Consider the following 72,089-nt stretch of genomic DNA (forward strand, 5'->3'; position numbering starts at 1 on the left):
GAGCTCCCTGTGGACACACCAGTACAATTCCATCACGCGTTTGACAACTTACAAATAGAAATCCCAGAAATCGTGATGTCATAATTCCCCCTAATTGCTATGATCGGAAAGTTGTACGTCACTCAGTATCAACGTCGCACACACACACACACACACACGCACACACACACACACACACACACACACACACACATATATATATATATATATCATATCATATCATATCATATCATATCATATCATATTGTTGTTAAATTCATAATTTGTCTTTACATTGATCACTATGTATATGTATATATTCTGTTGGTGTATTGGATTTATACTTTTGTATTCGTTTCTTTCTTTCGCTGTGTATTTGTTTTCATTTTTCTTACTCAGTGTGTTTTTCATGAACTGCGTTTAAAATAGGAACTCGTCAAATAACTGATTTTGTAAAAAAATAATATAAATATTGTAACGAGGCTGAACTCGATTAGTTGCTTGACCAACTATTTTTCAGTCTTTTTTTTCTACAGTACAATGTATATAAAAAACTGCTATGTATTATTAGTCCCTGCCGGACAAAGTCCGGGACGGGGACTTATGGATTGGGTTCCGTCTGTCTGTGCGTCCATGCGTCCGTGTGTCCGTGCGTCCGTGCGTCCGTGTGTCCGTGCATCCGTCCGTCCGTCCGTCCGCAGCCGTTCCTTGGAGATGCCTGGACCAATTTTTTTCAAACTTGGTACGGAGGCAACATACAATGGCATACATATGCACGTCAATTTGTTTCATGATACGATCCAATATGGCCGCCTAGCAGCCATTTTGTTTGCAAATTTTCCCTGTCTAAAGCCATAACTCAGACATGCTTGAACAGATCTCATTCAAAGTTGGCATTAGGACAGTGTTCTATGACATACATGTGCATATCCATTTTCATCATGATACGATCCAATATGGCTGCCTGGCAGCCATTTTGTTTGCGAATTGTCCATGTCCAAAGCCATAACTCAGACATGCTTGAACAGATCTCATTCAAAGTTGGTATTAGGACAGTGTTCTATGACATACATGTGCATATCCATTTTCATCATGATACAATCCAATATGGCTGCATGGCAGCCATTTTGTTTGTGAATTTTCCATGTCCAAAGCCATAACTCAGACATGCTTGAACAGATCTCATTCAAAGTTGGTATTAGGACAGTGTTCTGTGACATACATGTGCATATTCATTGTTGTCGTGATACGATCCAATATGGCCGCCTGGCAGACATTTTGTTTGCGATTTTTCTATGTCCAAAGCCATAACTCAGACATGCTTGAACAGATCTCATTCAAAGTTGGTATTAGGACAGTGTTCTATGACATACATTTGCATATTCATTGTTATTGTGATACGATCCAATATGGCCGCCTGGCAGCCATTTTGTTTGCGATTTTTGTATGTCCAAGGCCATAACTCAGACATGCTTGAACAGATCTCATTCAAAGTTGGTATTATGACAGTGTTCTATGACATACATGTGCATATCCATTTTCGTCGTGATACGATCCCCCATACCCGACCCATCCTTTATTGTTGTAGGCATGTTCCATGTCCAACAAGCAGACACAACATATCTAAGTCTGTTGTTGCGTGATCAGAGTAGTGATAATTCCTTAAAAAACAATCATAGCGGGGGACTATGTCATTCTCAATGACTTGTTATCATTAATTTGAGAATAAATTATAATTATTATTATTATTATTATTATTATTATATCATATCATATCATATCATATCATATCATATCATATCATATCATATCATATCATCATGTCACCGAAAAAAACTCGTCAGTGCAATACTTTCCAAACATCAAAATTGAAATTAAAACTTTGACTTCGATGAATAAGAAGATGTTGCTCGCCATTTGATTGAATTTAAACTATTTAGGACGCCTTCAGTATTTACAAGGGGGCAGAGGAAATCACACATGGTCTGTTAAGTAAAACATGACCCCTACCCCATTCTTCATTTGTAAAAAGTGACCCTCCCCTTTGTCCCATTTTCTAAAACATGACCCTCTCCATGACAATTGCATATACTGAACGTTAATCAATATTCACATTATATGTAAACTAGTCGAAAAGCGCATCGGTTGCATATGCTAATCGGTTCTGGAATTCTAAGCTTCGAATGAAAATGCTCCGACACACTACGCTTGCAATAAATTGTTTAAACTATATTTAACCCTAAAACAGACATAAACAACACAGGCTGTGATTTTGATTGTAGATGATGTCTCTATATTGCGTACTTTATAGTGCAGGCGTAGAGTGTCTAATTAAAGATTCATTCATTCATTCGTCAGTCCGTCCGTCCGTCCGTTCGTTCGTTCGTTCGTTCGTTCGCCCATTCATTCATTCATTCATTCATTCATTCATTCATTCATTCATTCATTCATTCATTCATTCATTCATTTATTTATTTATTTATTTGAGGATCGATACACCACTACCTTAAAACGTCAGCCTCAAGTCCTTATAGTATATTTTTTATTCTCTTTGTTTCTGTCCTCTACATGTGTGTTTAGGACCTATTGTTTACGGGCATAGTGTCTGATTGTTTAAATTATATGTAAGTTTTACTTTTTGCTTTTTATGATTTGAGGATTCACCACTACAACGCCAACTATTCGTGGAGCCCCAGCCCCTTCGCATCTCCAAATGTTACCACGCAGAACACTTGCAAAGCCTTTTCCCAGCTTTGTGAGATAATGTATAACTTATAGTTACTTATAGTTGTTTGTACATCATTCAAACAGATCTTCGACACAAAAGGATGCACGTTAAATACTTGTATCTGTATTTCACACATGTATATCATCTATGAATGAAGTTATCTCTGTTATTGAAATAAACAGCTGTGCATTGTATGTAGTGTTTTCGGCAGTGATTGCTATGACAACATAGTGATTGCTATGACAACCTGTCAGCAGTTATCCACATTGTGTCATGTACTTATCATTACTACACTAACAATAACAGTCACTTTTATCTTTACAACGCTTATAGTCAAATAGAATGTGAAGCACTTTATAAGGTCTAATCTGATTGGTTAGCAAACAAAGGAAACAGGCACATCTGTTGGCCGTATAATAAAGTATATGTATGTTTTGCAATCAGTGGCAACCTTGTTATCTCCCCCATATAGAACAAAGTGCATGTTTTACTCGATGCAAACATGAGTATGTTAGAGAGACTACCACGTGATCCCGACGATACGGTCCTATCAATGACGTCATATCAATGCCATCTCATCCTTCATCTTTCTCTACAGGAATAGCTACACGTATGGTGACAGCAACCACCAAATGTTATGTATGTAAAGAGATATACCCAGGTTCAGGGGTTCGACTAGCTAATGACAATGCCGACTGTAAAGAAGAATTTACATGTAATTCCACATACGACACCTGCTATTCTCACTACAGCTATGAAGGTGAATCAAAGGAAATTTCATTAACTAACATACGTCGACGACTTCAATGATACCAAACGACCACAAAACCAACTGCTATGTCATGTATAGATCATAGAATTATGAAAGTCGTCACAACTTGCACATATTATGTATGTATGTATGTATGTATGTATGTATGTATGTATGTATGTATGTATGTATGTATGTATGTATGCATATGTGTGTGTGTGCGTGTGCGTACGTACGTGCGTGCGTGCGTGCATTTACTTATTTATTTATTTATTTATTTACTTATAATTATTTATACTGACATCAAACAGGCAGAGTCCAATAACTGGAGGTAGTCAATCAAAATATACAGAACAAATGAACATGACATGATAAAAAAAAACTAAGAAAGGAAAGGGAACAAAGAAAAACACGCAACATATCAAAAAACGAAACATCCGTCTGACCGACATCACATACATTCAACAACGGCAGGCTTATCAGCAAGAGATAAAAGAACAGTGAATACTTGGGTTTTAAAAACACAAAAAAAATAGAGAACAGATCAACATCAAAACTATATACACTATTTAAAAGGCTCATAGCCCGAGATAAAAATGAATATTTTGAAAGATTTAAACGGTGATTTGGAAATCAAAATATGTCTGAAGACCTGCGACGCCTCGGAGGCACATAAAAATTAAGTTTGCTCGTAATAAATGGACAATCAGCCAAACAATTGACACAGTTGTGAACAAAGCAGAGATCTAAAATTTGACGACGTATGTAGAGTGGCAAAAGGTTAAAATGACAACAAAGATGAAAATAATTGTCTACATTGTACACCAATCCCTCCTTAAAACAAAATAAATTAAAAAAATTTCTTTTGAACCCGTTCAATTTTGTGACAAAATATGATATTTGTGATGTGGAGACCACACTACTGAACAGTACTCCAGGTTACTCCTAAACAGAGAAATATAAAGACTTCTGACAACAGTTATTATATATGAATTATGTTCCATCCTCGATAGTGTTGTTCGGCAGTGTGTCGTATTTTATCGGAAGAACATCCGAGGGCTAGCTGATAGACTAGTCGTGCTCGTACCCGGCGCCTGTCACGAGTACGTCGTGCTCGTGACAGGCGTGACCTTTGACATCCATTACGACGTGTTTCGGCGTCAAATACATGTTCTTATAACCTTCGAAATTGATCGCTCAAACATTATATCAGATCTCAAAACACGAGCATGACGTATTCGTGACAGGTGCCGGGTACGAGCACGACGGCCAAAAAAAAAAGTTGGGAAGAAAAAAAAAAGTTGGAAAAAATAAAAAAATTAAAAATTAAAAAAAATAAAATAAAATAACTTTAACAAAAAATATATTTTGACTTTCAATTATATATAATCCTTAAAAAAAATTCTGGTTTGACGAAAAATAAAACAATATTCTCAAATAAATGAAAACTTATTTCAATTATAATAATGTGAACATGGAATAAAAGTACATAAACTGTTAAAATTAGTTTGTAAGTACGAAAAATATAAAATACTACAGCTAAAATAAAATAATGCTTTTGGCCTGAACGGCTTGCCATAGTATGTATGTATGTATGTATGTATGTATGTATGTATGTATGTATGTATGTGAAGATTATAGATGGACTTTGGTCAAAACATGTTACGCTGTATAAATATTATATATATATATATAATACAATTTCTTTTCTTCTTTAGACTTTACACGAATAGTAACACATTCTCTCTCTCATATGTTCTTAGTTGCAACTGGAAGATTAGTCATTAATAAAGGATGTCAGATGACGTCAGAGTGTGAACTAGAAAAAAGGAAAACCGAACTGTATTACCACTGTGACCAGTACTATGCTAAAAGAAGTTGTTATGACTGTTGTCAAGGTGATTTGTGCAATGAGGATAAAGGTCCCAGTATGACGTCAACTTGTCTGCACGTGATAGTAGCAGTATTTACCTTACTTTATATTAACAGCTAGTACGATTTCACTGACACAGTTACACTGCCACTTGATCCCCTACTAGAGTCTTACACTGTGGCTACATACATACATACATACATACATACATACATACATACATACATACATAAGTATACATCTAGCAAGAACACTGAATAATCAGGGTCAGAGAGACATGGTAATAATGGACTTCAGCAAGGCATTTGATACAGTTCCACATCATAGATTTCTACTACATAAACTACATTAAATGGACATCAGAGGTTCTATTCAGTTATTCATGGATTAATAACTTCTTGACTCAACATGTCACGTCTTCAGTCTACCAGTTCTCCAGTTACACCAGGTGTTCCTCAAGGACCACTGCTTTTCTTGATACACATCAATATACATGTATGACCTAGCTACCATCACCTGTCACATCATGTGCGCTTGTTTGCAGATATGACTTTATTTTACACCGACAAATAAAATCAGTGAAGGATTGTGAAGAAGACATCAACAAATTAACCAAATGGGAAAAAGGAGTGGAAAATGAGATTCAATACAGCAAAGTGTTTTGTTATAAATATCACCCACAAACGAAATCTGTTGCAATGTAATTTTAAAATGGGAGGCAATATTCTCAAAATTGTCAAGCAGTACTCCTTCTTGGGTATTGAACTTCAGTCGGTACAAAACACAGGTACAGGCCAGGCCAGGTTAGGTAAAGACAATATTTTATTTTTGATTCACATTCACATTCGGATCCAAAGATCTATCATCTGGTTTTATTTGCAATATATATCGGTTTCATGGCAAATTTCGCATTTTCTTTTATAAATGCTAATTCAACCATGTAAGTACTCGAATATGTTTACATTCTGTTGAAAACGTTTATGATATACTCCAAACTGCTCAAAACGATATCTCTCTTGACAACCATTAATTACCAATTTTGATTATCGCTCACATGGAGTATGCACATTTAGTCATTAAATCTGGAATCTTTTAACAACAAATTGAAAGCACATCTTTTCAAACTAGCATATTGTGTGGATTGAACCTTTCAAGCGCCATTGAACAGAACTTATCTTTTGAAATCTGGCGCTATAGAAATTATTTATTTATTTATTTATTTATTTATTTATTTATTTATTTATTTATTTATGATTGAAATCAAAGCCTATTTGTTACATTGTATACAAAAAAAAATGAGTATAAACGGTAGATGCACACCCAATGATGAAAATCCACAATTACAAAGCATAGAATGTACTCATCGACTGACGTGATTTTTTGTGCCAACTTTCATTGACTTTTGATGCAATGTAAATGTTAGTCTTGTTTACCCAGACTCTTGCCGTTGAGGGCTCCACCCCCAGCAGCCCTCAACGGCAAGAGTCTGGCTAACCGAGACGACATATATGTATCAATATATATTAAAGTGTAATTTTGAACATTCATATAAAACAGATTGAATATAAGGCTAACTTTGAAACATTCTTATTATTACACACAATGTTTCACTTGTTAAATTCTAACATCTGTTACTATGCATGTTATATTGCCCACTGAAAAACCTTTTACGTAAACATGATAACTCAACAAAAAATTAGGACATACAAAGGACATTAATTTTCATGGTGTTTTTATCATTTTTTTGCAATCTGCCAAAGGTTTACCCTCTGTGTTGGGGTGACAGATTTCCAGCCATGAAACAGAGTCATCTGTTAGATTGTTATGTATCTTTGGGAATGATGCACTTGGACTACTATCCCTAGACGTTTTGTTCTTGAATGAGCAATTGTCACTTCAATTAGCCAAGCCAAATTCATACATACTTATAGTTGTGCAAATCATCCTGTGTTATCAATAAATGTGACTACTTTCCCATATGAGTGTCTGCCATCTTTTTTGTTTTTCATGTGCAACATTCTAAAAGTGCCTGCAGTAGGCAAAACGTTTTACTCTTGAATGCACCCAGTATGTACAAGAATGAGTATGAAATCTATGTGAAAAATGTAATTCCTACAACAGAAGACACTAATTGCATGGTGATTTTGAAAACAAAGATAATTGATGGCGAATTGCTGAGAAAAAATAACCTGACAACTAATCAAAAATCTACACCAAATATGATGGATCTGAATGTGAATCAAAAAAAAAATTCTTGAATATGCGTTTGTTCTGACCGTTTCAAGAGAGATATCGTTCAAGCAGTTCAGAATATTCATAAACGTTTTCAACAGAATGTGAACATATTCGAGAACTAACATTGTTGAATTGCATTGAAAGGGAAGATGAAATTTGCCATGAACCCAAAAAGATATATTCAGTTGATACCTGGCCTGGCCTGTACCTATGTTTTGTACTGACCGAGAAAAACTATTATCAATATTCCATGGGCAATTCCAGAATGGAATCTCTTACCATTATCCAGTCAACAATCAAAGACAACCGACAGTTTCAAATCTGTCCTCTCCAGCATCGATACCACCAATCGATCTCAGTCCAGGTCGGTTAATTACTACACCATCTAGAGTGTTGCAGCCACATCAAGATGAATCACATCCAGTCCAGGTCTGTTACTACACCCTCTACTGTGTTGCAGTCAACTCAGACACATCACATCCAGTCCAGGTCTGTTACTACACCCTTTAGTGTGTTGCAGTCAACTCGGACACATCACATTCAGTCCAGGTCTGTTAATTACTACACCATCTAGAGTGTTGCAGCCAACTCAAGACGAATCACATCCAGTCCAGGTCTATAACTACACCCTCTACTGTGTTGCAGTCAACTCAGACACATCACGTCCAGTCCAGGTCTGTTACTACACCCTCTAGTGTGTTGCAGTCAACTCGGACACATCACATTCAGTCCAGGTCTGTTACTACACCCTCTAGTGTATTGCAGTCAACTAAGACACATCACATCCAGTCCAGGTCTGTTACTACACCCTTTAGTGTGTTGCAGTCAACTAAGACACATCACATTTAGTCCAGGTCTGTTACTACACCCTCTACTGTGTTGCAGTCAACTCAGACACATCACATCCAGTCCGGGTCTGTTACTACACCCTCTACTGTGTTGCAGTCAACTCAGACACATCACATCCAGTCCAGGTCTGTTACTACACCATCTAGTTTGTTGCAGTCAACTCAGACACATCACATTTAGTCCAGGTCTGTTACTACACCCTCTACTGTGTTGCAGTCAACTCAGACACATCACATTCAGTCCAAGTCTGTTACTACACCATCTAGTGTGTTGCAGTCAACTCAGACACATTACATTCAGTCCAGGTATGTTACTACACCCTCTAGTGTGTTGCAGCCAACTAAGACACATCATATCCAGTCCAGGTCTGTTACTACACCCTCTACTGTGTCGCAGTCAACTCAGACACATCACATTCAGTCCAAGTCTGTTACTACACCATCTAGTGTGTTGCAGCAAACTAAGACACATTACATTCAGTCCAGGTCTGTTACTACACCCTCTAGTGTGTTGCAGCCAACTAAGACACATCACATCCAGTCCAGGTCTGTTACTACACCCTCTACTGTGTTGCAGTCAACTCAGACACATCACATCCTGTCCAGGTCTGTTACTACGTACACCCTCTAGTGTATTGCAGTCAACTCAGACACATCACATTCAGTCCAGGTCTGTTACTACACCCTCTAGTGTATTGCAGTCAACTCAGACACATCACATTCAGTCCAAGTCTGTTACTACACCCTCTAGTGTATTGCAGTCAACTCAGACACATTACATTCAGTCCAGGTCTGTTACTACACCCTCTAGTGTATTGCAGTCAACTCAGACACATTACATTCAGTCCAAGTCTGTTACTACACCCTCTAGTGTATTGCAGTCAACTCAGACACATCACATTCAGTCCAGGTCTGTTACTACACCCTCTAGTGTATTGCAGTCAACTCAGACACATTACATTCAGTCCAAGTCTGTTACTACACCCTCTAGTGTATTGCAGTCAACTCAGACACATCACATTCAGTCCAGGTCTGTTACTACACCCTCTAGTGTATTGCAGTCAACTCAGACACATTACATCCAGTCCAGGTCTGTTACTACACCCTCTAGTGTATTGCAGTCAACTCAGACACATCACATTCAGTCCAAGTCTGTTACTACACCCTCTAGTGTATTGCAGTCAACTCAGACACATCACATTCAGTCCAGGTCTGTTACTACACCCTCTAGTGTATTGCAGTCAACTCAGACACATTACATTCAGTCCACGTCTGTTACTACACCCTCTAGTGTATTGCAGTCAACTCAGACACATCACATTCAGTCCAGGTCTGTTACTACACCCTCTAGTGTATTGCAGTCAACTCAGACACATTACATTCAGTCCAAGTCTGTTACTACACCCTCTAGTGTATTGCAGTCAACTCAGACACATCACATTCAGTCCAGGTCTGTTACTACACCCTCTAGTGTATTGCAGTCAACTCAGACACATCACATTCAGTCCAGGTCTGTTACTACACCCTCTAGTGTATTGCAGTCAACTCAGACACATCACATCCAGTCCAGGTCTGTTACTACACCCTCTAGTGTATTGCAGTCAACTCAGACACATTACATCCAGTCCAGGTCTGTTACTACACCCTCTAGTACATTGTAGTCAACTCAGACACATCACATTCAGTCCAAGTCTGTTACTACACCATCTAGTGTGGTGCAGCAAACTAAGACACATCACATTCAGTCCAAGTCTGTTACTACACCATCTAGTGTGGTGCAGCAAACTAAGACACATTACATTCAGTCCAGGTCTGTTAATTACTACACCCTCTAGTGTGTTGCAGCCAACTAAGACACATCACATCCAGTCCAGGTCTGTTACTACACCCTCTAGTACATTGTAGTCAACTCAGACACATTACATCCAGTCCAGGTCTGTTACTACACCCTCTAGTGTATTGCAGTCAACTAAGACACATCAATCCAGTCCAGGTCTGTTACTACACCCTGTAGTGTGTTGCAGTCAACTCAGACACATCACATTCAGTCCAGGTCTGTTACTACACCCTCTAGTGTATTGCAGTCAACTCAGACACATCACATTCAGTCCAGGTCTGTTACTACACCCTCTAGTGTATTGCAGTCAACTCAGACACATCACATTCAGTCCAGGTCTGTTACTACACCCTCTAGTGTATTGCAGTCAACTCAGACACATTACATCCAGTCCAGGTCTGTTACTACACCCTCTAGTGTATTGCAGTCAACTCAGACACATCACATTCAGTCCAAGTCTGTTACTACACCCTCTAGTGTATTGCAGTCAACTCAGACACATCACATTCAGTCCAGGTCTGTTACTACACCCTCTAGTGTATTGCAGTCAACTCAGACACATTACATTCAGTCCAAGTCTGTTACTACACCCTCTAGTGTATTGCAGTCAACTCAGACACATCACATTCAGTCCAGGTCTGTTACTACACCCTCTAGTGTATTGCAGTCAACTCAGACACATTACATTCAGTCCAAGTCTGTTACTACACCCTCTAGTGTATTGCAGTCAACTCAGACACATCACATTCAGTCCAGGTCTGTTACTACACCCTCTAGTGTATTGCAGTCAACTCAGACACATTACATCCAGTCCAGGTCTGTTACTACACCCTCTAGTGTATTGCAGTCAACTCAGACACATCACATTCAGTCCAGGTCTGTTACTACACCCTCTAGTGTATTGCAGTCAACTCAGACACATCACATCCAGTTCAGGTCTGTTACTACACCCTCTAGTGTATTGCAGTCAACTCAGACACATTACATCCAGTCCAGGTCTGTTACTACACCCTCTAGTACATTGTAGTCAACTCAGACACATCACATTCAGTCCAAGTCTGTTACTACACCATCTAGTGTGGTGCAGCAAACTAAGACACATCACATTCAGTCCAAGTCTGTTACTACACCATCTAGTGTGGTGCAGCAAACTAAGACACATTACATTCAGTCCAGGTCTGTTAATTACTACACCCTCTAGTGTGTTGCAGCCAACTAAGACACATCACATCCAGTCCAGGTCTGTTACTACACCCTCTAGTACATTGTAGTCAACTCAGACACATTACATCCAGTCCAGGTCTGTTACTACACCCTCTAGTGTATTGCAGTCAACTAAGACACATCAATCCAGTCCAGGTCTGTTACTACACCCTGTAGTGTGTTGCAGTCAACTCAGACACATCACATTCAGTCCAGGTCTGTTACTACACCCTCTAGTGTATTGCAGTCAACTCAGACACATCACATTCAGTCCAGGTCTGTTACTACACCCTCTAGTGTATTGCAGTCAACTCAGACACATCACATCCAGTCCAGGTCTGTTACTACACCCTCTAGTGTATTGCAGTCAACTAAGACACATCACATCCAGTCCAGGTCTGTTACTACACCCTCTAGTGTATTGCAGTCAACTCAGACACATCACATTCAGTCCAGGTCTGTTACTACACCCTCTAGTGTATTGCAGTCAACTCAGACACATGCACATCACATCCAGTCCAGGTCTGTTACTACACCCTCTAGTGTATTGCAGTCAACTCAGATACATCACATTCAGTCCAGGTCTGTTACTACACCCTCTAGTGTACTGCAGTCAACTCAGACACATCACATTCAATCCAGGTTTGTTACTACACCCTCTAGTGGCAACAAGTAAAGGCTAAAGGTTCTAGTTGAAAGCTTTTGGTAATGCTTTAATGTTTGCACTTGACAAATGTGTAAAATTTGTTAAAAAACAATTTCCAGAATAAAATTTGTATGTGTTTTTTTATTTAATCAATTTACTGGTTACAAGAAATTGGAATCAATGACATTTCTTGATGAAACACATCATTGTTGGGGCATCTTTGTCCCTCTTAACAAATGTTAGAAAATGGTAAACTCTGATTTCATTCAAATTACTAAATGCATATTTTTTTGGAAAAGAAATCTTTTTAGATAAGCTGTAAATTAAAAGACATCTGTGCAACAAAATAACTGTCAAACTGGTTTATTTGCTGTTTATCATGAATCATAAAGCTGATGAAAGTGATCAAAGCATAGTTACACCATGGTAATATCTTTATAAAATAGAATAGTCTAAAGTAAAAATATGGCAACTACCGGGTACTGACAAAGCTAGGGAGTACTGACAAAGTTAGGGAGTACTAAATTGTGAAAGCTAAATTCTCTATCGTCACTCACTTAAAAAAAGAAAGGATAAAACAATGACAAACTAACAGTCAAGAGACACATAAAGTTTCAATAATAATTTTTTGTTTCTTTTGGAAAACAATATTTCCTTAGGACATGATCCTTGATTCATTGTTTTTGTTTACAAAGAATTATATATCAAACAAAGTACAATAAAGTACCTCCATTGCTGATGACAAACCAACTATTCAACTAAAAAAATGAGCAAGTATACTAATGCAGCCCATAATATGTATAATACTAGATAAAATGCTACACCTGTGGGAGGCCAAAATTCTCTTCACTTTACAACTTCTATATGAATAAAAAACTGTCCATTATTCAATTTGGTTTACAAGAGACCTTAATGAAAGTAAGTGATTGGTTTTAGTTACAATATAGTGTAGTTATAAAACTCCTATGTACTAGAATGATCAACAACAACTAAATATTCCATTCACCCGAGGCAATACTATTTAGGACTTTAAAACAGATACTATAACTATTGGCAGCTCATGGGTACTTGACTATACTGTGATTAAATACATGACTTTACACACAATGTGATCAAACTAGAATCTCATAGTCATACACAGTGACTGTCATAATAGTTACATTTGAACAGCTGATGTGAAATATGTGAGTACAATGGTTATAATCATATTAATGCAAAGATATACAATATTGAACTTTACCTTAGATGTTTTGTTACAATATCATAAAGTGCCTACATATTAACTACAGCCAAAACAAAATTCAAAGGCAAGAAATGTCAAAAACTTTAGTTATAATGGAATTATAAAAGAGAAGTTCTGAATGTATTTTATTTTTGACTGTTTCCATGGCAATACTTTACTTTGCCATGCATTATGACGATGTTTAGGCTGACGTCTCTTTGTGTGTCTCTGAGCCTCCATCATCATCAACATCATCATTAACATCATCATCATACTCATCATCCACTTGCCCCTTTCCAATGTCATGTGTTGGACTGAAAGTAAATACACATACTCATTGTCAGTTTCAAGTTTTGGTGATACCAATCATGTTGTGCACGGAATTAACAACAGAAATATTAATAGTAGTTTCAATTAATAAAACAAGCCATTGAGAATGACATAGTCCCCGCTATGATTGGGTTTTAAGGAATTAGCACTACTCTGATCACGCAACAACACTTGTGAACCTAAATCAAACAGACTTAGATATGTTGTGTCTGCTTGTCGGACATGGAACATGCCTACAACAAGAAAGGATTGTTCGGGTATGGGGGATCATATCAATATGAAAATGGATATGCACATGTATGTCATAGAACACTGTCCTAATACCAACTCTGAATGAGATCTGTTCAAGCATGTCTGAGTTATGGCTTTGGACATGGAAAATTCACAAACAAAATGGCTGCCAGGCAGCCATATTGGATCGTATCATGACGAAAATGGATATGCACATGTATGTCATAGAACACTGTCCTAATACCAACTTTGAATGAGATCTGTTCAAGCATGTCTGAGTTATGGCTTTGGACATGGAAAATTTGCAAACAAAATGGCTGCCAGGCAGCCATATTGGATTGTATCACAATGAAAATGGATATGCACATGTATGTCATAGAACACTGTCCTAATACCAACTTTAAATGAGATCTGTTCAAGCATGTCTAAGTTATGGCTTTGGACATGAAAATTCACAAACAAAATGGCTGCCAGGCGGCCATATTGGATCGTATCATGACAACAATGAATATGCACATATATGCCATAGAACACTGTCCTAATACCAACTCTGAATGAGATCTGTGTGAGCATGTCTGAGTTATGGCTTTAGACAGGGAAAATTCGCAAACAAAATGGCTGCTAGGCGGCCATATTGGATCGTATCATAAAACAAATTGACGTGCATATGTATGCCATAGCATGTTGCCCCTGTACCAAGTTTGAAAAAAATCGGTACAGGCATCTCCAAGAAACGGCTGCGGACGGACGGACGGACGGACGGACGGACGGACGGACGGACGGACGCACGGACGGACAGACGGAACCCAATCCATAAGTCCCCGTTCCGGACTTCGTCCGCGGGGACTAAATAGCACCAATGGTGTTGTAGCACAACTGTAAAGTATTTTAGTTTATGTTTATCTGGTTGCTTAACCATCACTCTTGTTACATTTACCATATATATGCCATCATTTGGCTGTTGCTATGGACATGGCCTTGTTATTAGGCATATTTGCATACATTTTTGAATGTTTATTCACTTGTCTATCAATTCCTGTTATCTTTGCAATAGACATCACCATTTGGCTGTTGCTAAGGGTGTGTTCTTGTTTCGAGGCATATTAGCATACATTTTTTGGAATGTTTATTCCCTTGCCTATCAATGTATGTTATTACCTTTACAATATACTTTTGTCTTTTGTTATGGGTGTGGTCTTGTTGTTAGGCACATTTGCATACATATTTGGAATCTATATTCAGTTGCCTACCTTTCCCAATTTTCATCTTTGCAATATAAACCATTATTTGGCTGTTGCTATGGGCGTGGTCTTGTTGAGAGGGATATTTACATACATTTAAAAAATCTTCATTCACATACCTACCCATCCTTGTTATCTTTGTAATATGCATCATAATTTCAATGTTGCTAGGGGCTCAGTCATGGTTTCTAGGGCAGGCTTTGTCAATATGCTTGAACAATAACTGCAGAATAACACCCCCAGAAACATCCCCACCATGTTTCAGCCCCATTCCCCATATAGTTTTCAAGATATAAGTTTTTGACCAAAATTGTGATTCTTAGACTAATTTGCATATCACCGATTGGATTGTGTTGTGAATTGACCTTCATCTACCCATCCCCAGATGCATTTCCATTAAATTTTAGTTCAATCTGCTCAGTAATTTTTGGAATTATAGATTTTTGACCCAAAACACATTTTAGACTGAATTTGCATATCACTGATGGGATCATCATGTTATGAACAATTCTTAATCTAAACACCCCTAAGAACGTTTGAACAAAATTTCAGATCAATCTGCCAAGTAGCTTTTGAGTTAAAGCTTTTGACCAAAAATCACATTTCTTTACTCAAATCACACTCCAGTGATGATCATTTTGCTTTGAAAAAATTCACAACTAGACACCCAAGGTAATACACCCACCAAATATCATGGCAATGGGTCTAGCGGTTTTTGACTTGAAGTTGTTTACACACACACACACACACACACACACACACACACACACACACACACACATCCACACACACAGACAGACAGACAGACAGACAGACAGACACTTTCCATGCCTATAGTACTACTGAACTTCAGAAGTTCAGTTGTGCTAAAATGGACAATATGTTGTCAATATAGAACAATATTGAATTGGTAGTGATTGCTTGAAAATGATTGCCTGTATTTTGTTGACTAAAGTCCTGTTTTAAAATCATATTGTGTCATTTTCATGGTGCACCTATTCAGAATGTCAAGCGTCTTGTAATCACCATCACTGTTAATTGTTCTCATTATAATTACAATTCTTTTAAATAATTCAGTCAACATCAGTAAGACTTCGTCTCACACTAAAACCAGTACTCACATGCTTTCGTGATGACCTTTCAGGTCACTCTCTCCTTGCCTCTTAGATTTTCGCCACATGATAAAGATTACAACAACGATGATAACAATGAAAATGACAGCAAGACTCACTCCCAAACCAATGGCGGCAGCAGTTGGCATATGCACTGTAAATGTAGTTAAGATAGAGGAATACTAATTATCTATTACAACTCCATCACTATGACAATTTATTCACTGTATACTAATAGTTGTTAATTCATTGGGTAATATTACAACTATAATGTATGAACAAATGTATTCACATCTGGTGATGAAAACAACAGTTTTGAAGTCATAGCACAGTCTGTAGATGTAATTTCATAGAAATATTAAGATAGTCCCCTGAAAGGCATACAGATGTGGACTTACAGTAACATTCATTTCGAGTTCCTGTCCATACACCAGCCTGACAGGTCCTATGGGTTGGGCCATACAATAAATACGGTGGATCACAGATTGGATACACTGTCGTTTGGTAATCCCATTCATATCCACCATGGTACAAAGTGTTCAATGGTTTGCAACCAAAATCTGCAAGACAATCAAAATATAGTTTATTTTATATGACATCTTTATCTCATAACAAAAGTGTATAGAACAATCCAATAGTTTATTTAATATGCCATCTTTATCCATGACAGGATGAAATATCGATATCAAATCCAATGAATTACAAATATGGATAAGATATCACATATGTATATCTAAAGTCCATCGTCATTGTGTTTACACACATTCAAAGTTTAAGATCCTCACAAAAATAGCGCCAATGGCATTGTGGCACAACTGTATTTGGCTATTGCTGTGGACATGGTCTTCTTGCTAGGAATATTTGCATACATTTATGGAATCTTTATTAACTAGCCTACCCTTCACACTTTTCATCTTTGCAATATAAATTATAAACCATCATTTAGTTGTTGCCATGGGCGTGGTCCTGTTGCTAGGCATATTTGCATACATTTTTTGGAATCTTTATTAACTTACCCACCCTTCCCACTTTTTATCTTTGCATCATCATTTCACTGTTGCTATGGGCGTGGTACTGTTCCTAGGCATATTTGTATACATTTTTTTTAAATCTTTAGTCGCTTACCTACCCAACCCTGTTGTTATCTTTGTAATATGCATCGTCATTTCACTGTTCCTAAGGCCAGGGTGTGGTCATGGTTGCTAGGGCCAATTGTGTCGAAATGTTTTCAACAATAACTGCAGAATAAAACCTCCAGTAGTCTTGCTGCTAGACCCTTTGGGCTTTTCTGCTCACTGTCAAGGCGACCGAAGGTCGCTAGTGAGGGCGAGAGCCCCAATTAGTCTAGCAAAAGTTGAAAAATTCCTTTGAGTTGATTTACATGTTGGGGGCTGGGCAATGTATGCATACATGATAATCTATTCAATAACCCATGACCTCTAGGATATGTATATTAAGATGTTATAAAGACATCACCATCGCAGATTTTTGTAGTACGCTTGAAACTTCACAAATCGTAAAGTCACCAGCTTTAACTCTGTCTTCACTCGTGGAGCAATACAACAATTCTCTGATAAATGCTCTTAACTTCCATGCACCAGAGAAAAGCAAAACAATCACGATCAGGCATAACACCAGATGGTACACACATGAAGTTGCAGAAATGAAACGAGAGAAAAGGAAAGCAGAACGACGATGGCGAACAACTCAGCTTACAATCCACAGAGAAATATACAGAAATCGTTGTAAATCACTTCACCAATTGATAGCAAGCAAGAAAACAGACTACTTTACCACATTGATTAAGGAGAAAGAAACTGACCAGAAATCACTATTTTCTATTATCAACTCACTACTCCACCAGAAAACAGATGTACCACTACCTACACATAACTCAGCTCAGGAACTTGCAGAACGATTGTCGAATTTCTTTGCGAAGAAGATACAGAAGATACGAATTGACCTTCAAAGAACTCGGCCAACAACTGTTACACATAAAGTACATCGAAACATTGAAAATAACCTAACACATTTTTGTCCAGCTACTGACGATGAAATCAGGAAGATAATAGCCCAATCACCAAATAAATCCTGCATCCTAGACCCGATTCCAACCCTACCACTGAAGAAATGTCTAGATACCATATCTCCAGCAATAACCAACATAGTGAATCTTTCGCTGTCTACAGGCACCTTCCCAGATAAGTTTAAAACAGCCATCATCTCTCCACTGCTAAAGAAACCCAATTTAGACCAGGACATCCTCAAGAACTTCAGACCAGTGTCAAATTTACCCTTTATCTCAAAGGTCGTCAAAAAAGTTGTTGCGAAAAGACTTTTGAATCATGTGCATTCTAACAATCTTGCCAAACCGATGCAGTCCGCCTACAAGAAAGCACACAGTACAGAGACCGCACTTATACGAGTTCAAAATGACATACTTATGGCTTTAGATCAACATCAAATGGTTATGCTTGTACTCCTAGATCTTTCTGCGGCATTCGATACGATAGACCATAATGTACTCCTCTCTTGCCTGTCCGATTCAATGGGTATAAATGGTACAGCATTATCCTGGTTTAAATCATATCTCACAAACAGACAGCAAACAGTCCACATAAAGGGGTCACCATCCAAACCGAAAGTACTACAATACGGCGTTCCTCCAGGCTCTGTTCTTGGCCCTATTTTGTTTACCATATACACATCACCACTCGGGGACATCATTCGACAACGTGGCATAAAATTCCATCTGTATGCTGATGATAGTCAGTTATACATGAGTTTTGAATTTAACAACATGGACCGAAGTATCTCCGACATGGAAAACGTCACAGCAGAGATACACCATTGGATGACCACAAACCTACTTAAGCTGAATTCTGACAAAACGGAATTGTTATTTTTCGGTTCTCGTCAAAATCTGTCTAAATTGTCAGCACTGAAACCATCGATGGAGATAAGCGACTCTACCATAAGTCCAACTATATCAGCCAGAAACCTCGGTATTCAACTTGACAGCTGGGTTAATATGGACAATCAAGTAAATGCACTTTGCAAAGCAGCTTATTTTCACATCAGGAATATTAGTGCAATTCGGAAATATCTAACTGAAGACACAGCCAAACACCTGGTGCATGCGTTAGTAACATCCATACTAGACTATGGAAATAGTCTCCTCTATGGCATCACCCAACGAAATATAAACAAACTCCAACTCATCCAGAACACCTCGGCTCGTCTTATTACCAGAACAAAGAAACATGACCACATCACCGACGTATTACGTAAACTCCATTGGCTTCCAATAACCGAACGAATCAAATTCAAGATCCTACTCCTGACCTATCGCATCGTCAACGGTACCGCCCCATCATATCTGTGTGATCTTCTCACTGTGTATAAACCAGCCCGCTGCCTTCGTTCTAGTAATCAACAACAACTAGTTGTACCGAGAGTTGCATCAAAGTCGTTTGGAAATCGCGCCTTCTACTACGCTGCACTGAAGCTTTGGAACAATCTCCCATGTCACATCAGACAATGCACAGAAATTGACACTTTCAAACGCAAGTTGAAAACTCACCTTTTCACCCAGATTTACAGTGTGTAATCTAAACTGAATTACTCTTACCAATCATTTATTTAGATTTAGTCGATTTAGATGTACTCTTTAAATCATTTTAAATCATTATAACGTTGCTATTTTTTTTACAGCCATACTTGTAATTGCAGTAGCTTTTGATTTATTTCAAATGTGAAGCGCCTATGAGCACTGTCGTGGATATATGGCGCTATATAAATGTTTATTATTATTATTATTATTATTATTAACACACATGGTTAGAATGTTTATGTTGTTAGGATTTAGATACTTCATAGTGTTTGTATTGTAATCCGTTTTGCAATGCTATGCATATCTTTTGTTATTCTGTGTATATGGTGTGAACTGTTTCTTTTGTGTAGTTATAGATGTCTGTGTTTTGTTTTGCTACTAATAATGTGACCCCTGCACTGCCTATGATTGCAATCTTTGGTAAAGTCTTTAGTGTTCAGAATGGTGATACTTCTTTGTACTCAGTTTCAAATTTATTTCTCACAAAATGGCAACTAAAATTTGGAACATTTTCCTTGAAGCATGTAAAGAGAAAGGTTATTGTATTTGAATGTTTGTTTCAGTTACTCAGTTTATATAGGATGGGACGTCTCTCTTGGGTTTATGCTCAGTCATGTTGGTAATGTCACTACTGCCTTAGGGCTTTATGGTAATTATGAGTTTGATGAGTGTGTAGACATTGTCATTCACACATTTCGGTTGATCCATTGATGGTTATTTTTACAAGCCCCTCCTTAAGCTGAATATGCAAGAAAAAAATATGCCATCATTCTTTGTTTGTACTAGTTGTCATCTGCCTTCTCTGATAGGCTGCTATTTATATCATGGAATGTGGAGATGACTTTAGCTAGATCTTAGGCATTCACCTTCGATTGTGTGCCACCTTTCAGAAACAGAGTGTTGAGAAGAAAGCCTGAGGTCTAGCAGTGAGACTATACCTCCAGAAACATCCCCACCAAGTTTCAACCCATTCACCATGCAGTTTCAAGATATAAGTTTTTGACCAAAATTGAGATTTTTAGACGTAATTTGCATATCACTTATGGGATCATCACGTTATGAATACAGCTTCATATGCACATCCCAAGATGCATCCACATCAAATTTCAGCCCATTCTGCTTAATTATTTTTGGAACTATATATTTTTGACAAAAATAGACTTTTTAGCCCTAGTTTGCATATCAATGATGGGATCATCATGTCATGAACAATTCTTAATCTAAACATCCCTAAGAATGCTACCACAAAATTTCAGCCTAATCTGCTCAGTACTTTTGGAATTATAGATTTTTGACCAAAAAGACACATTTTAGCCCTAATTTGCATACTACTCATGGGATCATCATGTCATGAACAATTCTTAATATAAACTCCACTAAGAATGTTCCCATCATATTTCAACCCAATCTGCTCAATAATTTTGGAATTATACATTTTTGACCAAAAAGACCCATTTTTTAGCACTAGTTTGCATATCACTGATGGGATCATCATGTCATGAACAATTCCTGATGTATATATATATCAAATATATATATACACCCTGAAGAACATTCCCTCCAAATTTCAGCCTAATCTGCTCAGTAGATTTGGAATTAAAGATTTTTGACCAAAACACATTCTTAGACCTAATTTTCATATCATTATCACTGATGGGATCATCATGTCATGAACAATTCTTAATCTAAACACTTCTAAGAACATTCAGACCAAATTTCAGATTGGTCTGCTGAGCAGTTTTGGAGTTTAACACATTTGTGTACCCAAATCACACACCAGTGGTAGGTGGTAAGATCATTTTGAATTTGAACAATTTTCCAACTAGACACCCAAAGTATTATACCCACCAAATATCATGGCAATCAGTCCTGTGGTTTTTGACTTTAAGTTGTTTACACACACACACACACACACACACACACACACACACACACACACACACACACACACACACACACTTTGCCATGCCTATAGCACTACTGAACCTTACATGTTCAGTTGTGCTAAAAATGATCCTAAAAACATTTAAAATTCCCAAACACTGTAAATTGAATGTTGACAACTAAGATTACATTAATTGATCTTTATATGGCTTTCTTTTATATGGCAGCCATTAAAAACAAATAAACCAAGAGTATCTGCTTACCTATGCAGTCATTGTGTTGTTCAATTCCAGTCCAGCGTCCTCTATATTTACTTTCTTCGAATTTCTCCTCACAACGTCTGACATAGTTTCCAACCAGTGTGAAACCGGCATCACATGTGAAATGTACTTTGGAGTCTATCATGTTATGAGATATGTAGGGCCAAAGGAACTCTTTGGTGCCATTGATTGGTTTTCGGAGATACTCACAGACAGTCTCTGGAGAGTGGTACACATAACTATGATATTAATTTTTGATATACTATGTCATGGAATACAATGTGATATTGGTCATGATTTGACATCTAATCCAAACTTAAAGTTGTCATATGGATGAGGATTGGGTATTTATTTAAGACTTTTAATTTATAAAACAATTTTATCACAGACTCTTATTTGAACAAATCTTCATGGAAGACATAGCCCCAAAAAAGTATTTCTTGTAGTGACTACAATAAGTTCTTTAGTTTGTACATTATGTCGCACGCTTTCAGTTAAAAAATGACAACTACTGTGACATAGCCTTTAACCCTTTCACCACCAATTCCCGCTATCGCGGGAACGCTCTAGGGCGCCCACCAATTCCCACTATTGCGGGAACGCCAAAGGTCATTCACCTACCTCGCCGTTATGCCGTTTAACGGCAGCTATTGCTGCAAAAATTGCTGCCATAACTAGTTCCACACATGCGTATTAGCCTTGTTTATCTACACAGCCATTTTGAAAGCATGACAGTGAACGGTATCCGGAGTACGATCCAAATGACGAGCGATCATAATTTTTTGTGCGTTTTTCGCTCACGAAATCAAATTTCAACATGGCGGAAGTAATTAACGGCTCTCATAACATGGCCTACGATATAAATTATGTCACTATCTTTGGATATTTCGACAGAATTTGACTTGAAATACATCGTTGAATACAAGTATTTAGCTATGGGAACACATTGTACTTGTATGTAAGCATCAAATTCCCGCTAAGGCCGTGTGAGCTGCCGACGCCAGTTTACGGTTGAATTTTTGAATGTCGTTCAAATTTACGCAATCTTGTGACCGTGCCGACGCCCATGCTAACGTTCTGGGGGTAATTTTGGGCTATATTGTGGATTATTTTGGTTTTATTTCTTTTTGTTACGGCTCAATAATGACTTGTATTTGTATTAGCTCAGTGTGTAGAGGTCAGTGGAGGGAAACTTACTCGTGATATGGGCGATTTTCCAATCGGATTTTTTACGCGAGATTTTCAATGTAAAATTCAAATTTCAACATCGCCAAAGCAAAATCTGTCTCCCCTAACATCGTTTGCAATGTAACTAAATGTGCTGTTTGTAGAAATTTCCACTCAATTTTGACTATGAATACGATGTTTTGTACAAGGAGATGGCTGAGTGAACTCAATGCAGTACATGGAAGGATCAGATTATCGCAACGTAACTTCAAAGTCCCGACTGCATATTTGCTTTCGTGGGTAAGCATGTCGGCGAAAAGCGTCACGTTGGCGTCCCGATTCGGACTTGTAAACTACCAATTTGGGAGCATTTTTTACTGATTTTGAGGATAAATTTGGTGATAATTTTTTGTTGTTCTGTCAAGTAATGATATATAATTACACAAACTGATTTTTCAGAAGGTATTGGGGCGACGACTTCAGATATTTTTGTCCCTTTGATTGCCGGTGCGGGGCCGACTATTGCGTTGTAATCGGATTAGTGAGCCGTTAATTATTTTCGTTCAAATTTATTACGACTAAAAATAACATTTTCTGACAAATTTTCGCCGATTTTGACCATTTAACCAGTATACAGAAGTTTTGTAGGAACATAAATGTTGGTATTTTGAATTTTGTTTGTAATATAAATATTTTGTTTATTTGTGATATGTCAATAAATAAACAACCTATGTTTGTTTTATTAATATTTTATTACATTAATCCATATTTCGGTTATGTGTGTGATATTTGAATGTATGTATTTGGTACTATGATGTAGAAAATTTATTTTCCATTCAAATGATACCTTGTTTTAAAAAAATAAGCAACTCCAAGTATTTTTATATCAGTTTGATTACACCACACTCACGCTCACATTATGTCAGTGAGGGGGCTGGTGGACAACACACAATCCCATGAGGCCATTGGTGGTGAAAGGGTTAACCCTTTCACCACCGATTCCCTCAATTGAGGGAACGCGCTAGGGCGCCCACCGATTCCCTCAATTGAGGGAACGCCAGAGTTCATTCACCTACCTCGCCGTTATGCCGTTAAACGGCAGCTATTGCTGCAAAAATTGCTGCCATAACTAGTTCCACACATGCGTATTAGCCTTGTTTATCTACACTGCCATTTTGAAAGCATGACAGTGAACGATATCAGGAGTACGATCCAAATGACGAGCGATCGTAATTTTATGTGCGTTTTTCGCTCACAAAATCGAATTTCAACATGGCGGAAGTAATTAACGGCTCTCATAACATGGTGTACGATATAAATTATGTCACTATCTTTGGATATTTCGACAGAATTTGACTCGAAATACATCGTTGAATACAAGTATTTAGGTATGGGAACACGTTGTACATGTGTGTAAGCATCAAATTCCCGCTAAGGCCGTGTGAGCTGCCGACGGCAGTTTATGGTTGAATTTTTGAATGTCGTTCAAATTTACGCAATCTTGTGACCGTGCCGACGCCCATGCTAACGTTCTAGGGGTAATTTTTGGCAATATCATGGATTATTTTGGTTTTATTTCTTTTTGTTACGGCTCAATAATGACTTGTATTTGTATTAGCTCACTGTGTAGAAGTCAGTGGAGGGAAACTTACGCTTGATGTTGGCGATTTTCCGATCGGATTTTTTACGTGCGTTTTTCAATGTAAAATTCAAATTTCAACATCGGCGAAGCAAAATCTGTCTCCCCTAACATCGTTTGCAATGTAAATAAAGGTGCTGTTCGTAGAAATTTCCACTCAATTTTACTATGAATACGATGTTTTATACAAGGAGATGGCTGAGTGAACTCGATGCAGTATATGGAAGGATCAGATTATCGCAACGTAACTTCAAAGTCCCGACTGCATATTTGCTTTTGTGGGTAAGCATGTCGGCAAAAAGCGTCACGTTGGCGTCCCGATTCGGACTCGTATACTACCAACTTGTGGTCATTTTTTACTGATTTTGAGGATAAATTTGGTGATAATTATTTGTTGTTCTGTCAAAAAATGATATATAATTACACAAACTGATTTTTCTGAAGGTATTGGGGCGACGACTTCAGATATTTTTTACCCTTCATTGCCGGTGCGGGGGCCGACTATTGCGTCGTAATCGGATTAGTAGGCCGTTAATTATTTTCGTTCAAATTTAATACGACTGAAAATAACATTTTCTGACAAATTTTCGCCGATTTTGACCATTTAGTCAGTATACAGAAGTTTTGTAAGAACATGAATGTTGGTATTTTGAATTTTGTTTGTAATATAAATATTTTGTTTATTTGTGATATGTCAATAAATAAACAACCAGTGTTTGTTTTATTAATATTTTGTTACTTTAATCCATATTTCGGTTGTGTGTGTGATATTTGAATGCATGTATTTGCAACTATGATGTAGAAAATTTATTTTCCATTCAAATGATACCTTATTTTTCAAAAATAAGCAACTCTAAGTATTTTTATATCAGTTTGATTACACCACACTCACTCTCACATTATGTCAGTGAGGGGGCTGGTGGACAACACACAATCCCATGAGGCAAGTGGTGGTGAAAGGGTTAAGGCAATAAAAACGATGCACTGACAACACCTGAAAGGGTTGTTCATCTATTATGTGTAGATCCTTGACAATTTCAGGCACATTAGCATTAATATTTATATCATCTTAATGATTTCAAAATAGGAAGACAGAGCTATTTGACCCCGAAGATGAAGGTCAAGGTAAAAAGTCAGTGTGTCATTAGAAAGCTCATAATTGATAACCAAGATGAAGGCACTTGAATAGGGTCTCTATCTGTTAAGTGTGAACAGTTATCAGTTAAAATGTGAATATTTTTGACAAATATGGCTGCCATTTTGCTGTTATCGTGGAGGTTGTGAAACGAAGTGATGTGTATATGCAGACTATAGCATCTGACATTTGTACAATGTTTGGTTGAAATCAGTCCATGCATATTAGAGATATACATTACACACTTTCACAATAATATGGTTATCTGACCTTGAAGATGGAGGTCAAGGTCAAAAGTCAATGCACCATTAAAAAGCTCATGATTGATTACATTGGTGAAGACACTTGAATGAGGTCTCTATCTGTTAAACTTCAAGAGTTGTTGGGCAAAGTGTGATTATTTACGACATATATGGCTGCCATTTCGCTGTTGTCATGAGGGTTGTTAAACCAAGTGATGTGCATATGCCCTCTATAACATCTGACACGTGTACCAGGTTTGGTTGAAATTGGCACATGCATATACTATAGATACTGGTGGACACAGAAGGCAGATCGACGGGACCCAATGTAGTAGCCCCCATTGGGCTTTACTCTTTGGGGGCTAAAAAACAATGTGAAACAACATACACCAAGTCCTTGCTTCTAACTCAATAAACGGCAAAAGCATGATATAAAAAAATTTGTAAAATGTTTGTACAATAACAAACTGTTTACACATTCTTTAGCTTTTTGCAATGTATTTAGTTACAAACACAGACTTAGTCAAAGTTGTTTCATATTGATTTTTCAAGTAGGAAGATAAAAGAGTTTTAAACTAAATGCTTTCAAGGAGTAAAGTCGTTCCTACACACACTAATTGTTGGAATGCAGACTGAACATATTCGATTAGTTATGTGTGAAGTATCTACCAAATTGAATTGACTTTGAAGAGTGCATTTTTAAGATATATAGCCATATTACTGAAAACCATTAATTATGCAAATGAGTAATTAAAACTAAAAGCTCCATCAGCAAACTTTGGTGGGGGGGGGGGGGGACACCTGTTCAAGCATGTCTGAGTTATGGCTTTGGACATGAAATCTGCGCCAACAAAATCGCTGCCAGGCAGCCATATTGGATCATATCACGACAATAATGGATATGCACATGTATGTCATAGAACACTGTCCTAATACCAACTTCAAATGAGATATGTTCAAGCATGTCTGAGTTATGGCTTTGGACATGGAAGATTCGCAAACAAAATGACTGCTAGGCGGCCATATTGGATTGCATCACGACAACAATGAATATGCACATGTATGTCATAGACAACTGCCCTAATACCAACTTTGAATGAGATCTGTTCAAGCATGTCGGAGTTATGGCTTTGGACATGGAAAATTCCCAAACAATATGGCTGCCAAGCAGCCATATTGGATCATATCATGACGAAAATGGATATGCACATGTATGTCCTAATACCAACTTTGACTGAGATCTGTTCACGCATGTCTGAGTTATGGCTTTGGACATTGAAAATTCGCAACCCAAATGGCTGCCAGGCGGCCATATTGGATTGTATCATGACGAAAATGGATATGCACATGCATGTCATAGAACACTGTCCTAATACCAACTTTGAATGAGATCTGTTCAAGCATGTCTGAGTTATGGCTTTGGACATGGAAAATTCACAAACAAAATGGCTGCCAAGCAGCCATATTGGATCATATCATGACGAAAATGGATATGCACATGTATGTCCTAATATCAACTTTGAATGAGATCTGTTCATGCATGTCTGAGTTATGGCTTTGGACATGGACAATTCGCAACCAAAATGGCTGCCAGGCGGCCATATTGGATTGTATCATGACGAAAATGGATATGCACATGTATGTCATAAAACACTGTCCTAATACCAACTTTGAATGAGATCTGTTCAAGCATGTCTGAGTTATGGCTTTGGACATGGAAAATTCACAAACAAAATGGCTGCCAGGCAGCCATATTGGATCGTATCACGACGAAAATGGATATGCACATGTATGTCATAGAACACTGTCCTAATACTAACTTTGAATGAAATCTGTTCAAGCATATCTGAGTTATGGCTTTGGACATGGAAAATTTGCAAACAAAATGGCTGCTAGGCGGCCATGATATTGGATCGTATCACAACAATGAATATGCACATGTATGTCATAGAACATTGTCCTAATACCAACTTTGAATGAGATCTGTTCAAGCCTGTCTGAGTTATGGCTTTGGACATGGAAAATTCGCAACCAAAATGGCTGCCAAGCAGCAATATTGGATCATATCATGACGAAAATGGATATGCACATGTATGTCCTAATACCAACTTTGAATGAGATCTGTTCAAGCATGTCTGAGTTATGGCTTTGGACAGGGAAAATTCGCAAACAAAATGGGTGCTAGGCAGCCATATTGGATCATATCATGAAACAAATTGACATGCATATGTATGCCATAGTATGTTGCCCCTGTACCAAGTTTGAAAAAAATCGGCCCAGGTATCTCCAAGAAACGGCTTCGGACGGACTGAACCAAATCCATAAGTTCCCGTCCTGGACTTTGTCCGGCAGGGACTAACTAAACTCACTGATTTGGTATGTTACTGAAACTGAAGAAAATAAATCTACATGTAAACTAACATGGACACAATGTTACATGTTTTAATGAATAGTAAACATGGTGTAAGAGTTATCCCACTGACTGTCAGGGTTAAATCATGGGAACTACATCGTACAACCATAAGGTTTCATGCACTGGCGGTGTTATGATGTACAACTAGTAATTTTCATACCTTTTACAGTGTCATTTGCATAATTCCAGAGCATATCGTAAGCAGACTTTGTTGCTGCACCATATTCCAATCGTCCAGTTACTCGGACATCAAATTCACAGTATCTGTTACCTGTATAAAGACACATACAAGATGCGTTCAACTTGTTATCACAAGGTTTATGGACCCTAAATTCCATGATTTACCAGGATCATATGGACCCTAAATTCCATGATTTACCAGGAATGTATAGACACTAAATTCCATGATTTACCAGGAATGTATGGATCTATAAATTCCATGATTTACCAGGATCATATGGACCCTAAATTCCATGATTTACCAGGAATGTATGGATCTATAAATTCCATGATTTACCAGGAATGTATGGATCTATAAATTCCATGATTTACCAGTAACATATGGACACTAAATTCCATGATTTACCAGTAACATATGGACACTAAATTCCATGATTTACCAGTAACATATGGACACTAAATTCCATGATATACCAGAGTGTAAAATGGAACCTTAATACAGACTAACAATGAATATGCAACTAGACCAAACTGAATCCAGTCTGTCACACAAACAACTTGAAAAAACTCAAATTTTGTCCATCTATCCATCACAAACCAACACTATTCCAAACAAATGGTCACAATAATCATGTGATATCCATGATTATAATATACCTAGTGATAATGCTGTGCCATGATTCGCTAGAATCAGTCACGTGATAGGAAAATAGAATGACTATTTCCCTAGGGAAATAGTTCCATCAACTTTTACATGGTCACGTGACCACCACGCGTTCAGAGCAGGTCAAAATGGCGGCTTCTGACGATGTCGTCTGCCACCGCGAGTTCACAGCATGAGGTATATTATAAAACACATATTGCCTGGCCTATATTCGGGCTATAGCACCCGTTCATTACCCCCTTGTGACTGTGAGTTACCACAATCACATGCTATTTCCCTTGGCCTTTGGCCTTGGGAAATAGCATGTGATTCTGGTAATACACAGTCCCTCGGGTGTAATAAACGGATGCTATAGCCCTCATGGCCAGGCAATATGTGTTCACTACGGTCTCCACTAATCAAGCTCTAGTGAGAAGTAAAATGAATCTAATAGATTATGATATCATACCTTGACAAATACGATCAAGACCGATAGCTACATCTGGAGGCAAGTCAGATATTGGTGGTGGTTCAAATACTGGTACAAAATCTTCATCATGGTATGTGTCATGGGATCGACCAGACATGTAATGGAACATTGAATTTTCGACTCTCCCTATAAAAAGAAAAACATACAAATTGCAATGAAGCTTCACATGTAATATGTGTTGGTGAAACTCTGGTACATCTCTTACTACCCTTACCCTCATCATCAGTTACACTGTGTCATCACACTCAACCTGTCGTCACACTCAACCTGTCGTCACACTCAACCTGACATCACACTCAACCTGACATCACACTCAACCTGACATCATACTCAACCTGACATCATACTCAACCTGATGTCACACTCAACCTGACATCACACTCAACCTGTCACCACACTCAACCTGATGTCACACTCAACCTGACGTCAAACTCAACTTGACATCACACTCAACCTGACATCACACTCAACCTGTCGTCTGACGTCACACTCAACCTGACATCACACTCAACTTAACACTCAACCTGACCTCACACTCAACCTGACATCACACTCAACCTGACGTCACACTCAACCTGACATCACACTCAACCTGACAAAACACTCAACCTGACGTCACACTCAGCCTGATATCACATTCAGCCTGACAAATTGTGTCCATCTATCCATCACAAAACAACACTATTCCAAACAAATGGTCAAGATAATCATGTGATATCCATGACTAAGGTCTCCACTAATCAAGCTCTAGTGAGAAGTAAAATGAATCTAATAGACACCTAACATCACACTCAACCTGACATCACACTCAACCTGACATCACACTCAACTTGACGTCATACTCAACCTGACGTCATACTCAGCCTGACATCACACTTAGCCGGACATCACACTCGACCTGACGTCGTACTCAGCCTGACATCACACTTAGCGTGACATCACACTCAACCTGATGTCACACTCAACTTGATATCACACTCAACCTGACATCACACTCAACCTGATGTCACACTCAACTTGATATCACACTCAACCTGACATCACACTCATCCTGACATCACACTCAACCTGTCACAACACTCAACTTGACATCATACTCAACCTGATGTCACACTAAACTTGACATCACACTCAACCTGACATCACACTCAACCTGACATCATACTCAACCTGTCATCACACTCAACCTGACATCACTCAACCTGACATCACACTCAACCTGATGTCACACTCAACCTGACGTCACACTCAACCTGACGTCACACTCAACCTGACTCATCCTGATGTCACACTGAACCTGATGTCATACTCAACCTGACGTCATACTCAACATTACGTCACACTCAACCTGACGTCACACTCATCCTGACATCACACTCAACCTGACGTTACACACAACCTGATGTCACACTAAACTTGACATCACACTCGTCCTGACGTCACACTCAACCTGACGTTACACTCAATCTGACTTCACACTCAACCTGACGTCACTCATCCTGATGTCACACTGAACCTGATGTCATACTGAACCTGACGTCATACTCAACCTGACGTCATACTGAACCTGGCGTCACACTCATCCTGACGTCATACTGAACCTGACGTCACACTCAACCTGACATCACACTCAACCTGATGTCACACTCAACCTGACTTCACACTCAACCTCATGTCACACTCAACCTGACATCACTCAACCTGACGTCACACTCAACCTCATGTCACACTCAACCTGACGTCACACTCAATCTGGCATCACTAACACGCTTATGTCACACTCAATCTGATGTCACTCATTTTACAATGGCATCAAAGCTGATGTCACACTGAAACTGACAGATGACTTGCCAAATAACACTTACATTTCTGTCCAAAGTTCTCAAAGATTTCTTGATCTTCAGCATCAGGACTTGTGGTGCTACCATCATTTGCAGTCAAATCATCACTAGGATCATTGTTCCAGTTACCTAACAACCCTCCTATGGTGGGGTTAGAGATTCCCTAAATGTCAATAAAATCACATAAATGAAAGAAAGATACTGAAAATACATGGAGAATGTATAAAATGTGATGAATGAGCTACCTTGATGATGAACCAACAGTGAAGTATATATAAATACCTAGTTACACAATATGCTACAAATGCAATGTCAAGAACTTACCATGTTAGAGTTTTTTAGCATGTAGATATTGTATATGTATGGAACGATGTGAAAACCTACTAACCTGTCTCAGTAGTCTGACGACTATGTCATTAGAGATGTTCTTTTTTTGAAGCTATTAAAATAGGGCCAACAAAAATGAAATCGTTACGTCATGTTAGCATAATAAGTGTAAACACATCTGCACTTACATTAATTTTTGGCTGTAAACTGACAATGCAAGCCATAGATCTGCCATCATGACAGGTACATTTAATACCAAGACCAGAGTAGAATCGTACAAACACTGTGGTTAAATTAGGATTGATAGGATACAATGGGTTGACATCATCACGACGATCTTGGGTGTAGACGGACACATCTGAAATCAAGTTAATAAAAACATGTAACCTGAAATGGTTGAAGAAAAAAAGTTTGGTGGCTGGTATACTTACATTGTTATGTAAATTTATCTCTCTAGTATCACTTTCTTCAGTGGCTGGACAATACTAGCAACCATGGTGTGGGGTGGACAACACTAGCAACCATGGTGTGGGCTGGACAATACTAGCAACCATGGTGTGGGGTGGACAACACTAGCAACCATGGTGTGGGCTGGACAACACTAGCAACCATGGTGTGGGCTGGACAACACTAGCAACCATGGTGTGGGGTGGACAACACTAGCAACCATGGTGTAAGGTGACAACACTAGCAACCATGGTGTGAGGTGGACAACACTAGCAACCATGGTGTAAGGTGACAACACTAGCAACCATGGTGTGAGGTGGACAACACTAGCAACCATGGTGTGAGGTGGACAACACTAGCAACCATGGTGTAAGGTGACAACACTAGCAACCATGGTGTGAGGTGGACAACACTAGCAACCATGGTGTAAGGTGACAACACTAGCAACCATGGTGTGAGGTGGACAACACTAGCAACCATGGTGTAAGGTGACAACACTAGCAACCATGGTGTGAGGTGGACAACACTAGCAACCATGGTGTGAGGTGGACAACACTAGCAACCATGGTGTGGGGTGGACAACACTAGCAACCATGGTGTGAGGTGGACAACACTAGCAACCATGGTGTGAGGTGGACAACACTAGCAACCATGGTGTGAGGTGGACAACACTAGCAACCATGGTGTGAGGTGGACAACACTAGCAACCATGGTGTGGGGTGGACAACACTAGCAACCATGGTGTGAGGTGGACAACACTAGCAACCATGGTGTGGGGTGGACAACACTAGCAACCATGGTGTGGGGTGGACAACACTAGCAACCATGGTGTGGGGTGGACAACACTAGCAACCATGGTGTGAGGTGGACAACACTAGCAACCATGGTGTGAGGTGGACAACACTAGCAACCATGGTGTGGGGTGGACAACACTAGCAACCATGGTGTGAGGTGGACAACACTAGCAACCATGGTGTGGGGTGGACAACACTAGCAACCATGGTGTGAGGTGGACAACACTAGCAACCATGGTGTGGGGTGGACAACACTAGCAACCATGGTGTGAGGTGGACAACACTAGCAACCATGGTGTGGGGTGGACAACACTAGCAACCATGATGTGGGGTGGACAACACTAGCAACCATGGTGTGGGGTGGACAACACTAGCAACCATGGTGTGAGGTGGACAACACTAGCAACCATGGTGTGGGGTGGACAACACTAGCAACCATGGTGTGAGGTGGACAACACTAGCAACCATGGTGTGGGGTGGACAACACTAGCAACCATGGTGTGGGGTGGACAACACTAGCAACCATGGTGTAAGGTGACAACACTAGCAACCATGGTGTGAGGTGGACAACACTAGCAACCATGGTGTGAGGTGGACAACACTAGCAACCATGGTGTGGGGTGGACAACACTAGCAACCATGGTGTGAGGTGGACAACACTAGCAACCATGGTGTGAGGTGGACAACACTAGCAACCATGGTGTGAGGTGGACAACACTAGCAACCATGGTGTGAGGTGGACAACACTAGCAACCATGGTGTGAGGTGGACAACACTAGCAACCATGGTGTGAGGTGGACAACACTAGCAACCATGGTGTGAGGTGGACAACACTAGCAACCATGGTGTGGGGTGGACAACACTAGCAACCATGGTGTGAGGTGGACAACACTAGCAACCATGGTGTGGGGTGGACAACACTAGCAACCATGGTGTGAGGTGGACAACACTAGCAACCATGGTGTGGGGTGGACAACACTAGCAACCATGGTGTGAGGTGGACAACACTAGCAACCATGGTGTGGGGTGGACAACACTAGCAACCATGGTGTGGGGTGGACAACACTAGCAACCATGGTGTGGGGTGGACAACACTAGCAACCATGGTGTGGGGTGGACAACACTAGCAACCATGGTGTGAGGTGGACAACACTAGCAACCATGGTGTGAGGTGGACAACACTAGCAACCATGGTGTGGGGTGGACAACACTAGCAACCATGGTGTGGGGTGGACAACACTAGCAACCATGGTGTGAGGTGACAACACTAGCAACCATGGTGTGGGGTGGACAACACTAGCAACCATGGTGTGAGGTGGACAACACTAGCAACCATGGTGTGGGGTGGACAACACTAGCAACCATGGTGTAAGGTGACAACACTAGCAACCATGGTGTGAGGTGGACAACACTAGCAACCATGGTGTAAGGTGACAACACTAGCAACCATGGTGTGAGGTGACAACACTAGCAACCATGGTGTGGGGTGGACAACACTAGCAACCATGGTGTGGGGTGGACAATACTAGCAACCATGGTGTGAGGTGACAATACTAGCAACCATGGTGTGGGGTGGACAACACTAGCAACCATGGTGTGAGGTGACAACACTAGCAACCATGGTGTGGGGTGGACAATACTAGCAACCATGGTGTGGGGTGGACAACACTAGCAACCATGGTGTGGGGTGGACAACACTAGCAACCATGGTGTGGGGTGGACAACACTAGCAACCATGGTGTGAGGTGACAACACTAGCAACCATGGTGTGAGGTGACAATACTAGCAACCATGGTGTGGGTGGACAACACTATGGTGGGAAGTGAACAACACTAGCAACATCGGTGTGAGGTGACAAACCTAGTAACCATGGTGTGAGGTGACAACACTAGCAACCATGGTGGGAGGTGACAATAGCAACAATGGTGTGATGTGACAACACTAGCAACCACGATGTGCGGTGGACAGCACTGGCAACTGCAGTGTGAGGTGGACAGCACTGACAACCATGGTGTGAGGTGACACCACTAGCAACCACAGTGTGAGGTAAAAACACTAGCAACCACGGTGTGAGGTGACAACACTAGCAACCACGGTGTGAGGTGGACAGCACTGGGAACCATGGTGTGAAGTGACAGCACTGGCACCCATGGTGTGAGGTGACAGCACTGGTAACCGTGGTGTGAGGTGACACCACTAGCAACCACAGTGTGAGGTGAAAACACTAGCAACCACGGTGTGAGGTGACAACACTAGCAACCACGGTGTGAGGTGGACAGCACTGGGAACCATGGATTGAGGTGACAGCACTGGTAACCGTGGTGTGAGGTGACAGCACTGGTAACTGTGGTGTGAGGTGACAGCACTGGTAACCGTGGTGTGAGGTGACAACACTGGTAACCATGGTGTGAGGTGACAGCACTGGTAACCGTGGTGTGAGGTGACAACACTGGTAACCGTGGCGTGAGGTGGACAGCACTAGCAACCATGGGTTGAGGTGGACAGCACTGGCAACCATGGTGTGAGGTGACAACAGTGGTGACTGTAGTGTGAGGTGACAACAGTGGTAACTGTAGTGTGAGGTGACAACACTGGTAACCGTGGTGTGATGTGGACAGCACTAGCAACCATGGTGTGAGGTGACAACACTGGCAACCATGGTGTGAGGTGACAGCACTGGTAACCGTGGTGTGAGGTGACAACACTGGTAAACGTGGTGTGAGGTGGACAGCACTAGCAACCATGGGTTGAGGAGGACAGCGCTGGTAACCATGGTGTGAAGTGGACATCTCTGTAAACCATGGTATGAGGTGGATATTACTGGCAACCATGGTGTGGGGTGATGGACAGCACTGGTAACCATGGTGTGGAGTGATTGGACGATATTGGTGATCAAAGTGTGTGGTTATTAGGCAATAATGGTGATTATTATGTGGGGTGATTGTACATTATTAGTGATCATAGTGTCTAGTGATTGGACAATATTGGTGATCATAGTGTCTAGTGATTGGACAATATTGATGATCATAGTGTCAAGTGATTGGACAATATTGGTGATCATAGTGTCTAGTGATTGGACAACATTGGTGAACATAGTGTCTAGTGATTGGACAATATTGGTGACCATAGTGTCTAGTGATTGGACAATATTGATGATCATAGTGTCGAGTGATTGGACAATATTGGTGATGATAGTGTCTAGTGATTGGACAACATTAGTGATAATAGTGTCTAGTGATTGGACAATATTGGTGATAATAGTGTGGAGAGATGAACAATATTGGTGACGATAGTGTCTAGTGATTGGACAATATTGATGATCATAGTGTCGAGTGAATGGACAATATTGGTGATCATAGTGTCTAGTGATTGGACAACATTAGAGTGTGTCTAGTGATTGGACAACATTAGTGAGCATAGTGTCTGGTGATTGGACAATATTAGTGATGATAGTGTCTGGTGATTGGACAATATTGGTGATCATAGTGTCTAGTGATTGGACAACATTAGTGATAATAGTGTCTGGTGATTGGACAATATTAGTGATGATAGTGTCTGGTGATTGGACAATATTGGTGATCATAGTGTCTGGTGATTGGACAATATTGGTGATCATAGTGTCTGGTGATTGGACAATATTGGTGATCATAGTGTCTAGTGATTGGACAATATTGGTGATCATAGTGTCTGGTGATTGGACAATATTGGTGATGATAGTGTCTAGTGATTGGACAATATTGGTGATGATAGTGTCTAGTGATTGGACAACATTAGTGATGATAGTGTCCAGTGATTGGACAATATTGGTGATCATAGTGTCTGGTGATTGGACAACATTGATGATCATAGTGTCTTGTGATTGGACAATATTGGTGATCATAGTGTCTGGTGATTGGACAATATTGGTGATGATAGTGTCTAGTGATTGGACAATATTAGTGATAATAGTGTCTAGTGATTGGACAATATTAGTGATGAGTGTCTAGTCATTGGACAACATTGGTGATCATAGTGTCTAGTGATTGGACAATATTGGTGATGATAGTGTCTAGTGATTGGACAACATTGGTGATCATAGTGTCGAGTGATTGGACAACATTGGTGATCATAGTGTCTAGTGATTGGACAATATTGGTGATGATAGTGTCCAGTGATTGGACAATATTGGTGATGATAGTGTCGAGTGATTTGACAATATTGGTGATGATAGTGTCTAGTGATTGGACAATATTGGTGATGATAGTGTCCAGTGATTGGACAATATTGGTGATGATAGTGTCGAGTGATTTGACAATATTGGTGATGATAGTGTCTAGTGATTGGACAACATTAGTGAACCTAGTGTCTAGTGATTGGACAATATTGGTGATAATAGTGTGGAGAGATGAACAATATTGGTGATGATAGTGTCTAGTGATTGGACAATATTAGTGATAATAGTGTGGAGAGATGAACAATATTGGTGATCATAGTGTCTAGTGATTAGACAATATTGGTGATCATAGTGTCTAGTGATTGGACAATATTGGTGATGATAGTGTCTAGTGATTGGACAACATTGGTGATGATAAGTGTCGAGTGATTGGACAACATTGGTGATGATAGTGTCTAGTGATTGGACAATATTGGTGATCATAGTGTGGAGAGATGGACAACATTGGTGATCATAGTGTCTAGTGATTGGACAATATTGGTGATGATAGTGTCCAGTGATTGGACAACATTGGTGATGATAGTGTCTAGGGATTGGACAACATTGGTGATGATAGTGTCTAGGGATTGGACAATATTGGTGATGATAGTGTCTAGTGATTGGACAATATTAGTGATAATAGTGTCTAGTGATTGGACAATATTAGTGATGATAGTGTCTAGTGATTGGACAATATTGATGATCATAGTGTCTAGGGATTGGACAATATTGATGATCAAAGTGTCTAGTGATTGGACAATATTAGTGATAATAGTGTCGAGTGATTGGACAATATTGATGATCATAGTGTCTAGTGATTGGACAATATTGATGATCATAGTGTCTAGTGATTGGACAATATTGATGATCATAGTGTCTTGTGATTGGACAATATTGGTGATCATAGTGTCTAGTGATTGGACAATATTGGTGATGATAGTGTCTAGTGATTGGACAACATTGGTGATAATAGTGTCTAGTGATTGGACAATATTGGTGATGATAGTGTCTAGTGATTGGACAATATTGGTGATCATAGTGTCTAGTGATTGGACAATATTGGTGATGATAGTGTCTAGTGATTGGACAATATTGATGATCATAGTGTCTTGTGATTGGACAATATTGGTGATCATAGTGTCTAGTGATTGGACAATATTGGTGATGATAGTGTCTAGTGATTGGACAACATTGGTGATAATAGTGTCTAGTGATTGGACAATATTGGTGATGATACTGTGTCTAGTGATTGGACAATATTGGTGATAATAGTGTCTAGTGATTGGACAATATTGGTGATGATAGTGTCGAGTGATTGGACAATATTGGTGATGATAGTGTCTGGTGATTGGACAATATTGGTGATGATAGTGTCGAGTGATTGGACAATATTAGTGATGATAGTGTGGAGTGATGGACAACATTGGTGATCATAGTGTGGAGTGATGGACAACATTGGTAGAGACAGCTCTTTACTGATGATGCATGGGGTGTGATGACAAGTGATAATTCTTTACCTTCAAAATCAACTCTTGTAACAAGATCATCAAAATCTATCAGTCGAGAGTTGACACCAATTTCTATGTTTCGACTTTCGCTGACAAATAATTGCACAGTATCTGATAACTCTTCTCTCATGACAACTGATGTCAGCTGGGTAGCCTGTCCATAGTCACCTGTATGTACAATCAATAGTAGTTTAACTACAACAAACACTTAAAGCTTCTAGTGGTAATTATACTTAAACAGAAATAACCAAGCTAAGTTTTGAAGTTGAAGCAGGTATTAAGGGGCAAACAATCTTTTATGATTGTATTATCTTTTAATTAAGCAATGTATTTCATGACCATACATGTATATAGAGGGGGTTCTCACTTACCCAGGTGAGTCGACTTTGAGTCTACTGTAGTCTTACCTAACATAAAAAACAGGCCTTCAATTGAAAACATAGCCCCCAACTGGTGTGTTTTATGCAAAGTTATTGTGCAAATTTGAATGGTATTTCAAGATGCAAAACTTCATAATTCATTGACCAATTTGCTATTTGACTTTGAATATGGCGGTCAAAGGCAAAGGTCAAGATATGAAAAGAAAGCTGACCTTTGGGGTATAGGCATTTAAATGGAGTCTTTGTTTATTCAACTTTTTGAGTTAAGATAGCCTGAAACAATTAATAATTGGTAATTTCTTCTTGAAAATGTTTGTCAAGGTCAAAGGTCAATGTCATTAGAAAGCTAATGATTGATAACATGAGAGCAAACACTTGAATGGTGTCCATATGTATCAAACTTTTATAATATGGATGCAGGTACTTGAATGGAGTCACTATGTATTAATCCTCCATAGTTATGATGCACATTGTTAAATTTAACAACAAATATGACCGCCATTTAGCCATATTTGATTCGGTCGTAAAACAAAGTTGGAGCACATGTCTCACATAGTATGTTACCTTTATGCCAAGTTTGGTTGCAATCAGCTGGTGCATGCCAAAGATATGAGGGTGAATGCACGCACACATGGATGGATGGATGGATGGACGGACGGACGGACAAACGGATGGGACGGGCAGACAGACAGACCCCAACTTATAAGTTCCCTCCAGGCAGAGCCCGTTGGGGACTAACAAATATGAACAATTAATGTTGACTCGGAGTCTGGTTAAATTTAGGTCAGGTACAATGGGGAAGGGGATGGGTGGGTGGGTTTAGAATTGACTTATGTCTGACACAAAATGCCATTTGATTATGCAAGTGTATTTAGTTTCCTAGATAAGGAGGGATCCTGGGTTAAAGTTCAGTGTTGCTGCTAAAAGATTGGAACAAATGAAGGCTATGTTAATATTAGATGACTTTGGTATGTGATCTGTGTCAGGTACAAAATTTAAGTGTGAATGGAGTCCCAGATCCAGCCTATTATTTTTATTACTTTATGTCACCTCAGAGCGAAACTCAGTTGTAGTCTGAATATAGTAATACTAATAGACTTATGACTGCAGATTGTAATATCTTTTATGTAAGCAATGTACTTCATGACCATATATAGACTTACACCATTTCTAATGACAGCAGTTTACTTACCGTCATGTTCATAGATTTTTTCAAATCGCCCCTGAATTTCAAAATTTGGTACTCCATTGTATTTGAGTAGGACGTATTCACCCTTTGCATTGAATGTATATTCAACACCATCAAACGTTATAAAGTGGGGATCTCCATAAACAGTTGCTAAGAAAGAAAAACATTAAAATTTGAAGGAGATAAATTAGAAAGTATTAGAATGTTAAGTTGCATACTGAATAGAAGGACAAACATTCATGTAAAGTATCTGTTGGTTTGAAATAAGGACATTGTTGAAATGTACATAACAAAACTGTCAATCTGTGTATCAACGATGCCAATACTGTCATTCTTTGTATTAACGATGCCAATACTGTCATTCTGTGTATTAATGATGCCAATACTGTCATTCTTTGTATTAACGATGCCAATACTGTCATTCTTTGTATTAACGATGCCAATACTGTCATTCTGTGTATTAACGATGCCAATACTGTCATTCTTTGTATTAACGATGCCAATACTGTCATTCTTTGTATCAACGATGCCAATACTGTCATTCTTTGTATTAACGATGCCAATACTGTCATTCTTTGTATTAATGATGCCAATACTGTCATTCTGTGTATTAACGATGCCAATACTGTCATTCTGTGTATTAACGATGCCAATACTGTCATTCTTTGTATTAACGATGCCAATACTGTCATTCTTTGTATTAACGATGCCAATACTGTCATTCTGTGTATTAACAATGCCAATACTGTCATTCTTTGTATTAACGATGCCAATACTGTCATTCTTTGTATTAACGATGCCAATACTGTCATTCTGTGTATCAACGATGCCAATACTGTCATTCTGTGTATTAATGATGCCAATACTGTCATTCTGTGTATTAACGATGCCAATACTGTCATTCTGTGTATTAACGATGCCAATACTGTCATTCTTTGTATTAACGATGCCAATACTGTCATTCTTTGTATTAACGATGCCAATACTGTCATTCTGTGTATTAACAATGCCAATACTGTCATTCTTTGTATTAACGATGCCAATACTGTCATTCTTTGTATTAACGATGCCAATACTGTCATTCTGTGTATCAACGATGCCAATACTGTCATTCTGTGTATTAACGATGCCAATACTGTCATTCTGTGTATTAACGATGCCAATACTGTCATTCTTTGTATTAACGATGCCAATACTGTCATTCTTTGTATTAACGATGCCAATACTGTCATTCTGTGTATTAACGATGCCAATACTGTCATTCTTTGTATTAACGATGCCAATACTGTCATTCTTTGTATTAACGATGCCAATACTGTCATTCTTTGTATTAACGATGCCAATACTGTCATTCTTTGTATTAACGATGCCAATACTGTCATTCTTTGTATTAACGATGCCAATACTGTCATTCTTTGTATTAACGATGCCAATACTGTCATTCTGTGTATCAACGATGCCAATACTGTCATTCTTTGTATTAACGATGCCAATACTGTCATTCTTTGTATTAACGATGCCAATACTGTCATTCTTTGTATTAACGATGCCAATACTGTCATTCTGTGTATTAACGATGCCAATACTGTCATTCTTTGTATCAACGATGCCAATACTGTCATTCTTTGTATCAACGATGCCAATACTGTCATTCTTTGTATCAACGATGCCAATACTGTCATTCTTTGTATTAACGATGCCAATACTGTCATTCTTTGTATTAACGATGCCAATACTGTCATTCTTTGTATTAACGATGCCAATACTGTCATTCTTTGTATTAACGATGCCAATACTGTCATTCTTTGTATTAACGATGCCAATACTGTCATTCTTTGTATTAACGATGCCAATACTGTCATTCTTTGTATTAACGATGCCAATACTGTCATTCTTTGTATTAACGATGCCAATACTGTCATTCTTTGTATTAACGATGCCAATACTGTCATTCTGTGTATTAACGATGCCAATACTGTCATTCTTTGTATCAACGATGCCAATACTGTCATTCTTTGTATCAACGATGCCAATACTGTCATTCTTTGTATCAACAATGCCAATACTGTCATTCTTTGTATTAACGATGCCAATACTGTCACTCTTTGTATTAACGATGCCAATACTGTCATTCTGTGTATTAACGATGCCAATACTGTCATTCTGTGTATTAACGATGCCAATACTGTCATTCTGTGTATTATCGATGCCAATACTGTCATTCTTTGTATCAACGATGCCAATACTGTCATTCTTTGTATTAACGATGCCAATACTGTCATTCTTTGTATTAACGATGCCAATACTGTCATTCTTTGTATCAACGATGCCAATACTGTCATTCTGCGTATTAACGATGCCAATACTGTCATTCTGTGTATTAACGATGCCAATACTGTCATTCTTTGTATTAACGATGCCAATACTGTCATTCTGTGTATCAACGATGCCAATACTGTCATTCTGTGTATTAACGATGCCAATACTGTCATTCTTTGTATTAACGATGCCAATACTGTCATTCTTTGTATTAATGATGCCAATACTGTCATTCTGTGTATTAACGATGCCAATACTGTCAAAGTGATATGGTTGCAACTAGGCATATCTATCTTCTGACAAGTTCTGCATTCCCTCTATATATTTTCCCAATACAAACAACCTTGGGTCATCTACAGAATTTAAGAACAGCTTATATATTTCAATTTTTTGTTAATTTTGATGATTATTTTTTATGGATTACCTGGTCCTGCTGGTCGGTACTCCCAGCAGTCAGCAGTGGGTCTTACCCACTGATAATACCCACAATTCTCTGACCAAACACAGCAGTCATAGTAATATAAGAAGTCAGATTTATAGTAAGACAATACAGGTACTCGACCAGCTTGATTGTACGGTCTGGATCCCCAAATATGAGCCTCTGAGGAGAAACCACCACTTGGATCATCACCGGCATAAATCAAGTGTTCCTCCCAATCATAGCAACAATGACTGCCTGAACCACGGGAACTTTTGACAAAAAGATACACAGAGAAGAAAGATTTAGAACAGATATATAGCAGATCACATGTATATGTGTCTAAAATCAGGACAGTCTTGGGATGTATAATGAAACAATGTTTATTAATTCCTGCCTTAGTTTTTATACATATGGACATCATTCAAGTGCCAACCCTCACATTGTCAATGATGAGCTTTCTAATGAAACATTGACCTTTGACCTTGACAAAACATTTTCAAGGTAAAATGATCAATTATCGGACACACACAGCCAATTGTAATAGCATGTACCCCTTCCGTGGGTGGGGGGTGGGGGCTAACTATGTACATACCACACAGCTCATAATAACACTATGTTACACATCCCACAATAAAGTCATATTGAGTTGAATATTGAGACTGCAGCCCAAGAGCCCAGCCCAATTACCCAGCCCAGTCCAAGAGCCAGGCAGCCCCGAAGGTTGTAGTATATGGTGTGGTGGAACTTACTTTGGATATACACTGAAAACACAATGTCTGGCACCCTTGTGAAATGTACATTTACTGTCCTGTCTTTCCACATTACAGTCAGGGTCTGGTTCAAAGAGCCCAAAGTCAGCCAACGCCATAGTAAGGTTACAAGGGCAATAGTACAAATCACGACGGAAATTGATATTTGGTAGCTGAACATCAAAAAAATTAATACAGTGTTCTGTGGCGTAGCCATGTGGGTCAATCTGGAATTCCTCTTCCATGGCATATCCTAAGGTATGAACATCAGTCCATATACCACGAACCCTGTAAAGAAAGACACTCAAATTAATGACTTGTGTCATTTCAGTTTAACGAACGATACATACACATTAACTCATAAATTAAAATAGCACTAATGAAGTTGTAGCACAACTGTACAGTTTTAAAAGTGTTTATTCACATGGTGAGCCATGCTAGGTATAGGTGTTCATTTGTTGCATGACCATTATTGCCGAAAGAACCATGTTGTTATCTTTACAATATATGTGATCATTTGGCTGTTGCTATGGGTGTGGTCATGTTGCTAGACATATTGTCATGCATTTTTTGAATGTTCGTTCACTTCTCTATGAATCCCTGCTACCTTTGCAATATATGTGATCATTTCACTGTTGCTATGGGTGTGGTCTTGTTGCTAGGTATATTTGCATAATTGTTTTGAATGTTTATTCATTTGTCTATTAATCCCTGTTGTTCAGAATCAGAATCAATGCGTTGAAGTAACCAATACCACTACATAATCAATGGAAGAGGAGGGCGAAACACTTAGTCGCACTGTATGGATGCCTTGAAAGTTGAAGGCATTCATTGATTCAGATGTGACCAAATTATTGTCTAGTTTGTTCCAGTCTGTGATTGTTCTTGGAAACAATGAGTTCCTGTAAATTTCTGTGTTTGAGAGCGGTATTTGAAAGCAGCTAGAGTTGTATGTCATGTACTTTTCCACACAGTTGCTATGTTAGTAGTCAGTAAAGTTCCTGGGGTTGATTGTCCACTTCGGTCTTTGAGGTGTGAGATAAGTGTCATGATGTATAGCTGGTATGAGGCCCCAAGCAACTTTAAACAAGAATGTGAGACATAGTTCTCTTCATCTTTCCTGTAGAGGGCAGATGTCATTTTCTTTGAACATTTTGTTGATACTGCCAGGTTGTTTTGATGGAAAGTCATTATCTTGTTATCTTTGCAATATATGTGATCATTTGGCTGTTGCCATGGGTGTGGTCTTGTTGCTAGGCATATTTGCATACACTTTTTGAATGTTTGTTCACTTGTCTAGGAATCGCTGTTATCTTTGTGATATACACCACCGTTTAGCTATTGCTATGGGTGTGGTCATGGTTGCTAGGGATATTTGCACATATTTTTTGAATGTTTACTCACTTTAATTCATTTGATAATCCCGCGTCCGAGCAGCCTAGGAAGTTGCCGATGAAAAATGTGTCAATGCCGGTGAATTCTATAAATATCAGCATTCAGCAGGTGACATTCTAGATTTATTGATATATAAACGGTGAAATTTCACATTTACCGGCATTTTACCGGCATTTTACCGGCAATTTTGAAGATCGCACTTGCAAGTAATTTATATGTCGCAGTGTAGACGAAATATCGTGACTGACATACTCTGACTCCAATGTATCAAAACATATGAAGACAAACAATGTTGTTGATATTAGTTTTGATTGACACTTCCTTTAGATAACAATGGACGACCATTCACATGAACAGTGTAAAAAAAATTGATAGGTTTGTTGTTGTACATGACTATGTCGGCAAGCCTTGGATTTCAACACAATTTGCCCTTTTCTGGTTTTTCATTTGCCCCTGACATCGGTGATTTTAAAGAATTTCAAATGTGGTGGCTTGAAAAGTTCAATCGTCACAGTCTGGAAAATCTAAAATTGGCACAATGGCTTGAACAATTTGAGTGGATGAACATCCATACCAGTGAAAACAGCAAGTACCTAATAGATGGCAGTATTTACACAGTATGGTGTCGATATTGTAAATTCTCGAAAGAGAAGTCTGATTTCGCTTTGGAACGGGGAAAATTGGTTGAAAAAGACATATTTAGCGAAACCAGCAGCAGCCAGTCCCTTGGTGAAAGCCCTTGGTATAACTAGTACTTAAGGGGTGATAACAAAATAGCAGAAATGAAAATAAAGATAAATATTGTCTATCTGATAGCCAAACAAGAACTGCCATTTTCACTATTTCCGAGTTATTGCGCATTGCTCAGACAAAATGATATCGGTATTAAATCCAACCTATGATAACACTCACAAGTGCTCAGAGATGATCGGAATAATTGCTGGATGAATTAGGAATGACTTAGCTAACGATATCAGAAACAAAGCTAAATGTATTTCTATTTTGATTTATGGCGACACTGATAGAGCTATGCAGGAGTGTCAAATAGTCTACATGAGTTGAGTAGACAAACCAACTTGTAAACTCATGGTGAATTTAGTGGGACAGAAGCATGTTCAACACGCACATGCCGAAGTTGGTGTTAGTACGACAAAAACTATATGTAACAAGTCATTGAGAATGACATAGTCCCCGCTATGATTGGGTTTTAAGGAATTATCACTACTCTGATTACGCAACAACACTTGTGAACCTAAATCAAACAGACTTAGATATGTTGTGTCTGCTTGTTGGACATGGAACATGCCTACAACAATAAAGGATTGGTCGGGTATGGGGGATCATATCACGATGAAAATGGATATGCACAATTATGTCATAGATCACTGTCCTAATACCAACTTTGAATGTGATCTGTTCAAGCATGTCTGAGTTATTGCTATGGACATAGAAAAATCGCAAACAAACTGGCTGCCAGGTGGCCATATTGGATCGTATCACAACAACAATGAATATGCACATGTATATCACAGAACACTGTCCTAATACCAACTTTGAATGAGATCTGTTCAAGCATGTCTGAGTTATGGCTTTGGACATGGAAAATTCGCAAACAAAATGGCTGCCAGACAGCCATATTGGATCGTATCACAATGAAAATGGATATGCACATGTATGTCATAGAACACTGTCCTAATACCAACTTTGAATGAGATCTGTTCAAGCATGTCTGAGTTATGGCTTTGGACATGAAAATTCACAAACAAAATGGCTGCTAGGTTGCCATATTGGATCGTATCATGACAACAATGAATATGCACATATATGCCATAGAACACTGTCCTAATACCAACTTTGAATGAGATCTGTTCAAGCATGTCTGAGTTATGGCTTTGGACATGGAAAATTCGCAAACAAAATGGCTGCCAGACAGCCATATTGGATCGTATCACAATGAAAATGGATATGCACATGTATGTCATAGAACACTGTCCTAATACCAACTTTGAATGAGATCTGTTCAAGCATGTCTGAGTTATGGCTTTGGACATGAAAATTCACAAACAAAATGGCTGCTAGGTTGCCATATTGGATCGTATCATGACAACAATGAATATGCACATATATGCCATAGAACACTGTCCTAATACCAACTTTGAATGAGATCTGTTCAAATATGTCTGAGTTATGGCTTTAGACAGGGAAAATTTGCAAACAAAATGGCTGCTAGGCGGCCATATTGGATCATATCATGAAACAAATTGACATGCATATGTATGCCATTGTATGTTGCCCCTGTACCAAGTTTGAAAAAAATCAGTCCAGGCATCTCCAAGAAACAGCTGCGGACGGACGGACGGACGGACGGACGGACGGACAGACAGACGGACGCACGGACAGACGGAACCCAATCCATAAGTCCCCATCCCGGACTTCGTCCGGCGGGGACTAGCAAGTCATTGAGAATGACATAGTCCCCGCTATGATTGGGTTTTAAAGAACTGGCAGTTTATGTTGTCATTTTCAAACTTTGAATGAGATCTGTTCAGGCATGTCTGAGTTATGGCTTTGGACAGGGAAAATTTGAAAACAAAATGGCTGCTAGGCGGCCATATTGGATTGTATCATGAAACAAATTGACGTGCATATGTATGCCATACTATGTTGCCCCTGTTTGAAAAAAATCGGTCCAGGTATCTCCAAGAAACGGCTCCGGACGGACGGACAGATGGACGGAACCCAATCCATAAGTCCCCATCCCGGACTTCGTCCGGCGGGGACTAGCAAGTCATTGAGAATGACATAGTCCCCGCTATGATTGGGTTTTAAAGAACTGGCAGTTTATGTTGTCATTTTCAAACTTTGAATGAGATCTGTTCAGGCATGTCTGAGTTATGGCTTTGGACAGGGAAAATTTGAAAACAAAATGGCTGCTAGGCGGCCATATTGGATTGTATCATGAAACAAATTGACGTGCATATGTATGCCATACTATGTTGCCCCTGTTTGAAAAAAATCGGTCCAGGTATCTCCAAGAAACGGCTCCGGACGGACGGACAGATGGACGGAACCCAATCCATAAGTCCCCATCCCGGACTTCGTCCGGCGGGGACTAACAAAGTTGATGAAAGTTGAAAGCAGAAACTTATGGAATTTGGAGCAGATGGTGCGTCTGTCAATTGGTCGAAACAGGAATGTATACACTTTACCCAGGGACGAAGTAAGACAATAATACCATATCACTTCACTGTTAAACTGTTACAATGCTTACCATGAAGTATGTACGGTAAACTTTCTGATGCGTAATAGCAATGTTATGAGGGTTTTATTTCGTTTATTATTTGCCGTGGAAATAGGTGTACATAATCCCAAGTATGTAGGGATCACAAAAGCCGAGTGAAGTCGAGGATGGCAAGCTTTCCTGTGCTGAGAATAGGAAACAGGCATTTGAACAACATTTTTGACAACTAATTTTCACTGGAACTTGAAAAATCACAGCTAAATTTCTTGCATAACTCATGAAATTGCAAGACTTAACCCTTACGGAAGGCAATCAGTTTAAATCTGGTGACACCTAATTTGCATATCACTGATGAGATCATTATATGCTTAATATTTCTTCATCTTTTCACCCCATATAAATCCCCATTAAATTTCAGCCTAATCTGCTGAGTAGTTTTGGAATTTAAGATTTTTGACCAAAAAGACACATTTTTAGCCCTAATTTGCATATTACTGATGAAATCATCATGTCATGGACAAATCTTAATTTGTACACCCCTAAGAATGTTCACACCAAATTTCAGGTCAATCTGCCCAGTAGTTTTGGAGTATAACTTTCTTGACCAAAAATCCATATTTTGACCAACACACATCTCTGATGCCATCATTTTCATTTGTACAATTTCCCATCTACACGCCCTTAGTAATGTCCCCACTAAATACTATAATAAATGGCTGTTTTTCACTTTAAGTCATTCACACACACACACACACACACACACACACACACACACACACACACACATACTCACAGACAGACACAGATATTTCACCATGCCTATAGCACTACTGAACCTAGTTCAGTTGTGCTAATTAAACTATGTACACACCACACACCCCATTGAAATCCAACCTGTTATTTTTTTTATAAAGAAGGTTATGTTATGTTATTGTTTATTAAAGTATCCTATGTGGCCTTAACAAATTATACCATACTTCATTAAAATTTACTAAGAAAAGGAGCCACATTCAGCCCTCAGGCTTTATATATAGGACACAAAGATTATCAAATTAAATACATATAAATAAATAAATATTACAAACATCTAGATTGTAATTAAAGGTTTTCCTAAGGTTAAAGGCCTCGTGTATAAAGTAATGGGAAATTTTATCATTAAATGTCTTAAGACCATCAGTCTGGCAGATTTTTACTTTAAGTTGTTTACACACACACACGCACGCACACACGCACGCACGCACACACACACGCACACACACACACACACACACACACACACACACACACACAACATTTTGTGACACCTAAAGCCCTACTGAACTACCAGTTTTAACTGTGCTAAAATGGAAAAAAAAAACATTTGGTCGAGTAAGCTGACTTACAGATCACCATAGGGCCTGATTCGAATACCACCAACTGCAAAGTTGTGATTAGCTCCAAACACTGGAGTAGATAAGAATGTAGCTCTACCATCGTTCTCTTCTCTCGTCAGTACAGTGTATAAAATTTCCCAGGTTGGAAAGTTGGTGTCCTCTCGATATGTCATAATGTCAACACTAACATAATCACTGTCTAATTCATTGCGATCCCATGTGACAGTTAAATCATGGCCGGCTCGATTCCATTTACTCAGATATGCATCAATACGCTGGACCCTGGGTATAACTTTACCAAGCAATGGAGGCTCTGTGTGTAGAGTACAAAAAAAACCCAAATCACTGCATCATTCAGTCTATTCTGTTTTTGGCTCAGATCTATATCAGCACATTCATGCTTTCCTGCATTCAGGGCATTCAAGCAAAATAATGAGAAGATACTCATTCCATTTACTCATTAACACTGACACATTCACACACATTCACACACACACATTCACACACACACACACACACAAATACATACACATGCACAAACACAAATACAAATACATACACATGCACAAACACACACACACACACACACACACACACACACACGCACGCACAAATGCATGAACATACACACACACACACACACACACACAAACACACACACGCACACAGGCACAAACCACACATGAATTTGTGTTTAAACATAAATTTGAGTCCAATGAAATCCAATGGACCATACTTTTTAAATTCCCTTGACTGAGAAAAATGTTGCTTTCATTCCAGTCTATACCGACAAGTCACACAATATATAAATTAAGATTAGAATATACTAACCAATGATCCAACGGCCATTGTATGGGTATGACAAACCACCATCAAATGATAGATCAACTCTGACATCACCAATCTCATAAAATGGTGGAGTCACACATCTTAGTCTCATCACAGAGGAATAGGAACAATTAAACTCTTGTATTCCAACTCTGACAAAGTAGTTTCTGCTTCTATCCCAACATGATCCACTAACAAACATTTCATCGCCACCCAATAAATTACCCCAAAGTGGAAAAAATGATAAACGACCTTCGAAAAAAAGAAAAACAAGTCATTAAAAATGACATAGTCCCCGCTATGATTGGGTTTTAAGGAACTGGCAGTTTATGTTGTCATTTTCAAACCTGGTTAATGTTGTTTAGCCTCATATGGTTGTTTTTGATATCACTAGTCTGTTCAAGCATGTCTGAGTCATGGCTTTGGCCATATCGGATTGTATCATGACGAAAATGGATATGCACATGTATGTCATAGAACACTGTGCTAATACCAACTTTGAATGAGATCTGTTCAAGCATGTCTGAGTTATGGCTTTGGACATGGAAAATTCGCAAACAAAATGGCTGCTAGGTGGCCATATTGGATCGTATCACGACAACAATGAATATGCACATGTATGTTATAGAACACTGTCCTAATATCAACTTTGAATGAGATCTGTTCAAGTATGTCTGAGTTATGGCTTTGGACATGGAAAATTCGCAAACAAAATGGCTGCTAGGTGGCCATATTGGATCGTATCACGACAACAATGAATATGCACATGTATGTTATAGAACACTGTCCTAATACCAACTTTGAATGAGATCTGTTCAAGCATGTCTGAGTTATGGCTTTGGACATGGAAAATTCGCAAACAAAATGGCTGCTAGGTGGCCATATTGGATCGTATCATGACAACAATGAATATGCACATGTATGTTATAGAACACTGTCCTAATACCAACTTTGAATGAGATCTGTTCAAGCATGTCTGAGTTATGGCTTTGGACATGGAAATTTCGCAAACAAAATGGCTGCCAGGCAGCCATACTGGATCGTATACTCTACTCTACTCTACTCTACTCTACTCTACTCTACTCTACTCTACTCTACTCTACTCTACTCTACTCTACCCTACTCTACCCCACCCCACCCTACCCTACCCTACCCTGGACTATACTTTGTCAAGCCTGTATTGTGCTTAGCAAAGTGTTGACCTTACCAGTACCACTGCAACCACCACTTTCCATAGTGTAGCCATCAATTCTATAGGCATAACGACCAGGTTCTTCTACATTACTTGAGTATGGTAAGTTGATGACACTTGATGTCCTTGATCCACCATAAGTGGTATAACGTAGTCCATCACCAGCATTGAAACCAATCTACAGCAATTAAACAAGTGTTAATCATCACTACAGTTATATATTATTACACTGAGTCCATCATCATTGAAACCAATCTACTATATAAGGGAGCCTTCAGTAATTAAAAGAGTGTGTGTGTGTGTGTGTGTGTGTGTGGGGGGGGGGGGGTTATATATTACAAATAAGGTTTCAGATTGAGAGGCAGGCCACTTTTAAGATCAGATGTAAACTGAAAGTGCTACCTTGGGTTAGTTTCTCAATACCTTGTGTATTGTATTGTGTAAGGAGATTACTATTTTGGCAATTTTACCACAGAAATGCTTTGCTGGACTTTCCAGGGATGTAAGTAATGGCCATTCAAGGCCAAGGTCAAGCTCTTGCCTAAAATGAATTAGTTCATATTTGATGGAATATGGGTGTAGACACTTGAATGGTGTCACTAGTCTACACATTACACATACAAAGCTACGATGAATATTGCGAAAAAACAACAACTATATTTGGCCACCATTTGACCATATTTGATTCAATCACAAAGCAAATATGGCAGCCACTTGGACATATTTGATTCAGTTGCAAAACAAAGTGACATGCATATGTCTAACATATAGTATGTTACCTTGGTGCAAGGTTTGGTTGAAAACAGTTGATGCATGCCAGATATATGAGTGTGCACACACAGATGGATGGTTTGACAGAGCACAATGTAATAGCCCCCAGTGGCACTGGTAACATATTACATTAACATTAGGTCTAAACAGAATTATACCTGTCCAATAAATAACTTGTACAATTTTTGACAAACATTTTTTAAGACTAGCATGCTTAAACAAAATCCTTAACTCAAAGAAAAGTAGCAATTTGATAAGTATGTATTCAGTTACTCACTAAACACATGAACCAAGTTCAAATACATTTCATTGAATGTGTAAATGTTGGAATTGTCTGATGGATGGTTTAGTATGATACATATGTTGTTCATTAAGAGTTCAAAGTAGCAGGATAAATGATTGCAGTACTGCAGTGCTAGTATATAGTAGGTGGACATTTTCACAGGCTGGCAGGAGAAATGATTACAGTACTGCTAGTAGGTGTAATAGGCAATGGTTGAAGCACTACCCTCTACACAGTGTAATAGGCAAGGGTTGAAGTGTTACCCTCTACACAGTGTAATAGGCAAGGGTTGAAGTGTTACCCTCTACACAGTGTACCTAATAAGCAAGGGTTGAAGTGTTACCCTCTACACAGTGTAACAGGCAAGGGTTGAAGTGTTACCCTTTACACAGTGTACCTAATAGGCAAGGGTTGAAGTGTTACCCCCTACACAGTGTACCTAATAGGCATGGGTTGAAGTGTTACCCTCTACACAGTGTAATAGGCAATGGTTGAAGTGTTACCCTCTACACAGTGTAATAGGCAAGGGTTGAAGTGTTACCCCCTACACAGTGTACCTAATAGGCAAGGGTTGAAGTGTTACCCTCTACACAGTGTAATAGGCAATGGTTGAAGTGTTACCCTCTACACAGTGTAATAGGCAAGGGTTGAAGTGTTACCCCCTACACAGTGTACCTAATAGGCAAGGGTTGAAGTGTTACCCTCTACACAGTGTAATAGGCAATGGTTGAAGTGTTACCCTCTACACAGTGTAATAGGCAAGGGTTGAAGTGTTACCCCCTACACAGTGTACCTAATAGGCAATGGTTGAAGTGTTACCCTCTACACAGTGTAATAGGCAATGGTTGAAGTGTTACCCCCTACACAGTGTACCTAATAGGCAAGGGTTGAAGTGTTACCCTCTACACAGTGTAATAGGCAATGGTTGAAGTGTTACCCTCTACACAGTGTAATAGGCAATGGTTGAAGTGTTACCCTCTACAGTGTAATACAAAAGATTGTTCTGTATTAAAGCTAAAATTTAACACAGTTGTTTATCTATATTACTAGTAACTGATTTGTCACATTACCTGGGCTGGAGTGCCACCAGTACCAGTATAAGGACTTCCTCCACTCTCTGTACCCGTTGTCCACTCTACTCTCCTGTAGCTGGTGATTATGAATGTCTTGCGTTCATCTGATGTCAACACAACCTGGAACGTGTTCCTCTGTGAGTATAAAATAACAAAGTTGTAGTTTTAATGACTGCAAATAGAGTCAAGACTTAAATCACTTGATAGTCATAGCAAGTAATGTTTTACAGCTCTAACAGAATAAACTTTGGCTGTAGTTAACTTAATAGCAAAGTGTGGTCTGGAAATGCAATAATTCAATTTGATTAGCATTGAAATGTAAAGTTATAGAATTGATGATATTAACGATATTATAAAATAATGTAATCTCCAATTTTTTTTGGTTGTATTAGTTTTACCTAGTATGATTGTTCCTGCTACAGTGCTAGTAAGGATAGGTTGATGTAATCATGTTGGCCCTGTGATTTGTACACATTTCAAATCCATTCAATCAAGTACACACACACACACACACACACACACACACACACACACACACACACACACACACACACACTACTTATGACTTAATGTATTCAATTCATTCAATTACATTCACATACAGTCACACTACTTAATATGTATTAAAGACATTAAACTGAGCTCAGACTATAGAGTTAATGAAAACATAATATGCACATTGATGATCAAATCACACCAGTATGTGACATAGTTGATTATTTCATTTATCTGTTCATTCCCAGTCTTTCTTTAAGCAACTCACATTGTCTTGTTGGTTGTTGTTGTCAGTTCTACCATAAAAACTGACTTCTTCCCATGTTGCAACGTAACACCACAGGGCAACATAGTCTTGTTCAGTATTGAAGTACTTCCTTACATCTTCTGTGGCTTTGTTGATGACGGACCTTTCTGTGGTCTGTCTGTAGTAGATATTACCTCTACGTGTTGTGTCAACATTTCCCCAGAAAGCAGCGATTATATGGGCTTGCTTTTCATCAGGATCAACCTATAAAAGAACAAGCGATCTATCGGTCAGAATAGCTCCGCTGTTTTTTTTTTTAATTTAATTTTTTATTTTGGTGACATGTAGAAGTGGTTCAGGTCTTCAGCTCTTCACTATGCAGTTTTGTTTTTAGCGATGCAATAAAGTGGTTAGTGGTTTCATATGATGTCTCACTATAAAACACATTTTACACAGAACTTGGTAATGTATTGTACTTTTATACCATAGTCACCATTTTATGACAAAAATCTACTGTTATGAAAAATTGCACAAAATCTCAGAAAAAAATGACTGGGAAATGCACACAAGAAAAAGAAAAAAAGAGGATTTTGAGGTTGGCTATAAATAATTCCAGTGTCTTACAGCTGTAACCCTGGAAAATTTTAATGATGAATGAAATAAACTAGGGATCTAAAATAATTTTGAGGCAATTTGAATTTCAATTTTCTAACAAATTTACAAGGTCAACAACATTCAACTTGTACTAGTTGTGGTAGATATATACAGGGAAGAAATGTATTAATCGCCATCTTAGTTTCCGTACGGCGACAATCTCAAGTACCCGGAAGAGAGTCATTCTCAGCCATACGTTACAGTGGTAACACTCGTTCATGTTCGGTTACCTTTCACAAAGAAAACACAACGAAATGGTTGAAATGATCTTTTTTTTTATTTCTTTTCATCACAACAACAAAATCTGCGTGATCAAAAGTGTTGTAAACTAAACCAGAAAGAATTATCGGACTGGCTAAACTTCCCGATGAACTGGAGTAAGGTCCTACTACTTCCAAGTAAGCCTCGATGGTACTATAGTACGTGAGAAAATCGTCTCAAACTAGCGATACAACTTTCAAAATATAACTTGACATGTCTTCATTTGTTAGAGTTATACAATTCAAGACGGGTTTTCACTCGAAAACAACAATTCTGTGAATAATGACACTCTGAACGCAGCGATTTCTCGGACGATGTTACCACTGTAACGTATGGCTGACAACGACTTGCTTCCGGGTTAGTCCCTCGTGCATACGGGTGGATTGTCGGCGATTAATACATACATCGTCTGATATTTTAATTCACAGTGTTTCTTGTGACCGGCGCCTGTCAGCAGACTCTGCCATTTTTTTCATCATTCCATTGTATTTAAACCTTGTACTTGACATTTCGCAATATTTATAATTCTCAACAAAATACCTCAACATGCCTCACTTCGCTCGTACTCAAAGCAGCCCCGCGCGGTATGATCACTGACACTGATGACATGATGAGAGAGAACCTTTTCGGATTTACATGTAAAACGGGGAAAGATACGCAAAACATAATGCAAAGTCTGAAGCCAAATTAAAGTTGTAATTATTTTAATTATTTTTACTTGCCAAATATTTGCATTTTGGAAAGGCAAGACACGTTCATGTCGTTTAACTTTACATGTGAACTGTCGGCCATAACTTCAACCGCATGCCTGGCATGCCCTTCCTTACGCAAGTTGTCTGAATTCTGGTTCACTGTCATTCCAAATTGCACGACAATATAGAAATAACCACAAGTTACATGTTATCTGAAAACATCACACTTTTATAGTGGGTCTGAAGTGTGATTTTAGTGAGTACCAAGAACGTCCTGTGTTGATACTCAAGATACTTGCTGTGGAAAATCGCTCGGTCAAATGAGGTCACCTACAGCTTCTGGTCGAATCAGGATAGAGTATGCAAATGAGGATGTTGCGGACTGGCTGATTATGTAGAAGGGTGCAGAATTGGATTTGAAGTTTACAACCCTGTTTCGAACAAACGCTTGTCATTTGGGCACCCAATGCGTAGAATTATGACTATAGCACATATTACATTGCTTGTTTGACGTCAATAGTGTCTTTTGAAAAGTGGCAGTTTACTTAAAGTCTCGTCGACTGATTTCCAATATGGCGTCGGTCATTATGCTCATTAACATATTCATTTTTTTTTCAAATTACAAAAAAAAAATCATAAAAAATAAAAATGAGGATGTGCTGACTTGAAATTAACAAATCTGAGTAAGCTACCCCCTGCGCATCAACACGCCAGATATCAAAGCAATCTAATAAGAGGTTTTCAAGGAGTTGATGAAAATGACATTTTATGAAAAAAAATCATAAAAAATTGAAAATGGCACAGATCAACTTGGCATGAACAAATCTGAATAGCCTCCCCCCAGGGAACATGCACACCAAATATCGAAGAATTCCGACTGTCACTTCCGGAGTAGATAGTAAAAATATAAAAGTTTGACGGACACCTATGATTCACTCTACTCTCTATACCTCAATACCCACCTATACCTAAAGCTACGCTTTCAGCTTTCGCTGACAGCGGAGCTAAAAAACAAAACAAGACTTCATTGAAGACATAGGTTCCCAACTGTTGTGTTTAATGTTGAATTTATTGTGCAAATTTGAATGGTGTTTCTAGTGTACAAAACTTAATTTATTGACCAATTTGCTATTTGACCTTGAATATGGAGATCAAAGTAAAAGGTCAAGATATGGATAGAATCCTGACATTTGGGGTATAGACATTTAAATGGAGTATTTGTGTATTTAACTTTTTGAGTTCAAGTAGAAAGAAATACTTTGGTCATTTCACCTTGAAAATGTTTGTCAAGGTCAAAGGTCAAGGTCCCGTTAAAATGCTCATCATTGCTAATGTGAGCTTAGACACTAGGATGAAGTCCACATGTATAAAACTTTTGGAGATAACATGCAAACTGTGCTTTTTTATCATAAATATGGTTGCTATTTTGCTATACAGGTCAAGGTTGTGAAATTAAGTGATGTACATATGCCTTACATAGTAAAACCAAGACATTATTAAAATATCATCACTTGAAATGTCTGATTCAAAAAGCTATGAAGATAACCAAAAATTGGCTATTTGACCTTGAAGGGTTTCAAGGTCAAAGGTCAAGGTCTTGAAAGAAAATTCATCTTGGTAATTTGGGTATATTCACTTGAATTGAGGTGCATCAGTCATATTTGACTTAGTCACAGTGACAAGCATATGTCTCACATGGATAGTATGTTATCTTTGTGCCAGGTTTGGTTGAAATCAGTTGGTGCATGCCAGCCATACAAGAGTGAATATATGCATGCATGGACAGATGGACAGATGGAACCCAACGTAATAGTGGCCCCTGGGCAGTGTCCACTTGGAGCTAAAAATAACATTTTTTGATCCAAATCAGACACCTGATAATTTTCAAAATAATTGGCTGATCTTTAGTCATCTATACACACAGACAGACAGAAAAGAGTCTGACAGATCAAAAGACTCTATACAATACCTTCAGCACTACTGAACCTTACAGGGCTCGAAATTAGCGGTAGTCTCGCGTCAATTGACTACCAGTTTTTCCAAAATGACTACCAAGTTCGAAAACTGGTAGTCATCCTTGACTACCACGAAAATCCTAGGGACGCCAACCCACCGTATGCATGGAAGGCCTGCTGACAAGTTGGCAATGTAGCATGAGCACTGGTCTCTAAAGCTACGTGTGATTAGATATGGCTGGCATGTTTGATATTGCTTACTTTGTAGTCAATAACAGTGGCTTGGTAAAATAAACAAAATACATGTAGCTTATATGTGATGTTACAAACGCCATAACGTCTACTCAAACGCAACACTATTGATTTCATGACTGTTTCATTGTCTTTTCCATGTCACACAGTTGCGATCAAAATGATACAAAACTTAGGAAAATATACGGAATAAAATCATTCTCCCACCACTAATCGCGAATGTAATAGTATTTTACAACTAGTCATTCAATACTAGGATACCTCACTTTAGTGGAAGGATGAAAATTTATGTCGTTTATCGAAGCCCTTAGCGGAGGAGACAAATCCTAGACACAATCAGAATGACTTCCTGTGTTTATAGATAGTAACAGATAAGATTTGAGGGAAGTGCCTTGGCACATACCATTTCTCTCTAGGGTTGGGTCATAGCATGTTATTTTTTAATTTAAGGGAAACTGAAATGGATGGTAACCGTGTGTATTTTTTATCGTATGACGTTTTATCTTTTACAAAGTAAATAATAATAAATAGCATAAATGCTCAGATTTGAGACCATTTGTGTTATATGTTTGACAAGCAACCCACACACCTGAAATGGAATGAGCCACTAATCATTACATGTAACTCTACACCTCACACCGTTATTGATTCAGTGAAATAAACTACAACATGGAAAGTACGTAATTTTGTTGTGTGACTAGCGATTTAGTTAGTGTTTGAAGTTTATTTCTGTCAATCTCTCAGTCACGTCCTGTATATATGTTTGAGGCCAGTAACTGTTTGGTGTGTGTGTGTGTGTGTGTGTGTGTGTGTGTGTGTGTGTGTGTGTGTGTGTGTGTGTGTGTGTGTTTGTGGGTGGGTGGGTGGGGGGGGGGGTTGGGGTGTTTGTACATGTATATATGTGTGTGTGACTGAATGAATGTAAAATATGTGTATATTTATTATGTACGTGTTATGCCAAAATATGTGTCACTGTCAGTTTGAGGTTTCCAAGTGGACATTGCAAAATAACAGCTTGGTACACACAATAATCATTTATATGATATTTACTTACTATGATACTAGTATGATATTACATGTATTATTTTAGGACAGGTCAAATGTTTGCATAATATGAATGTCACTAATTTCATGAAAAAAACTCAGGTGTTATCAGAACGTTTATTACTTAATGTTTTGTTTATGCATAAATTATTAAATGCTGAAAAAAAGAATGACTACCAAATCTTCCCTGTTGACTACCAGTTTTAAAAAGTGGTAGTCAAAGTGACTACCAACTAAAAAAGTTAATTTCGAGCCCTGAATGTCCTTATAGTTCAGGTGTGCTAAAAATGCCAAACATTATTTTTATATAGTCACAACATACACCTCAATGCAATAGAAGTACACATACCAGAACCAATTGTTGATTTGATGATGAAGACTGCAGCTGAATATCAACACAGAAAATATCTATTATTTTAAAGCAGTGCATATTATCAAGCTTATATGATGCCCTCTAGGAGACCATTCAGCTGTGCAGCACCTACTGGCCAAATTCTATGTCAATGTGATACTTACATCAAGCTCACCAACTGGAAATGCTGGCGGTGTAGTGCTGTGGTCATTGACTTCATTATTAAACGATATCAGTCCATTTGTGTTGATCTACAAAGAATAAAATGTATTGCAATATATGATTAGCAAGAGTTGTACTGGTATCACCAGGAATAAGTGATAGTTATTGTACACATACATGTATTTATTGTGTTTATTAGGACACATTTAATTAACCTGTTGTGCATCGGACAAAATGACTGATGAGTGAACCAAAAGTGTCCTTACAAAAACAGTAAATGGCCGAGGACCTGTACTATAATGAAGTTATACTTCAAATTCAACGAGTTATTAGGTTTTTCACCAGAAAGTCAACCTTGTTATCTATAGCCCTGTTATGTAACCCCTTACCCATTATCTGTTAATGATAAAATCCTATCCCACATGTCTCGGCCAAATAATCCAATGTTTTCCCCAAAGGTTCAGTGTAAAATCCATTTACCTGGCAAAGGTTTATTTTTGAAAACAAAAGATAACTGATGGCGAATTGCTGAGAGAAAATAACCTGACAACTAAATCGAAATCACATTTTTCACATCTATTTCATAGTCATTCTTGTATGTACTGGGTGTGTACAAGAGAGAAAAAAATAGCACTAATGACATTGCAGCACAACTGTACAGTTTTTAACAATGTTTATCCACATGTTGATGCATGCTTGGTATAGGTGTTCATTTCCTGAATTATTATACAGTTGCCTATCCAACCCTGTTGTTATCTTTGCAATATACATGATCATTTGGCTGTTGCTATGGGCGTGGTCAGTTTGCTAGATATATTTGCATACATTTTTTGAATGTTTGTTCACTTGTCTATGAATCCCTGATGTTATCTTTGCAATATATGTGATCATTTGGCTGTTGCTATGGGCATGGTCTTGTTGCTATGCATATTTGCATACAATTTTTGAATGTTTGTTCACTTGTCTAAGAATCCCTATTATCTTTGTGAAATAAACCCCTGTTTGGCTGTTGCTATGGGTGTGGTCATGGTTGCAAAGGGTATTTAGTATTTACATACATTTTTTGAATGTTTACTCACTTGCCAACCAGATGATATTATTTTAGCAAAATATACTGCCATTTGGTTGTTGCTAATGGCGTGGTCATGGTTGCTAAGGCAAATAGGGAACTAGCAATCCAGACTGAGCATGCCCAGACGCAAAGGACTATGGGATTATCTGTGGTTATCGTAATACCTAATCTGGAGCTACCGATAAAATAAACCTCATACAATGGTCAGGGTAACTATGAATTGATTATTTGTGGTTACAAACAATGTAACAATATTGTGTATAATACTAATTGATTAGCATTTATTATCACATTTCCCATGATGCAACATTCAGCATGGTGGGTTTGCAAGTTCCCTATTGTGTCAAAGAAGATCTGAAGAAAATCTCCAGATACAAGTTTTTGACCAAAATTCACATTTTTACACCTAATTTGCATATCACTGATGAGATCATTATATACTTAATATTTTTTCATCTATACTCTCCCAGATGCATCCCCACTAAATTTCAACTGAATCTGCATAGTATTAGTAGTTTTGGAATTAAAGATTTTTGACCAAAACGACACATTTTTAGCCCTAATTTGCATAATACTGATGGGTTCATGTCATGAAGAAATCTTAATTTACACACCGCTAAGAGCATTCCCACCAAATTTCAGACCAATCTGCCCTGTAGTTTTTTACTGTACGTTTTTTGACCAAAAATGACATTTTTTGACCCAAATCACATACCTGTGTTGCGATCATTTTGCTTTGATCAATTTCCCAACTAGACAATCTCCCCACCAAATACCAAGGCAATTGGTCTGGCAGTTTTTGACTTTAAGTCACACACACACACACACACACACACACACACACACACACACACACACACACACACACACACACACACACACACACACACGGACTGACACCACACCATGCCTATAGCACTACTGAACCTTGTCAGTTCAGTTTTGCTAAAAATGATGGCGGACACTCATGGGAAAATAGTCGCATTTCATACAGTTTCAGTATATATTGATAACACAGAACAATTTGCACAACTAAAATATACCATTGCAATATGTTAGGACAAGAATGTACGAAAATGGCTTGGCTAAATGAAGGGACAATTGCTCCTTCAAGAACAAAACGTCTTGGGATATTAGTCCAAGTGTGTCATCCGGGGGGGGGGGGGGGGGGGGAGACCTGTTCAAGCATGTCTGAGTTATGGCTTTGGACATGAAAACTGTGCCAACAAAATGGCTGCCAGGCAGCCATATTGCATCATATCACGACAACAATGAATATGCACATGTATGTCATAGAACACTGTCCTAATACCAACTTTGAATGAGATCTGTTCAAGCATGTCTGAGTTATGGCTTTAGACAGGGAAAATTTGCAAACAAAATGGCTGCTAGGTGGCTATATTGGATCGTATCATGAAACAAATTGACGTGCATATGTATGCCATTGTATGTTGCCCCTATACCAAGTTTGAAAAAAATTGGTCCAGGCATCTCCAAGAAACGGCTCTGGATGGACGGACGGACAGACGCACGGACGGACTGACGGAACCCAATCCACAAGTCCCCGTCCAGGACTTCATCCGGCGGGGACTAAAAAGAACTTAAAAATAGTGAGCATATAATCTAGTATGAGTACTTTTTTCTTAGTGACGCGTTGACGTAAATCTGTAACGGTATTTCTGCACTCCTTTTAACTGTGTGATTGTTATTGTTATATTAAGCCCCTTCACTTGTAATAACTAAATAATATTCGGGTCTATATGGTCAAAGCATTTTCTCACAACACTAATAACGTTTTTTGAACCAAAACAAACGTCTCTGATGTGATCATTTTGTTTTGAACAATTTTCCATCTACACACCCTATGTAAATTGTCCCCACCAAATACCAAGCCAAGCTGTCTGGCGGTATTTTGACTTTAAGTTGTTTACACACACACACACATGTCACACACACACACACACACACACACACACATACAAACAGACATTTCACCATGGCTATAGCACTACTGAACCTCAGTATATCAGTATATCAGTGCCCCTTGTATATATTTTCGACATGTGTATTTCTTTTTGGTATTAAGACATTGCTCTGTGTGTGTGTGTGTGTGTGTGTGTGTGTGTGTGTGTTTCCCTGCTTGTTTGTTTGTCTGCTTGCTTGCTTGTGTGTGTGTGTGTGTGTGTGTGTGTGTGTGTGTGTGTGTGTTTTGCTTTCGTTTTGGTCTGTTATTTCAAGTTTTTTTTGTTTTGTTTTTTTGGTTATTTTTTTTATATCATATTACTGTATATGTTTTCCTTGGGCCTCGAACTCGACTAGTTTGAACAAACTATTTTTGTGGTCCAGCCAGAAGTTCAAGTTATTCTGTTATATATACTTTTCCTAATTGGCGATGTGATTACTTGATTATTTCATTTTCCTCACTTGATATGTAAACATTTTTCAACCTCTGGCAAATAAATAATATCTAAATCTAAAAAATACACGGAAATCACAATATTATAATACATATTAAACTTACAAATATATCCCAATGCCTTTTACCATAATAAACTAAACCTTTGTCTAATCTGGTAGCCGGTGAGTAGAGATCGTCACCAGAATCCAATGTTGTGTCCCTCTGTCCTGGACCGTATGGGTACAGCTCCACCAAGTTATCGGCAGTTTGCTCTGCAATAGTCAGTCAAATAGACACAATAATACTTTAGTTGTTGTTGCCTCATTATCATCAATAATAACTTGACGATTATATCCGATTACATCCCATTAGTAAACATTAAATAAACAAATCAATAATATATATGGTGATTTCCAAAAAAAATCACTGATATTAAAAAAGTCGATCACTGCCATTAGGTTGATTTTCGATAACAATTTGTATGTACACTCACTGTCACAGTTTTCGGACAGGGTCAAGTTATTCGACGATTACTATTGGATAAAAACTGCAAAAAAGTAACACCCATCATTGCTGCTTAGACATTTTCCTTTAGGGTCTTTTTCAACAGGGTTTATAGTCAGAAGTAACTTTGTGGATGACGTAGTCCTCGAATTTATAACCCTACATCGATGACTTAGTAATCGGATGACAGTATTGGTAATCGGACAGGAACTTCCACACTGATTTACGTATTTGTTGCGTAAATTAAGAATTTCGCCACTCCATTTGATTTAAATATTGGGCAAAAACATTGGTATTGTGGTATTTTAATCACCGTTACACTAAAGTTGATTGTTTTTGCAGAGGAAATATCACGAACACTGTCCTACTACCGAATTCAATCCCGGGATTCGATCACAGTTCATGGCGCCGCTTGGCAGTCTATGTCTTGGGCGCGTAAACGTGACCACTGTCCGATATCTGATACACTTCTTTGCTCCAGATACGTAACATATTTTCGTTCAAAAAACATCAAGATTTCATGGAAAATGTCATCTAGTTTGAACGGAGCACTGGGAGAAAACTATTACTGAAATATTTGTAGATTTAAATAAGAGCGAAATGATATTGAAGTGATTTTGTAATATTTCCGCGTACTTTGCTGTAGCGAAAACACTGACAACTATACATGATAGCAGTGTTGTTAACATACGGTAACTTTGTGATCGCCGATATAGTGCTCTCAAAACCGATACCACAAGATTAGTGTTGAATCAAAATTGCAGTATTGCCTGATCTTTCGTACGAATGCTTGAGCATAACAATATGGCAGTTCCGGAGAAAACGGCGACAATCGCAGGACTAGTCGATATCTGTCCGAAAACTACGACAGTGAGTGTCGACATAATTTGTAGGCTCGTAGCCGAGCCTGTACGATTTTCCGTCGAGCTCAAAGATCCGAACGTAATCCTGAGCTAATATAATTAAAATGTCGGAACAAAAGTCGCATTCAGACAAAGATTACTTACGTTTTAAAGCTAAATTTGATATAATATGTACATTACTAGGTTATAACCGATAATTTTGGTCGAGAGACCACGGCATGCGGCACAGTATACCTGCACGTAAGGTTGACCTCGCAACAGGTCACGCGATTACGTAATTTGCATAGCCATCGGACGCCATTTTTGATACGCGATGAAGAATAAAGTGCGATGAAACGGATGCAGTATTCATAAAATTCGATTCAAAATGGAGGGAAAATGTGGAAAAACTTAATTATGTGATAAATATATAATCCCATGAAAGCAATGTTAGTTTTACGTCATATTGCGCCTTGTATGATTCCGTGGGTTACAAATTCTTGCTCGCCTACCAGCTCGACTTTGTATTAGTCCGCGGAATCATATTCGGAGCAATATGACGGAAAAGTAGCTTTGATTTCATGGGATTTATATATCTGGCTTTGCTAAAAAAAGAAAAGAAAAAAGAAAGGTCTCACATTGGGCTGTATCATGTATATATATAAACTACATTACACACACACACACACACACACACACACATGAATGTATGTTGACAGGTGCCTGTGTTCAGAAACTCTGACGTCATATTATTCTGGAATGTAATCAGTTGCTAATAATTTACTAAAAAAGTCCGATAAAGATTCAAACAAACCTTCTTTGGTGAAGAAACTATTTGAAATATTTGGATATGATGCACAAAGTAATCAACGTTTGTTAATCATTGATAGACGATGTACCTATTTGGTACGAGGTCAAAACAGTAAGGCCATTGTGACGTCATGTTTATCACAACTCAGTTTTTGAGACATTTTATCCAAAACTCAATAAATCATGCAAACGTTTACATTGTTTACGGTCTTATTTATTAAAATAACCAATTATTCGTATTTTTGTTTAAATGAACAGAGTTCTGGTTGATTGTAAATACATACGCATTTGGATGGATTTGCATTTATATATTAATACAGTACAAGCTTGAAATTATGAAATAATGCAGATATCCTAATAAAATGTTATTCTGCACTTAAGCTTGTAGAATAAGTTTTTACAACAATTGTGAATTTCCATTCCAATGTCATACCTTGATACCTCAATTTAGTTCTACATATCTTAGGTTGATATAAAATGCATATTTATGAGAATTGACTGACAAAATAATGTTTTATTCAACATGGGGGGGGGGGGGGGGGCGTTACAACCAGCCTGTTATGTTAATACAAGCTGCGCCATGGGTATGATGCTTCATAACCTGTCATTCCTTACTTTACTACAGTCTCAAAATACAATATATTTTATACATTAGTTTGAAAATTGCAGAACACAGGAGAGTATGCATTCGAAGCCCCTGATATTCACGATGTCCTGTTCTACGTAATAATAAAATGTACTATGTAGACGCCATATAGATAGTGTGGATACGAGTACCTAGAGTCCTTGGCTCGAGTAGGTGTTGCAGACATGTATTGTATTGTTGAATTCCATATATGGTACAACTCAGTAATGGCTATGTCATCTCAAGTCACGAGGCTACTTCTATTAATATAACATATTTAATTGAATTGACATAACCAACGATATCAGTTTGGGGGTAGGTGTACTGTAATGGTGATGGCGACGAGTTTGGGGGTAGGTGTAAGGGTGAACATCGCGACCTTGGTTTTTATTATCGTTTATAAAAGTTGCTAACGTGTTCAGGAATTAGATTGATATAATGTTTTGTATAAGTGGAGGTTTTTATATTTTACTGTCTCTAGTAATTGCAATTCTTGGATGCCAGTTTCGTGTCTTAACAGTTTTCCCAGAGAAATGATAGTTTAAAGTCATTGCAATTCTTCTCTAGATTTGTAATTTCGTAGCCACTGACAATACCTCAAATGTGATGTTCAAGTCTAAAATCTCAGAGGTTCAATTCCCCTTGTGAAAGTCAAAATATCTCATTATTTGACCAATGAATGAATAATCAACATATATATGTATGTCAAAAGTCTATAGATGTTCTGACGTAGCAGAACATAATAATAGTATACTATGGACTTCATAATTATATGTTGACTGATTGTGACCTCAGGAGTTCAAATCTAGAAAATTATAGAAATAGTGGTATAGCTTTAAAAGCCAATCAAATAGTCTATAACGTAATACAGCATATTTTTTTTTTTACAATTGTTTACATTAATACACAAATTAGATTTATTTTTAAGTGACGTCATTTTCCATGGTAAGGACAGAAGAGATAATACGAGGGGCCGAGACAATCATGCGACTCGTTATCTTTTGCGCCAGTTTTCATTCCATCCATCCATCCATCCATCCATCCATCTATTCACCTTTCTGTATGTATGTATGTATGTATGTATGTATGTATGTATGTATGTATGTATGTATGTCTGTCTGTATGTCTGTCTGTCTGTCTGTCTGTCTGTCTGTCTGTCTGTCTGTCTGTCTGTCTGTCTGTCTGTCTGTCTGTCTGTCTGTCTGTCTGTCTGTCTGTATATAAACATACACACACAAATGAAAACTGGATAGTCTAAAACCCTGAACTCAAATGGTTTCCAAAAAGTTCTGATTAGTTTTCGCTATATTAACAGAGCACCATCAGGTCACTATATATATATATATAATATCATTATTCTGGATTGTCCTTATTTTATGTCCAACCGGTGACCCTGATAATTTTCCTTTACATACAAAGTTATAATCACCGTTACTATATCAACAGCTTTACGTGCGTTATTTTAGTACGTACATGGTGGTGGTGGTGGTGGTGGTGATTATGGTTGTCACGTGGTAGTGGTGGTGGTAGTGAATGTGGTAGTCACGTGGTGGTGGTGAGGGTAGTAGTGATTGTGGTAGTCACGTGGTAGTGGTGAGGGTGGTAGTGATTGTGGTAGTCACGTGGTGGTGATGATTAAAATAAGGTGTTGTTGTTGGTGGTGTTGTTGTTGTTGTTGTTGTTGTTGTTGTTGTTGTTGTTGTTGTTGTTGTTGTTGGTGGTGGTGGTGGTGGTGATAATGATGATGGTGATGGTGATGGTGGTGGTGGTGGTGGTAGTGGTGGTGACGACGACAAGGACAGTAGTGATTTAATAAATCAGTGTTAGTAAAGTTCGTACCAGTGAAAACTGTACATTGTCATGTACTCAGTAGTCCTAAGATTCCAAACTCAAATTAGTTGGGAATAGCTTTGACTTTCATATTTCGTAATGTAGATCTATATTACTTGTGATAAGTCACAATATATCACCTAGTATAGTATAGCTGTGTCATCAAACGTAAAGACGTAACCACCCACGCTACTGTAACTGAATGTATTCACCAGATAAAAATGTGAATTGGGCTCTCTTCTTATCGACTACATCCGTTATATATATATATATATATATATATATATATATATATATATATATATATATATATATATATATATATATATATATTAAAGTTATGTCATACCCCCCTACATACATACAACACTTATGTATGTGGGGGGGGGGGGGTATGACATCGCTACCGATTTTATAAGAATATCGCCAATCCCTGTAATAACGTCATTGTTCTGTATTAGGACCGTCATAGACAATAATAAAACCATTTAGGAAAGGAATAACAGTTTACACAAGCGACTGTGCATAAATGCGAATATTGTCAGAGATAAGCTTTAATAGTAGACAACAAGTCCAGACTAAGTAATAGTCTGTCAATTCTTCAAATTTGCCCATTCTTACTGGATTGCCGACCAAGATGATAATATTATCGAGTCTACAGGACAACTTATTTGTCGATAAATTGTACGTATACCAGGACACAATGTTTAGCATATAGACTATTGTATATACAACGTTCACTTGGACCAACAGGTGTGCCACGATGTTTCAACATGGCGGCTAGTCAAAACGAGGCACTGAGTTGTGCTCAACAAATGAACATCGCTTCTCCCGCCATCCTTAGTGATTCAGATATGTGTATCTTTTAAAAATTCGCATTTTGTTTTTGAAAAAAAAAACAATCTAAATTACTCTTGATAGAAAATAAGAAAATGGTTAAATTGACATATAAGGTTATTGAACAAATTTATCGGCAATTAAGATGAATTTGCAATGTCGATCAAAATGCTATCTTAAAATGTCCGCCATTTTGATTACATATATAAGTTGTTATATATCATTTCAACAAATCAAAACATTTCTACAAATCTTGGATCTCGACGAGATCGTCGACAGTTTTCCTGCTCAATACGTACATGTTGAAAGTGGAACATAAAATAGGCACTTAGACCCGACTTCGAAAAATTAACGAGCATAGCAAAATAATTATATCAACAAAGTAAAAACACATTATGAAAGAACGCAGTCGAAATCAAGGGGTAGATATGTGAGCCTATGGAAAAATTATTATATATATTCAAACTAACTGGGGACTATGTCATTGCATGTACAAGCAGTTGTTTTGAGTTGGTTTAGATAGTTCATGATTTTTGCAATTCAAACTGAACAGTCCACGGGTGTGACCATTCCTTCATTAAGTTCTATCATCGTAGACAAAAATGGCGGTTTATGAGAATATCTAACTGCTGGGCCACACAAATGTAAATATATATAAGTACTTACCATACTGTGAACGAACTAACGTAGCTGCCAATAATACCAGGCAAACCTCTATCCGACGTCTAAACGTCATTTTCAACCGAGTATTCCCGTTGTAAAATTCGAATTGTGTTTCAGCTTACACTTTGAATTGTACGTTGCGTTAGAAGGGTAACAGAAATATCTTGATGCCAGGTGCGATAAGACAAGTTTGGGCTGTTGGATGTTGCTGCCCACGTAGGGGTGTCAGCTTAAACAGTGAATCTTTCAGAAGCAAGTTGTCTGTAAACTCTTTTAAAGCGACTAGTCTGTAGCGTACACATTAATACATAAAATGCATATAACTGATTGGATTCAATTATCCACCTTGTATATGAGATGCCTCTAGTTGGGAACTAATTCAGAGTGGATTTTAGGAACATTTGGGTGACGTCATTTCCCAGCCACACCTGGATATCTTGCCTATCACCTTGTTAAGCTTTACTATGTGGTCACGTGACACGTGGGCATTGGTGTCACTCCGTAACTCACATTTACAGTCTGTTTGTGGACTTTGATACGTATGTGTAATTTACATACACTTACATCGGTACAGTATATAATAACTCTAACCAAATAATGTTTGGCAATTTTCAATTTCACGAGATGCATTTCATTGGTCTTTTATATGCTAATACAAAATCATCGCATGAATCAATGAATTTTTCGAATTATACGAAGTTGGTTAGTAAATGTATTAAAACTGTGTGTGTGTGTGTGTGTGTGTGTGTGTGTGTAACTCAACACGACTCATGGTAAGTACACAAAAAAACAATATGAGTAGATAATATTTAGCCTGAAACATAGCTGTATAAGGTCAGACCAATTATACACACTTAATATTATAATGTATACATATTTGTCAATTATTAACCCCATTCTGTCCATGTTGTTGTATGGTTTAGCAAACCAATTAATTAATTAATGTCGGCATTTCAATTAATGTTACCATATGGTTGCGATATTTGATGCTCTTACAGATAGCTTCATAGATAAATTCATATATTTTGGCCTGGGATCTTGGAAATGGTCAGTTACAGAAAGAGCGAGTCGAATTAAAAACATGTAAGGTCGTCTTGAGTTAATAATTAACGGTTTAACGTGAACTAATAATATATCACCTAGTAAAATTAATCATTTACAACTTAACATTACAAACTACAAAATAACAAATGTCGGTATGCTGTGAGAGAAACGTGGATTGAACCAAAGACCCTCCTCCTTTGTGGAGGGGCTATGATTGAATGATTGAATGAATGATTTAATAGGATGTCAAATATAAATGACCAAACCGACTTAATTAGATAATTGACAGTTTTCTCAACAACCTGGTAATCTATGTTCATATTTTGGTAACACTACCCGATGTCTATACGTGCATCACTGATAATGTTAAGGTCGACAATCGATGGAATATAATGCAACAAATACAATCATGAAATAAATAGAATGAAAGATGATAAGATTATCCGTGAATGCAGTGGATGTGTTTAATTTTATTGTGCATACCAAAGAGGTGACGCAAACAATAATATGAACAATACAAGTTAACTGTTGTAGATGACGTCATTGTCCCTTATGTGGCAAGGAGTGGCGTATTACCAGCGTAAACCGTGAGATATCTTACTGCACAATTTAATGCAACACAACCCAGAACAGCACATCACAATATAACACAGCGCGCATATATCATATCACATCACAGCGTAGCCCATCACATCACATCACATCACATCACATCACATCACAGCCCAGCACATCACATCGCAGTACAGCATATCATATCATATCACAGCCCAGCCCAGCACATCGCATCACATCATATCATATCACAGCACAGCACAGCACAGCACAGCACAGCACAACACAACACATCACATCAAATCATATCACAGCCAGCACATCACATCACATGCACATCACAGGACATCGCATCACAGCACATCACATCACATCACAACACACCATATCATGTCACATCACATCACATCACAGCACAGCACAGCATATCATATATCATATCATATCACAGCACAACACAGCACAGCACAGCACAGCACATCACATCATATCATATCACATCACATCACATCACATCACATCACATCACAGCACAGCGCAGGACATCATATCATATCACAGCACAGCACA

At 38.4% G+C, this 72,089-nt stretch overlaps 1 protein-coding gene across 1 annotated transcript; it reads right to left on the bottom strand.

Moving 5' to 3' along the window:
* Positions 1–13,462: 13,462 nt before the first annotated feature.
* LOC144444414 (protein mesh-like) lies at positions 13,463–35,462 on the bottom strand. Its single transcript, XM_078133826.1, has 9 exons — positions 35,378–35,462; positions 32,259–32,428; positions 31,768–31,906; positions 29,882–30,028; positions 28,750–28,860; positions 21,997–22,212; positions 16,635–16,796; positions 16,246–16,390; positions 13,463–13,636 (listed from the first exon to the last, which is right to left on the bottom strand). Exons 1-9 carry the CDS (start codon positions 35,460–35,462, stop codon positions 13,525–13,527), a joined length of 1,287 nt encoding a protein of 428 aa, XP_077989952.1. The 3' UTR covers positions 13,463–13,524.
* Positions 35,463–72,089: the final 36,627 nt, after the last annotated feature.

Source organism: Glandiceps talaboti, chromosome 13 (genome assembly GCF_964340395.1).
Source record: "Glandiceps talaboti chromosome 13, keGlaTala1.1, whole genome shotgun sequence".
NCBI lineage: Eukaryota > Metazoa > Hemichordata > Enteropneusta > Spengelidae > Glandiceps > Glandiceps talaboti.

Coding starts and splice junctions, on each gene's coding strand:
- LOC144444414 (XM_078133826.1), bottom strand. CDS start 35,462: ATGGGTGCCAGTGCTGTCACTTCACACCATGGTTCCCAGTGCTGTCCA. Junction 28,861..29,881: donor TCTTGATCGTATTTGTCAAG/GTATGATATCAT, acceptor GTCTTTATACAG/GTAACAGATACTGTGAATTT. Junction 16,797..21,996: donor ACAACACAATGACTGCATAG/GTAAGCAGATAC, acceptor ATTGTCTTGCAG/ATTTTGGTTGCAAACCATTG.